General features: G+C 47.1%; 1 protein-coding gene, 1 non-coding gene and 1 pseudogene across 2 annotated transcripts; 1 reads left to right on the top strand and 2 right to left on the bottom strand.

Annotated features, from left to right (window-relative positions):
- Positions 1–15814: 15814 nt before the first annotated feature.
- On the top strand, positions 15815–27509 carry LOC141021944 (uncharacterized; annotated as a pseudogene).
- A 7225-nt stretch (positions 27510–34734) lies between these two features.
- Positions 34735–34815, bottom strand: TRNAL-AAG (transfer RNA leucine (anticodon AAG)). Its single transcript has one exon. It is a non-coding gene; the product is annotated as a tRNA-Leu (tRNA).
- Positions 34816–35358: 543 nt separating this feature from the next.
- LOC109731592 (UPF0496 protein 1) lies at positions 35359–39775 on the bottom strand. The gene is made up of 2 exons (XM_020290765.4): positions 37950–39775; positions 35359–35708 (listed from the first exon to the last, which is right to left on the bottom strand). The coding sequence occupies exon 1, from the start codon at positions 39131–39133 to the stop codon at positions 37979–37981; it is 1155 nt and encodes a 384-aa protein (XP_020146354.1). The 5' UTR covers positions 39134–39775; the 3' UTR covers positions 35359–35708; positions 37950–37978.
- Positions 39776–72089: the final 32314 nt, after the last annotated feature.

The following is a 72089-nucleotide window of genomic DNA, read 5'->3' on the forward strand; positions in this document are numbered from 1 at the left end:
TAGACAATTAAAACAAAATGCTTATACGATTGAACACTTGAGTGATTATATGTCTAGAGTTAAAGGCGAACTTAAACTCATTAGTATACATGCTTCTATGGTTACCACTCAAGTAGAACAAGTACTTAAGGCTCAGAATGATTTGCTCAATGAATTGAATAGTAAGAATAATGATTATGCTGTTAGAGTGGCTACTAGAACTGGTAAGATGACTCAGGAACCTTTGTCTCCTGAAGGCCATCCTAAGAGAATTGAGCAAGATTCTCAGAGAAATAATATAGATGCACCTAGTCCATCTAAAAAGAAGAAAAAGAAAAATGATAGGACTTTGCATGCTTCTAGTGAACCTATTGCTGAAACACCTGAGAATCCAAATGATATTTCTATCTCTGATGCTGAAACACAATCTGGTAATGAACATGAACCTAGTGACAATGTTAATGATGATGTTCATGATGATGCTCAACCTAGCAATGATAATGATATAGAAATTGAACCTGCTGTTGATCTTGATAACCCACAATCAAGGAATCAACGTTATGATAAGACAGACTTTGTTGCTAGGAAACATGGTAAAGAAAGAGAACCATGGGTTCAGAAACCCATGCCTTTTCCTCCCAAACCATCCATGAAAAAGGATGATGAGGATTTTGAGCGCTTTGCTGAAATGATTAGACCTATCTTCTTGCGTATGCGTTTGACTGATATGCTCAAAATGAATCCTTATGCTAAATATATGAAGGATATTGTTACAAATAAAAGAAAGATATCGAAAGCTGAAATTTCCACCATGCTTGCTAATTATACTTTTAAGGGTGGAATACCAAAGAAACTTGGAGATCCAGGAGTACCTACTATACCATGCTCCATTACAAGAAATTATGTTAAAACTGCTTTATGTGATCTTGGAGCCGGTGTTAGTCTTATGCCTCTCTCTTTATATCCTAGACTTGATTTGAATAAGTTGACACCTACTGAAATATCTCTGCAAATTGCTGATAAATCAACTGCCATACCTGTCGGTATTTGTGAGGATGTGCCTGTTGTAGTTGCAAACGTTACTATTTTAACGGACTTTGTTATTCTTGACATTCCCAAGGACGATAGTATGTCTATTATTCTTGGAAGACCTTTTTTGAATACTGCAGGGGCTGTTATTGATTGCAACAAAGGCAATGTCACTTTTCATGTTAATGGTAATGAGCATACGGTACACTTTCCGAGGAAACAACCTCAAGTCCGCAGTGTCAATTCTATTGGAAAAATTCCATCGATTATTTTTGGAGGTTTTGAATTTCCTCTACCTATTGTTAAGAAGAAATATGATATTCTTATTATTGGGGATGTGCATATCCCCGTTGAGGTAACATAGTGTTATTCGAAAATTCTCCGGTTTCATGTGAATCGGAATGAGTTTGTTAACAAGACTTGATCAACCTTGTTAGTGGATTCCTTTTGATGAGCATGAGATGGATGAAATTAGAAAGCACAACCTTCTGTACCCTCCTTTTACTTTCTGTTATTTAGTTGAAATAAAGTAAAAATAGTATTTTTTCGTCTGTTCCCTGAATTATCCATGCAATATAAAAATACCCCGAAAATAAAAGTTCTCCAAATGCCCCGAAATTGAAATATGATTTTTTTCTGGAATATTTGAGAATATCTGGCACTGAGAACACAACAGGGGGAGCAAGCACCTGGCCACGAGGGTCCAGGGCCCGCCCCCTGCCTCGTGGGCCCATGGTGGCTCCCCTCCACTTATTCCTGCACCCACACACTTCTTCTTCCTCCCAAAAAAATCACCATCCAGCTCAAGCACGAGTACTAGCTCATTTTGCTGCGATTTTCGATCTCCTTCCTCAAAGCACCTCTCACAAAACTGCTTTGGGGGATTGTTCCTTGGTATGTGACTCCTGCATTGGTCCAATTAGTTTTTGTTCTAGTGCTTTATTCATTGCAAATTTGTGCTGCCTAGGTGACCATGTTCCTGAGCTTGCATGTCAAATTTATATGGTTCCAAGTAGTTCTAATGCATGATATAGGCTCTGGGCATTTGTAGGAGTAGTTGCTATCAATTTTGTTGAGCTTGGTTCACTTTTATTTGAAGTTACTAAAAATTTCAGAAATTTTCAGAAAATAATGAAGAGATTTTTGAGGGGCTCATCAAGCCGAAGCTCGAAGGAAAAACAAAGTGAAGAAGCAGAGAGGCCCAAATATAATCTGCCTCGCACCACGGAGGTTCGGCCATGTGAATGGCCTTGTGATGATTTCTTGAGAACAGCCGGGATTTATGAAGATTTCTATGAGTTGGCTGGGAATGCAGGCCTCACCGACTTCCTCCGCGACCAACGCGAACAGTATCTCTTACTCACCAATACTTTTGTGCAAAACTTCTACTATTATCCTAAGGAATCACCTCCTTCAGTAGAGTTTCATTTATATGATGTGGTTAAGAAGATGTCACTATATGAATTTTGCAGGGTCTGTAAAATACCTTTCGAGGGTAGCTTAGAGGAACCACATCGTAAAGATGTGGACGGGTTTATTGATACTATCACTGTAGGGGAAACTAGGAAGGTTTCCGATGCAAGAATCACTAGCATACATTTTCCTGTTTTACGCTACTTTGCAATATTTGCTAGTCGTTGCTTAATTGGTCGCGGAAACTATGGAAACCTTAGTGTTCCTGATATTATTATTTTGTTCCATGGTTTATTCCGCGATGACTCTGTTAGTATGGGCAGTATTATTGCCAAACGGTTAAGTCTGAACCGTACAAAGGGCCCCATCTTTGGAGGTGTCTATGCTTCACGCCTTGCTGCATATTATAACATACCTATTAGGCACTATGAAAAAGAAGAAAAATTGCTGCCCACTGTTTATTTAGATTATAAGAGTATGGTAGCGCATGATTTTATTGTTAAACAGGGAAAGGGCGCTTAAATACAAATTGTTCTTTGATAAACATCACCCTGAGACTATTACCTTGCCTGCTCCTTCCTTGTTTGATTTATCTGCAGGCCAATATCTCGTTCCGCTGGCGGCCATTCACGCCTACCGGAACCCTACGTAAGCCACAGAGCCAGAGCCGGAACCACAATTTGATCCTCCACAACAGTCTAATTACCAGTGGGATCCGGAGATGATTGCCAACCAGTGGCAATCAGGGGCTTCCTCTTCGCAGTACAACCCCAACTACAACTATGGATATCTGCCAGGCCATCCGTGGCAATAGACCAACTTAGGCCAAAATCCTAAGCTTGGGGGAGTACGTATCTCTCACCGACACTACATTTATGTTCACACACACTCATTGCTAGATGTCGGTGCTCATACTTTTTCATTGTAATATCCATGCTAGTTTATTTTCTTTTTTACGCTTTCTTCTTGTGGTATTAATAAACCTTAAGAAAAACCAAAAAAATTAGTAGTAACTTTTAGTTAGTTTACTTTTCTTGCTGTAGTAATAATTAAAAGAAAACCCAAAAAGATTTCTTGGTCTTCTTTTGCTTGTTGGGAGCTTTCCCATGTAAATAGTTTTATTTCTTTTCTTTTCTTTGGGGGTCGATAGGAGAAGACCATGATTAAATTATTGAAGTGGCTCTTATATGCATTATTGTTGATTTAACCAAGAGCCCATATTGCCTTGTCTTCTCCTGTTTATTGAATGCTCGCAGATTCCAGCTTAGTCCAATGCACGTGCACTATTATTATTCACATCGTTCGGTCGTGCAAGCGAAAGGTAATAATGACGATATATGATGAATTGATTGAGATGAGAGAAGCTGGTATGAACTCGACCTCTCTTGTTTTTGTAATTATGATTAGTTCATCGTTCCTGATTCAGCCTATTATGAATAAACATGTTTGCAATGACAATTAGAGATTATAGTTACTTATGCCATGCTTAATTAGCTATGAGTTATAATGGATTGCCTTGCGTGCCAACATGCTATTAAAATGGTTGTGATGTGGTATGATGGGGTGGTATCCTCCTTTGAATGATTTAAGTGACTTGACTTGGCACATGTTCACACATGTAGTTGAAACAAAATCAACATAGCATTCACGATATTTATGTTCATGGTGGATTATATCCTACTCATGCTTGCACTCAATGTTTATTAATTTTAATGCATGTTCATGACTGTTGTCGCTCTCTAGCCGGTCGCTTCCCAGTCTTTTGCTAGCCTTCACTCGTACTAAGCAGGAATACTGCTTGTGCATCCAATCCCTTAAACCCCAAAGTTATTCCATTGTAGTCCACCATACCTTCCTATATGCGGTATCTACCTGCCGTTCCAAGTAAATTTGTATGTGCCAAACTCTAAACCTTCAAATGAAATTCTGTTTTGTATGGTCGAATAGCTCATGTATCAACTAGGGCTGTCCTTATCTTCCATGTTAGGCGGGTTATTCTCAAGAGGAGTGGAATCCGCTCCTCACTCATGAGAAAATGGCTGGTCACCGGGATGCCCAGTCCCATGCTTTATGCAAATCAAATCAAAATAATTGCAAACAAAACTCCCCCTGGGACTGTTGTTAGTTGGAGGCACTCGTTGTTTCGAGCAAGCCATGGATTGATGCTTGTTGGTGGAGGGGGAGTATAAAGTTTACCATTCTATTTGGGAACCGCCTATAATGTGTGTAGCATGGAAGATATCGCCATCTCTTGGTTGTTATGTTGACAATGAAAGTATACCGCTCAAAATATTATTTATCTCTGCTTTAAAATCGAGCTCTGGCACCTCTACAAATCCCTGCTTCCCTCTGCGAAGGGCCTATCTATTTACTTTTATGTTGAGTCATCACCCTCTTATTAAAAAGCACCAGCTGGAGAGCACCGCTGTCATTTGCATTCATTACTGTTAGTTTATATTGGGTATGACTGGATCTCTTTTACCATGAATTACAATGTCTAGTCAGTCCTTGATCTTTAAAGGTCCTCTGCATTTATGTTTTGCGGTCTCAGAAAGGGCTAGCGAGATACCATCTTGTTATAGCATAATATGATTGTTTTGAGAAAGTGTTGTCATCCGAGATTTATTATTATTGCTCGCTAGCTGATTAAGCCATTGATATGAGTAAACATGAGACCTAAGTGTTATTGTGAATATGGTTAGTTATAATCTTTGCTGAAAACTTGAATGCTGGCTTTACATATTTACAACAACAAGAGCAAACAGAGTTTGTAAAAGTTTTTCTTTATCACTTTCAGTTTATCAACTGAATTGCTTGAGGACAAGCAAAGGTTTAAGCTTGCGGGAGTTGATACGTCTCCGTCGTATCTACTTTTCCAAACACTTTTGCCCTTGTTTTGGACTCTAACTTACATCATTTGAATGGAACTAACTCGGACTGACGCTGTTTTCAGCAGAATTGCCATGGTGTTATTTATGTGCAGAAACAAAAGTTCTCGGAATGACCTGAAACTCCACGGAACTTATTTTTGGAAAATATTAAAAATACTGGAAGAAGAATCCACGTCAGGGGGGGGCCTCCACCTGTCCACGAGGGTGGGGGCGCACCCCCTGCCTCGTGGGCCCCCTGACGCTCCACCGACCTCAGCTCCAACTCCATATATTCGTGTTCGGGGAGAAAAAAATCAAAGAGAAGGATTCATCGCGTTTTACGATACGGAGCCGCCGCCAAGCCCTAAACTCTCTCGGGAGGGCTGATCTGGAGTCCGTTCGGGGCTCCGAAGAGGGGAATCCATCGCCATCATCATCATCAACCATCCTCCATCACCAATTTCATGATGCTCACCGCCGTGCGTGAGTAATTCCATCGTAGACTTGTTGGACGGTGATGGGTTGGATGAGATTTATCATGTAATCGAGTTAGTTTTGTTAAGGTTTGATCCCTAGTATCCACTATGTTCTGAGATTGATGTTGCTATGACTTTGCTATGCTTAATGCTTGTCACTAGGGCCCGAGTGCCATGATTTCAGATCTGAACCTATTATGTTTTTATGAATATATGTGAGTTCTAGATCCTATCTTGCAAGTCTATAGTCACCTACTATGTGTTATGATCCAGCAAACCCGAAGTGAAAATAATCGGGACCACTCCCGATAATGACCGTAGTTTGAGGAGTTCATGTATTCACTATGTGTTAATGCTTTGGTCCGGTACTCTATTAAAAGGAGGCCTTAATATCCCTTAGTTTCCGCTAGGACCCCGCTGCCACGGGAGGGTAGCACAAAAGATGACATGCAAGTTCTTTTCCATAAGCACGTATGACTATATTCGGAATACATGCCTACATTACATTGATGAATTGGAGCTAGTTCTGTGTCACCCTATGTTATGATTGTTACATGATGAACCGCATCCGGCATAATTGTCCATCACCGATCCAATGCCTACGAGCTTTTGATATATTGTTATCCGCTTATTTACTTTTCCATTGCTACTGTTACAATCACTACAAAACCCAAAAATATTACTTTTGTTACCGTTCCCGTTACTTCCATATTACTTTGCTACTTAATACTTTGCTGCAGATACTAAGTTATCCAGGTGTGGTTGAATTGACAACTCAACTGGTAATACTTGAGAATATTCTTTGGCTCCCCTTGTGTCGAATCAATAAATTTGGGTTGAATACTCTACCCTCGAAAACTATTGCGATCCCCTATACTTGTGGGTTATCAGTGCCCGAGCGCCTCCCTCGTGATGTTGGCTAGGTCTGAGGCCCTCTAGAAGAGAGCCCCCGAGCCCTGCCCGAGGAGGGCGCCGAGCGCGCCTTCCTATACGAGGGAGGGAGGCGCCCCAGGCGCGGGCGCCGATCCTGATGTGGCACCTCTAGAGGCGCCGCTCCCTTGAGGCCCTGTGCGGAGTAGTTGCTTCTTCTTCTTGGGGATGGCCTCAGGAGGGCACTGCGCACCATCGTTGTCGGGGTCTTCGATTGATGTGTCTTGGAAGGCACGCTCGAGGGAGCACACCGCATCTCTTTCTTCGCAGGGGACTGTGATGATCCCGCCGCTTCCAGGCATCTTGAGGACGTTGTAGCCGTGGTGGGTCACTGCCATGAACTTGGCCAGGGCCAGATACCCGAGGATGGCATTGTACGGCAGACGGAGGTGAGCGACGTCGAAGTCGATGAGCTCGGTGCGGTAGTTGTCCGCTGTCCAAAGGTGATAGGGAGGCGGACCTGCCCTATCGGGGTGGTGGAGCCGTCGGTCACTCCTGAGAAGGGCTTGGTGGGCTGAAGCTGATCGTGTGGCACTTGAAGGCTGTCGAATGTCTCAACGGACAGGACATTGAGCCCTGCGCCGCCGTCAATGAGGGTCTTGGTGACTTGTACGTTGCTGATGACGGGTGAGCAGAGCATCGGGAGGGCGCCAGCAGCCTGTCCGGGAGCGATTCGGGAGACGAGGCGAGCGACATGTCTGACTGAGCCCGCGCTCCTTTATTTTGATCATGCATGCAAAAGCTTGGGTACGGCCCCTCACGATGTAAGAGCATTTTGGAAAGGGGGAGCCCCTTATGTAAAATAGACTACCAACTTACTCCTTAGGCCAGGTTAAGAAACATGATTTTGTGTGCTTGCGAGCCCCCTTGCGGGTTTGCCGCCATAACTTACTGTCATGACTTACTTTGGTCCGGTCAGGCTTCGGGCTGATTTGGCGGCTGCGGATGTGCATTCCTTCTGAGGGGAGCCCCTCACGAGCTCGCGAGGTCTTGGTTTCCTGAGAGGTCCACCGGTCCACCTGAGAGGGCCTCGGGAGGAGCGGGCGCCAGCACTGGCGAGGTGTGCGCGTAGTGCGTGTGCGCCGCTACCAGCCGCCGCTCGTGAGGTCTTCGGAGGGGGGTGGAGATAGCGGGCGCAAATCCCAAACGAAACGCGAATCGAGAAACTCACGAAATCAACACCAACGAGAAAGGATCCCCCCACGATTGCAATGGAAAATACAACTTCGAATTCAAGATCAAAGGCTGCAAATCTGAGCCACAGAAAAGAGGTCAAAAGCAAATGGCCACGTCCGGCACCTAGCTAGGCTTCTTGTCTTCGAGTCTTCTCACCAGCGTGGAGCTAAGTGCTTTCATGGTCGTGAGCATAGTCATTGGGGGACAGTGTCGACGGCCAGCGCGGAGCATGGTGCACTAGGACGTGGGCGGGAGCCCCCGAGGCCCGAGGGCGGCACTCCGAAGACTCTGGGGCGTGTACAGCCCCACTCATCATTATGTGAGAGTGTCACGAGCGCAGACCTTCACAGGCGCGAGCCTTGCTTCATATCGCCAGACGAGGGCCCCGCCTTGCGCCACCCTCGACCACCGTTGGGGCGTCCGGAAACCAGGACGATGCCAAGGGGCAAAGGGGACGCTAGCGGCACCCTCGGCGACCACGGGCCCTCTGCCAGGGGGAAGGCTCGCCAGTGCCTCCCCGGCAGACGACCTACCTCCGGGCGACACCTTGCTCCGTGCGACGCGGGGAGGGGCCTTGCTCCTGGCTCCTCCCACACAACCCCCAGTGCGCTTCCCTTGGTGGAAGGGGGGTTGCCGTGCTGGGGCCGTCGTCCACCGTTGTAACCTGATTCACTTGCGACCCATGGTTAGCGTAAGCCTGCTCCTGAGAGATTAGTGGTACCCTGTAGCTGTTGTCGCCGGCATGGTCGGCGAGGTTCCCGGGTGGCTCCTGGAAGGCCTCAACTTCCAGGGTCTCCTCTTCCCAACCCGGCTCGAGAATTGTGTCCGGGTCATCTTCCGGCGTGTACTCCTGGTCCATCATGCGGGGCACATAGGCCTCCGGAGCCGTCGCCCCGGAAACCTCGCTGTAGTGCCCCACGCTCCACGCCGCCCGGCCCGGCGCACCGCTCTGAGGATGGTAGGGTGGCATCCTGCCGGGACTGTGGGTGGCAATGCCCACGCCAGCGCCCATCGGGGAAGGCACAGGTGCAGTTGGGTGGCCAGCGCCGCTGGCTGCGCCGATGCCGACGAAACCTCCTGGTGCGCCCGGGGGCGCGCGGGCGTGTCGAGGCCCACCGTGCGATCCGGTCGCAGCCTAAGGTGTAAGCAAGGAGCAGAAAGGCAGCGTACCCCTGGCTGCGGCGTCCAATAGCTCGGCAACGCGCTCCAGCAACGCATCTCGGCCGCTCTCCATTAGTCGGCATCGCAGCAGCTCCCGAGCCACCGTGAGCGCGGCCCTCATGTTTGCTTGTTCCCGTCGGGTGTGCGGCGCCATGGCCGCGACGTCGCTAGAGGCCCTTGCGGCTGCCGGACCGCGCCGCCCGCGCCCCGCAGTGTTTGGCGGCGCGCGTGCCACCTGAAGTGCGGAGTCGAGGTCTTCTTGGGCGGCCAACGCCGCCCGGGCCGGCCAAGCCGCCCAGTGGTCGGCATCGGCTCTCAGGTCACCAGACATTGGTGATGCAGAGTGCTGGCGGGTCTCCTGGTGGAAGAGAGGTTTCGGCGCACCCCTACCTGGCGCGCCAAATTTCAGATTTCGGGTTCCGGCAAAACCCTTGAGGTTCGAACACTGGGGTGCACACGAAGATCTCTCCCCCTCTAGCTCACGCCCTCACCGCGATCTCAAGTCTATAGCGCCTCGAACTCGCAGAACAAAGGGACACAAGATTTATACTGGTTCGGGCCACCGATGTGGTGTAATACCCTACTCCAGTGTGGTGTGGTGGATTGCCTCTTGGGCTGTGGATGAACAGTTACAAGGGAAGAACAGCCTCCCGAGGAGAGGTGCTCTTGTGCTTGGTGAGTTGTGTGGTTGGGGATGATCTGAATGATCCGTCCTCTCCCTATGGTGGTGTCTAGTCCTATTTATAGAGGCCCTGGTCCTCTTCCCAAATGTTTAGGCGGGAAGGGATCCCACAACGGCCAAATTTGAAGGGAGACAACTAGTACAATTTATCCTGACTAAAGGTGGTCTTCGCCTGCCAAAGGCTCTAGTGGTGACGCTGTCTTGGGCTCCATGGTGACCTCCGTCCTGCCGTCCTGCTGGTCTTGGTCTCGTTGCACTGATATGGAAACCATTGCCTGATGCCTCGGGACTCCTCGTCTGCGCTTGCCTCTTTAGCACCAAAGAGGAAACGAGGACACTGCGCGCGCTGGTGCCCGCCTGGCGCCGGTCGTCATGGCTTACGTCACAGGAACCTCACGAGGTACCCCTTGCCTTGATCTCTCCGCCCCTCGCGAGCCAGCCTGGTGAGGCCGCCCCCGAGGAGGTCTTGTGTCGTCCCCCTCGCGTGGCTTGGCCCCTCGTGAGGGTCTTGAGTGTTTGCTGGTGAAGATGGGCCGTACAGGGCCGCTGGTGGAGCCACGCCATGGGCCGCAGGCAGCCAAGTCTGGGGACCCCCGTTCCCAGGACGCCGACAGGTTAAGAGCATCTCCAGCCGTTGGCCCCCAGGGGGCGTGTAACACCCACGATGCGGCTATATCTCCCACGTGTCGAGGCACGACTTAGAGGCATAACCGCATTGTGGTTTTCTCGCAAGAAGGGTCATCTTCACATGATCCCATGTAATGAACAAGAATGGGATAACGAGAGTTGGTTTACAATCGCCACTTCACACAATACATAAATATAATTCATACATCATCCAAAATCCACACATATAGACCGACTATGGTCAAATCCAAATGAAAATAAGATAACCCCAAATGCTAGATTCCCGATCGTCCCAACTGGGCTCCACTACTGATCATCAGGAAAAGACACATAGTAACGACCACGTTCCTCGTCGAACTCCCACTTGAGCTCGGTTTCGTCATCTGCACTGGCATCGTCGGCACCTGCAACTGTTTTGATAGAATCTGTGAGTCACGAGGACTCAGCAATCTCACACCCGCGAGATCAAGACTATATAAGCTTATAGGAAAGGATGGTGTAATGAGGCGGAGCTGCAGCAGGCACTAAGCATATATGGAGGCTAACATACGCAAATGAGAGCGAGAAGAGAAGCAACACAACGGTCGAGAAGCTAGAAATGAACAAGAAGTGCTCCTGAAACTACTTATGTTCATGCATAACTCAAACCGTGTTCACTTCCCGGACTCCGCCGAGAAGAGACCATCACGGCTACACACACGGTTGATGTATTTTACTTGGGTCAAGTGACAAGTTCTCTACAACCGGACATTAACAAATTCCCATCTGCCTCATAACCGCGGGCACGGCTTTCGAAAGATAATACCCTGCAGGGGTGTCCCAACTTAGCCCATCATAAGCTCTCACGGTCAACGAAGGATAAACCTTCTCCCAGGAAGACCCGATCAGTCTCGGAATCCCGGTTTACAAGACATTTCGACAATGGTAAAACAAGACCAGCAAAGCCACCCGAATGTGCCGACAAATCCCGATAGGAGCTGCACATATCTCGTTCTCAGGGCACACCGGATGGGCAAGACGTCGGGTTGGCATAGACCCTGGTTTCCCAGGGGGCGCCGGACATCGCCCAGTTTGGGCCAGCACTCGAAGGAGCACTGGTCCGGGGGTTTAAATAAAGATGACCCTCGGGCTCGCGAAAACCCGGGGGAAAAAGGCTTAGGTGGAAAATGGTAAAACCAAGGTTGGGCCTTGCTGGAGGAGTTTTATTCAAGGCGAACTGTCAAGGGGGTCCCATAAATCACCCAACCGCCTAAGGAACGCAAACTCAAGGAACATAATACCGGTATGACGGAAACTAGGGCGGCAAGAGTGGAACAAAACACCAGGCATAAGGCCGAGCCTTCCACCCTTTACCATATATATAGATGCATTAATTAAATAAGAGATATTGTGATATACCAAAACATCCATGTTCCAACATGGAACCAACTTCAACTTCACCTGCAACTAGCAACGCTATAAGAAGGGCTGAGCAAAAGCGGTAACTTAGGCAAACAACGGTTTGCTAGGAAAGGATGGTTAGAGGCTGACATGGCAATATGGGAGACATGATATAGCAAGTGGTAGGTAGTGCAGCATGGAAATAGAGCGAACAACTAGCAAAGCAAAGATAGAAGTGATTTCGAGGGTATGGTCATCTTGTCTGCAAGGTTCTCAGAGTTGTCGAAAGCTTGATCCTCGTAAGCGTACTCAACAGGTTCCTCGTTCACGAACTCGTCTCCCGGCTCTACCCAAAGCAAGAACACAAGTAACGGAACCACAATCAATCACGGGAAATGCACAAGCAACATGATGCAAAACATGTATGATATGCGAGATGTGGTATGCGATGCATATGCGTGCTCCGGAAGAAAAATGATGAACAAGGCAGTAACTTGGCAAACCAAGCATGCCACTGGAAAGATGATATAATTTCGGTTGAAATCGATATAAAGATCACCGGAAACGGATGCACGGTTTGCAAATGGCAAGCAAAACAAAAATGACACGAATCTGCGATTAACAGTATGATAGCACTTAGAATACATCAAGAAACTATGCTACAGCACTCCAACGTAGCAACAAAGTATATGACAGTAATCTAAAGGAGATGCTTGACAAAAGATGAACACTGAGCTACGGCAATATCACACCACAACAGGTTCAAACAAGCATGGCAAAAGTGCAAAAGATATCTGGTTCACAGACACAGTGAAATTACTGGACATGGCTGAAACAGCATCAGGTAGCAATGTTCAAAGCACGAAATAAACATGCTACAGGAACTTAACATAGCAAAACAAGGCATGGAATGAATCTACTAAATGCATATGACAAAAGTCCCTTACTGACCATAAGCCAAAAAGGACCAGAAGATATGATGGCAACCATGTAAACATAGCAAGTTTCGTTAACAGGTTTCAGACTTGGCAGAAAACAGAGCATGGCAGAAACAGACATTATGAGGGCACCGTTGAGAGCTTTATGCACTCACCACACAGCAATACATGACAAAACAAGCATACCTACAGCACTATGGCATGTTTGTGAAGCTATCCATGGCAAGATCAAGTTCATAGCATGTATTGATCAACTACAACAAGCTTGGCAAAATTGCATATCATGTTAACAATCTGCCAGAAATATTTTATAGCAAAAGTAGAGCACGATTGAGTCATGCTATGGCACTCCATAATTGCAAACAAGGCCATGAATGGATAGAGCACAACTATATCTACAAAACATCCTTACTGAACATCACCAAAATAAGCATGGATATCTCTGTAGCCACATGGATACATGGCAATAAAAATAACAGCAGTCACAGACTTAGTAAATTTGGTAAGTCCCTGAAATCAGAAACATCACGAAGCCTAGTTTGCATGCTTGTGCTAGTCACCAAAGAGATCACAAAAATACATGGCATACACATCTGTAAAGATGGCATGGCATACATCAAAACACATGTAGAGCTCATGCCCATAAGATGCACACATTAAATGCAACAAAAATAACAAATCCTCAAGTTCTGATAAGTAACAGCAGATAACAGCAACTAGCACCCTTGCACCAGAGATTTGGGCATCAAGATGGACTCAAATGAACATGGTGCAATGGAAAACAATGAAGAGCATCTAGAGAAGAACATTTCGATATATTACACGCATCAAACGGACCTATATGCAGAGAGTTATGATGCGATAAACTTGAGCATGTATTGTAAATATAACAAGACTTGGAATATTTCGGGGAGAGGGGGGAGTCAACCTTCGGCGTTGACTCGATCGGATCTAGCCGAGGTCGAGCTCGAGGCTGCCGGAGTGGAGGACGGGGACGGCGGCTGGCGACGGAGGGGAAGCGGAGGCGGCGAGAAGGAGTCGGAGGCGGGCGCGGTCGGGGAGGCGGCGACGGGCGCGGCGCCGGCGGAGGAGGCGCGGGCGCGGCGGCTGGCGACGACGGCGGCGTAGGGCGGCGAGGTGGCGTGGTGCGGCGGCGCCGGCGGAGGAGGCGGGCGCGCGAGGCGCCGGCGAGGAGGCGGGCGCGCGGGGCGGCTCGGACCGCGGGGGCCGGTCACGGGCCTCGGCGGGCCGCGGGCGTACGGGCGGCGGGGCACTGATGTGGCGGCGTCCGTTGGCTGCGGCGGCGGCGGGGTTTTCGTCCGGCCAGCGGCGTACACGTCCGGCGGCGCGAGGGGAACGGGCTAGGGTTTCGTCTGCGAATATTTCGAAGGGGAAGGTGATTTTATAGGTAGAGGGAGCTAGGAGACTCCAAATGGAGCATGGTTTTCGCCCACACGATCGTGAGCGAACGACCTTGAGCATGGAAGAGACTTAGAGGGGTTTTGGGCTGTTTGGAGGGGGAGTTTTCTGCAACACACAAAAGGACTTTGCGGTTACCCGGTTGACCGTTGGAGTACCAAACGACCTCCAAATGGCACGAAACTTGATAGGTGGTCTACCGGTGGTATACCAAGGCCACTTGGCAAGCCTCGGTCCATTCCGGGAACGTTCAACACCCGCTCACGAAACGAAACAAGTGGGGTGCGCCGGAGGAGGTGGGAGTGCCGGATTGCAAAACGGACAACGGAAAAAATGCTCGGATGCAAGAGACGAACACGTATGCAAATGCAATGCACATGATGACATGATATGAGATGCATGACATGAACAAAATGCAAAACAAAAAACAAAACCCGACCATGAAGGGAATATCATAACACATAGCCGAAAATGGCAAGAGTTGGAGTTACAAATATGGAAAGTTACATCCGGGGTGTTACAGGGCGCCTAAAATCGCCGCCTGGGGGTGAGCCGGCGCAAAAAATGGGCCTGGGGGCGAGTTGGTCCCCATCCGCCGGCCCCAGGGCCGCCCCCAGGCGCGTTTAAAAATTAAAAATGTATAGCAAATTTTGGCACAGTTCGGCGAAGTTCGACTAAACATGACAAATTTCGGCCAACTTGGGCATATATTTCGATAAAGTTCACCGATTTTCATTACATAGCAAATATATAATAAACTAATCTAAAAGAAACTGGCTGAACACCGAGTAGTCGTCGTCGTCGCCACCATCCTCGTCGTCGGCCTTCTCCTCCTTGACGCGGGTGCCCCTGCTGGACCCGGCGTCGCCATGGCGGACTGGTGGCGGCGGCGGCGTGTCGTCGTCGTCGCTGTCGTCGATGACGACGACTCCTCCTTCGTCGCGGCCCCGGCGGCGCTCCGCGAAGCACTGCAGGGCGGCGCACTGGCGCTCCCTCGCCATCTTGAGGGAGTCCTGGCGTGCCCATTCAAGGGCCGCGTCGTCGTCGCGCTCGACCTCGCCGTGCTCCATCTTCACGGCGGCGAGCCCCGGCTCTGCCTTCACCCGCGCGAGCCCCGCCTCCGTCTTTGGCTTGACGAAGCGCAGAGGAGGAGCCGGCGAGGAGGCGCGCCGGCCGCCCTCGTTGATGACGATGCCGGCGCTGCGAGTGCGCCGGCCGAGCGGCGTCTCCGCCGCGGGCTCGGCCTTGACACCGAGCAGCGCCGGAGTGCCGGAGGAGTGCGAGGAAGAGAGCGAGGAGGAGGAAGAAGAGGAGGATCCGAACCTCCTTGGCGCCCATGGCCTGTCGCGTCGGTGGTGCGCCGGGGCGGCAGCCCTCGCCGGGGGGTACGCCAACGGCGGGTCGTTGCCGCCCTCGAGGTGCATCAGCACGCCCTCGAGTGTGCGGCCGGGTACACCCCACCACAGGTGGCGCCCCTCGCTGTTCTTCAGGCCGCCGACCACCAGCGCGCCGTTGGTGGACGCCATTCACTGCCGCTGACGGCGCTCGAAGTACGCCGCCCAAGCCGCGTGGTTGTCGGCGGCGTACTGGGGGAGGGAGAGTTGGGCGTCAGTGAGGGAGGCGCGCACGACGTCGACCTCGTCGGCGAAGTAGGAGGGTTTGGCCACGGCGTCGGGCAACGAGGGAATGGGCACTCCCCAGTTGCTGACCCTCCAGCCCGTCGTCCCGGCGCGCATGTCCGGCGGCACCGGGATGTTCGCCTGGAATAGGAGCCAGGACTCCTGTTCGCGGAGCGTGCGGCGGCCGAAGCCGTTGGCCGCCGCCTCGTCTCCGGGGAAACGCTCGGCCATCGGGGAGGGGAGAGAGAGGGAGGGGCTGGGCGGCGGCGCTCGGGAGAGGTATAGCTCGGCGGCGAGGGCTGGACTGGTGTGGCCACAGACAAGCGAGGCCACCGGCTTATATAGGCGCGCCGCGCCCGTGTGTACGCGTGCGAGGGAGGGAAGGCGTCGGCGCGCCGTCCCGTGACGCACCGCCCGTGAGGAATCAATGGCAAAGCTGACCGGCGGCGGCAGCCTTGCCATTGATTCCCCGCGGGAACCGAGGCGTTGGGGGAAGGCGAGGCACGGTGTCGCTGACGCGGCTGGCCCGCGGCTTTTTCGCACCAAAACCACTCACCCCGGCGCCCCCGGGTGCCCCCCAGCGCGCCGGGTTCGGCCTGGGTCTGCAGGCGCTGATTTCGGCCCAGGCCGGCGAAAATCGGGCTACTGGGGGCGCGACTGGGCCGTTTTTTCAGCGCCGGCGCGAAAAAATCGCCTGGGGAGGCCTTCCTGGGGGCACGGCTGGAGATGCTCTAAGTTTCCTAGCCATAGACATGAGTTGTCATTTGATTAATGGGATCACATCATTAGAGAATGATGTGATTGACTTGACCCATTCCGTTAGCTTAGCACATGATCGTTTAGTATGTTGCTATTGCTTTCTTCATGACTTATACATGTTCCTATGACTATGAGATTATCCAACCCCCAAATACCGGAGGAACACTTTGTGTGCTTCCAAACGTCACAACATAACTGGGTGATTATAAAGGTGCTCTACAGGTGTCTCCGATGGTACTTGTTGAGCAGGCATAGATCGAGATTAGGATTTGTCACTCCGATTGTCGGAGAGGTATCTCTGGGCCCTCTCGGTAATGCACATCACTATAAGCCTTGCAAGCAATGTGACTAATGAGATAGTTGCGGGATGATGCATTACAGACCGAGTAAAGAGACTTGCCGGTAACAAGATTGAACTAGGTATTGAGATACCGATGATCGAATCTCGGGCAAGTAACATACCGATGACAAAGGGAACAACGTATATCGTTATGTGGTTTGACCGATAAAGATCTTCGTAGAATATGTGGGAGCCAATATGAAAATCTAGGTTCCGCTTTTGGTTATTGACCGGAGACATGTCTCGGTCATGTCTACATAGTTCTCGAACCCGTAGGGTCCGCACGCCTAAAGTTCGGCGACGATCGGTATTACGAGTTTATGTGTTTTGATGTACCGAAGGTAGTTCGGAGTCCCGGATGTGATCACGGACATGACGAGGAGTCTCGAAATGGTCGAGACATAAAGATTGATATATTGGACGGCTATATTCGGACACCGGAAGTGTTCCGGGTGGTTTCGGAGAAAACCGGAGTGTCGGAGGGTTACCGGAACCCCCCCCACCCGGGGGGGGGGGAAGTTGGGCCTACATGGGCCATAGGGAAGAGGGGAGGCAGCCCATAAGGGGAAGCCGCGCCCACTCCCTATAGGGAGTCCGAATTGGACTAGGGAGGGGGGCGCCCCCCCCTTTCCTTCTCTTCTTCCTCTTCCTTCCTTTCCCCTTCCTCCTCCTAGTTGGACTAGGAAAGGGGGAGTCCTACTCCTACTAGGAGGAGGAGGACTCCCCTCCTTGGCGCGCCCCAAGGGCCAGCCGGCCTCCCCCCTTGCTCCTTTATATACGGGGGCAGGGGGCACCCTAGAGAACACAAGTTGATCATTGATCTCTTAGCCATGTGCGGTGCCCCCCTCCACCATAATCCACCTCGGTCATATCGTTGCAGTGCTTAAGCCCTGCGCCGGTAGCTTCATCATCACCGTCATAATGCCATCGTGCTGAGGAAGCTCTCCCTCGACAATCTGCTGGATCGTGAGTTCGTGGGACGTCACCGAGCCGAACGTGTGCAGATCGCAGAGGTGCCGTACTTTCGGTACTAGGGTCGGTCGATCGTGAAGACGTACGACTACATCAACTGCGTTGTCATAACGCTTCCACTTACGGTCTACGAGGGTACGTAGACAACACTCTCCCCTCTCGTTGCTATGCATCACCATGATCTCGCGTGTGCGTAGGAATTTTTTTGAAATTACTACGTTCCCCAACAGTGGCATCCGAGCCAGGTTTATGCGTAGATGTTATATGCATGAGTACAACACAAGTGAGTTGTGGGCGATAATAGTCATACTGCTTACCAGCATGTCATACTTTGATTTGGCGGTATTGTTGGATGAAGCGGCCTGGACTGACATTACGCGTACGCTTACGCGAGACTGGTTCTACCGACGTGCTTCGCACACAGGTGGCTGCCGGGTGTTAGTTTCTCCAACTTTAGTTGAATCGAGTGTGGCTACGCTCGGTCCTTGTTGAAGGTTAAAACAGCACATACTTGATGAAAAATCATTGTGGTTTTGATGCGTAGGTAAGAACGGTTCTTGCTCAGCCCGTAGCAGCCACATAAAACTTGCAACAACAAAGTAGAGGACATCTAACTTGTTTTTGCAGGGCATGTTGTGATGTGATATGGTCAAGACATGATGCTCAATTTTATTGTATGAGATGATCATGTTTCGTAACAGAGTTATCGGCAACTGCAGGAGCCATATGGTTGTCGCTTTATTGTATGAAATGCAATCGCCATGTAATTGCTTTACTTTATCACTAAGCGGTAGCGATAGTCGTAGAAGCAATAGTTGGCGAGACGACAACAATGCTACGATGGAGATCAAGGTGTCGCGCCGGTGACGATGGTGATCATGACGGTGCTTTGGAGATGGAGATCAAAGGCACAAGATGATGATGGCCATATCATATCACTTATATTGATTGCATGTGATGTTTATCCTTTATGCATCTTATTTTGCTTAGTTCGACGGTAGCATTATAAGATGATCTCTCACTAAATTTCAAGGTACAAGGTTCTCCCTGAGTACGCACCATTGCGAAAGTTTGTCGTGCTAAGACACCACATGAGGATCGGGTGTGATAAGCTCTACGTTCACATACAACGGGTGCAAGCCAGTTTTAAACACGCAGAATACTCGGGTTAAACTTGACGAGCCTAGCATATACAGATATGGCCTCGGAACACTGAGACCGAAAGGTCGAGCATGAATCATATAGTAGATATGATCAACGTAGTGATGTTCACCATTGAAAACTACTCCATCTCACGTGATGATCGGACATGGTTTAGTTGATATGGATCATGTGATCACTTAGATGATTGGAGGGATATCTATCTAAGTGGGAGTTCTTTAGTAATATGATTAATTGAACTTTAATTTATCATGAACTTAGTACCTGATAGTATTTTGCATGTCTATGTTGTTGTAGATAGATGGCCCGTGTTGTTGTTCCGTTGAATTTTAATGCGTTCCTGGAGAAAGCTAAGTTGCAAGATGATGGTAGCAACTACACGGACTGGGTACGTAACTTGAGGATTATCCACATTGCTGCATAGAAGAATTATGTCCTGGAAGCACCGCTAGGTGCCAAACCCGCTGCAGGAGCAACGCCAGATGTTATGAACGTCTGGCAGAGCAAAGCTGATGACTACTCGATAGTTCAGTGTGCCATGCTTTACGGCTTAGAACCGGGACTTCAACGACGTTTTGAACGTCATGGAGCATATGAGATGTTCCAGGAGTTGAAGTTAATATTTCAAGCAAATGCCCGGATTGAGAGATATGAAGTCTCCAATAAGTTCTACAGCTGCAAGATGGAGGAGAATAGTTCTGTCAGTGAGCATATACTCAAAATGTCTGGGTATAACAATCACTTGATTCAACTGGGAGTTAATCTTCCTGATGATAGTGTCATTGACAGAATTCTTCAATCACTGCCACCAAGCTACAAGAGCTTCGTGATGAACTATAACATGCAAGGGATGGATAAGACAATTCCCGAGCTCTTCGCAATGCTAAAGGCTGCGGAGGTAGAAATCAAGAAGGAGCATCAAGTGTTGATGGTCAACAAACCACCAGTTTCAAGAAAAAGGGTAATGGGAAGAAGGGGAACTTCAAGAAGAACGGCAAGCAAGTTGCTGCTCAAGTGAAGAAGCCCAAGTCTGGACCTAAGCCTGATACTGAGTGCTTCTACTGCAAAGGGACTGGTCACTGGAAGCGGAACTGCCCCAAGTATTTGGCGGATAAGAAGGATGGCAAGTTGAACAAAGGTATATGTGATATACATGTTATTGATGTGTACCTTACTAATGCTCGCAGTAGCACCTGGGTATTTGATACTGGATCTGTTGCTAATATTTGCAACTCGAAACAGGGACTACGGATTAAGCGAAGATTGGCTAAGGACGAGGTGACGATGCGCGTCGAAAATGATTCCAAAGTCGATGTGATCGCGGTTGGCACGCTACCTCTACATCTACCTTCGGGATTAGTTTTAGACCTAAATAATTGTTATTTGGTGCCAGCGTTAAGCATGAACATTATATGTGGATCTTGTTTTATGCGAGACAGTTATTCATTTAAATCAGAGAATAATGGTTGTTCTATTTATGTGAGTAATATCTTTTATGGTCATGCACCCTTGAAGAGTGGTCTATTTTTGTTGAATCTCGATAGTAGTGACACACATATTCATAATATTGAAGCCACAAGATGCAGAGTTGATAATGATAGTGCAACTTATTTGTGGCACTGCCGTTTGGGTCATATTGGTGTAAAGCGCATGAAGATACTCCATTCTGATGGACTTTTGGAATCACTTGATTATGAATCACTTGGTACTTCGGAACCATGCCTCATGGGCAAGATGACTAAAACTCCGTTCTCCGGAACAATGGAGCGAGCAACAGTTTTGTTGGAAATCATACATACTGATGTATGTGGTCCGATGAATGTTGAGGTTCACGGCGGGTATCGTTATTTTCTCACCTTCACATATGATTTGAGCAGATATGGGTATATCTATTTGATGAAACATAAGTCTGAAACATTTGAAAAGTTCAAAGAATTTCAGAGTGAAGTGGAAAATCATCGTAACAAGAAAATAAAGTTTCTACGATCTAATCATGGAGGAGAATATTTGAGTTACAAGTTTGGTCTTCATTTGAAACAATGCGGAATAGTTTCGCAACTCACGCCACCCGGAACACCACAGCGTAATGGTGTGTCCGAACGTCGTAATCGTTCTTTACTACATATGGTGCGATCTATGATGTCTCTTACTGATTTACCGTTATCATTTTGGGGTTATGCTTTAGAGATGGCTGCATTCACGTTAAATATGGCACCATCTAAATCCGTTGAGATGACACCTTATGAACTGTGGTTTGGCAAGAAACCAAAGTTGTCGTTTCTTAAAGTTTGGGGCTGCGATGCTTATGTGAAAAAGCTTCAACCTGATAAGCTCGAACCCAAATTGGAGAAATGTGTCTTCATAGGATACCCAAAGGAGACTGTTGGGTACACCTTCTATCAGAGATCCGAAGGCAAGACATTCGTTGCTAAGAATGGATCCTTTCTAGAGAAGGAGATTCTCTTGAAAGAAGTGAGTGGGAGTGTCGTGGAATTGTCACGGCAGATGTCCTCGTGCAAGGACTTAGTCGTGGAGCCATCGCAGCTAGGAAGCTTAAAGGGGTTAAGCGGGACAAGGAACACGAGGTTTATACTGGTTCGGCCCCTTACGGTGAAGGTAAAAGCCTACGTCCAGTTGAGGTGGTATTACTTAGGGTTTCGATGACCAGGGAGCTTAATCGCTATGCCTGGCTCTCGATCTGTTGTCTCTCATCCTGAACCGCCGCCGGGTCATCCCTTTATATAGAGAGGTTGACGCCCCACGGCTCTCAGAGTCCCGGCCGGCTTATAACAATATCCGGCTCGGACTCTTAACTAATCTTGCCTTACACTACAAGTCATTGCCACAACGGTGGTTTATCACTACGGGCCTTAAGCCGCCTCCAGGTCTTAAGCCCATTATTGATGCGCCATCCTCAAGCTTGGTACTGGGCTTCACGTGATGATCATTATGACGTAACCCGGCCCCTCCTGGGCGGGTGACTCTAATGGTTATATCCTCAACATTAGGCCCCAGATTGATTTGAACCGGTTCATGTCAATCTTCAAAATCTTCCGGCTTCTTCCTGTGCAAAGGTTATAACCCGTCGTGACGTCATCTTCTGGATTCATGGTAACCCGCCATGACGTCATCTTCCATTAAATTCATGTTTTATTCTGTCATATCTCAACGGATCTTATCTTTAAAGACCATCCCGAAAATCGAGGCGTTTCTGCGGCAATATAATCATGTCTTCCGCCTCCTCTTTTCCCGCGCCCATTTACCAGCCGGCCCTTATAAATAGGCCCGGCCCATAGGTCTTCGTCACTCTTCCCCTCCATCGTCTTCCTCCTCTGACGCTCCAGAGCCCGAGCTCCGCCGCCGCCGCCGTGCACCTCGTCCTCACCGACCAAGGCCGCTGCATCAACCTGTCTTGACCAGAATCCTGCGGCGCGCCTCCGCTGCTCATCAGCACCAGTAAGTCCTCGCTGTCCCGTACCTTAGATCCGCATTAGAGCCCGCAAGTTCTCTGTGTTCTTCGTAGTTCATCGCGATTTCTTCACAGTTCCGCCACCGAGGTTCCCTTTGATCCAAAAACGGTATAAACTCCCTGCGGTAGTAGTTTCTCACTCATTTTTATGCTAGTAAATCCCCTTTGTCCGCAACAAGACCTCATTTAGAGCTTACGAACTTCTCTGTATCAGTTTTTAGGTCTAGAAATTTTTCCTTTCTAAACGACCATTTGATCCAAAATAATCCATGCAGTCTGTGAAACTTGTTTGTGCAACACTTAGACAAAAAACTGCATCTGTTAACCATGGCGGCCCATATCGCCGGCTTAAAAGAGGCCATGCTCTGTGAAATTTCCGGCTCATTCATAATAGAGGTTTAAACAACTTGAATTACTTATGATATCCACAGCGGCTTAGATAACCCGACACAATTAGCCATATATCATTAGGCCCCTTCATAAGCCGCCGTCTGAATACTGAACTGAAATCTTCCTCCGGCTTAAATTTGAACCAGAAATTTTCTTTTGTCATAGGCTTCCGTCTTTCACAATGCCGCCCAAGGCTCCCAAGGCACCCATTACATGCAACTGGGTGAGATCCAACGTTACTGATAATACCTTAGATGACTTCGTGAAGACGGGTTACCTGCCTAAGAAGGAGGTCATGTCCTATCGTGCCCCTGACCCGTCCGAAGAAAGACCTCAACCAAGAGACGGAGAGGTTGTTATATTTGCTGATCACATGAGCCGGGGTTTTGCACCTCCCAGCTCAAAATTCTTCAGAGATGTTCTGCACTTTTTCGATCTGCGACCTCAAGACATTGGACCCAATTCCGTGTCGAACATTTGTAACTTCCAAGTGTTCTGTGAGGTGTACCTTGGAGAAGAGTCCAGCCTACTACTCTTTAGGGAGCTGTTTTATCTGAACCGCCAGAACGAGTGTGCCAACGGGCCTAGCCTGGAACTTGGCGGGATTTCAATCCAACGACGGAGAGATTGCCTCTTTCCTTATGCTGAGCCGCCAAGCCACCCAAAGGACTGGAACCAGACATGGTTCTACTGCCAGGATACTTCTCCGGCTGATGAGAACCCTCTGCCCGGCTTTCGCGCCCTGCGTCTGGAGTCAAATCACCCCCTGCCAGACAAATTATCTCAAGCTGAGCGTCAACCACTTATCCCCACCATCAACAAGATTAAAGCTCTTCTGGGAAACGGCCTTAACGGCGTTGATCTGGTTCGGGTCTGGATTGCTTGGCGGGTACACCTTCTATCAGAGATCCGAAGGCAAGACATTCGTTGCTAAGAATGGATCCTTTCTAGAGAAGGAGTTTCTCTCGGAAGAAGTGAGTGGGAGTGTCGTGGAATTGTCACGGCAGATGTCCTCGTGCAAGGACTTAGTCGTGGAGCCATCGCAGCTAGGAAGCTTAAAGGGGTTAAGCGGGACAAGGAACACGAGGTTTATACTGGTTCGGCCCCTTACGGTGAAGGTAAAAGCCTACGTCCAGTTGAGGTGGTATTACTTAGGGTTTCGATGACCAGGGAGCTTAATCGCTATGCCTGGCTCTTGATCTGTTGTCTCTCATCCTGAACCGCCGCCGGGTCATCCCTTTATATAGAGAGGTTGACGCCCCGCGGCTCTCAGAGTCCCGGCCGGCTTATAACAATATCCGGCTCGGACTCTTAACTAATCTTGCCTTACACTACAAGTCATTGCCACAACGGCGGTTTATCACTACGGTCCTTAAGCCGCCTCCGGGTCTTAAGCCCATTATTGATGCGCCATCCTCAAGCTTGGTACTGGGCTTCACGTGATGGTCATTATGACGTAACCCGGCCCCTCCTGGGCAGGTGACTCTAATGGTTATATCCTCAACAGGGAGGAAAGTAGAACTTGATGAGGTAACTGTACCTACTCCCTTATTGGAAAGTAGTTCATCATAGAAATCTATTCCTGTGACTCCTACACCAATTAGTGAGGAAGCTAATGATGATGATCATGCAACTTCAGATCAAGTTACTACCAAACATCGTAGGTCAACCAGAGTCAGATCCACACCAGAGTGGTACGGTAATCCTGTTCTGTAGGTCATGTTACTTGACCATGACGAACCTATGAACTATGAGGAAGCGATGATGAGCCCAGATTCCGCGAAATGGCTTGAGGCCATGAAATCTGAGATGGGATCCATGTATGAGAACAAAGTATGGACTTTGATTGACTTACCCGATGATCGGCAAGCCATCGAAAATAAATGGATCTTCAAGAAGAAGACTGATGTTGATGGTAATGTTACTGTCTACAAAGCTCAACTTGTTGCGAAAGGTTTTTGACAAGTTCAAGGAGTTGACTACGATGAGACATTCTCACCCGTAGCGATGCTTAAGTCCGTCTGAATCATGTTAGCAATTGTTGCATTCTATGATTATGAAATTTGGCAAATGGATGTAAAGACTGCATTCCTGAATGGATTTCTGGAAGAAGAGTTGTATATGATGCAACCTGAAGGTTTTATCGATCCAAAGGATGATAACAAAGTGTGCAAGCTCCAGCGATCCATTTATGGACTGGTGCAAGCATCTCAGAGTTGGAATAAACGTTTTGATAGTGTGATCAAAGCATATGGTTTTATACAGACTTTTGGAGAAGCCTGTATTTACAAGAAAGTGAGTGGGAGCTCTGTAGCATTTCTAATATTATATGTGGATGACATATTGTTGATTGGAAATGATATAGAATTTCTGGATAACATAAAAGGATACTTGAACAAGAGTTTCTCAATGAAAGACCTCGGTGAAGCTGTTTATATATTGGGCATCAAGATCTATAGAGATAGATCAAGACGCTTAATTGGACTTTCACAAAGCACATACCTTGATAAAGTATTGAAAAATTTCAAAATGGATCAAGCAAAGAAAGGGTTCTTGCCTATGTTACAAGGTGTGAAGTTGAGTCAGACCCAATGCCCGACCACTGCAGAAGATAGAGAGAAAATGAAAGGTGTTCCCTATGCTTCAGCCATACGCTCTATCATGTATGCAATGATGTGTACCAGACCTGATGTGTGCCTTGCTATCAGTTTAGCAGGGAGGTACCAAAGTAATCCAGGAGTGGATCACTGGACAGTGGTCAAGAATATCCTGAAATACCTGAAAAGGACTAAGGATATGTTTCTTGTTTATGGAGGTGACAAAGAGCTTGTCGTAAATGGTTACGTCGATGCAAGCTTTGACACTGATCCGGATGACTCTAAGTCACAAACCGGATACGTGTTTATATTGAACGGTGGAGCTCTCAGTTGGTGCAGTTCTAAGCAAAGCGTCGTGACGGGATCTACGTGTGAAGCGGAGTACATAGCTGCTTCGGAAGCAGCAAATGAAGGAGTCTGGATGAAGGAGTTCATATCCGATCTAGGTGTCATACCTAGTGCATCGGGTCCAATGAAAATCTTTTGTGACAATACTGGTGCAATTGCCTTGGCAAAGGAATCCAGATTTCACAAGAGAACCAAGCACGTCAAGAGATGCTTCAATTCCATCCGCGATCAAGTCAAGGAGGGAGACATAGAGATTTGCAAGATACGTACGGATCTGAATTTTGCAGACCCGTTGACTAAGCCTCTCTCACGAGCAAAACATGATCAGCACAGAGACTCCATGGGTGTTATAATCATTACTGGGTAATCTAGATTATTGACTCTAGTGCAAGTGGGAGACTGAAGGAAATATGCCCTAGAGGCAATAATAAAGTTGTTATTTATATTTCCTTATATCATGATAAATGTTTATTATTCATGCTAGAATTGTATTAACCGGAAACTTAGTACATGTGTGAATACATAGACAAACAGAGTGTCACTAGTATATACGTACGACTACATCAACCGCGTTTTCATAACGCTTCCACTTACGGTCTACGAGGGTACGTAGAGAACACTCTCCCCTCTCGTTGCTATGCATCACCATGATCTTGCGTGTGCGTAGGATTTTTTTGAAATTACTACGTTCCCCAACGCATACCTAGTTCAACCTCGTTACCGGCAAGTCTCTTTACTCGTTCCGTAATGCATAATCCCGTGACTAACTCATTAGTCACATTGTTTGCAAGGCTTATAGTGATGTGCATTACCGAGAGGGCCCAGAGATACCTCTCCGATACTCGGAGTGACAAATCCTAATCTCGATCCATGCCAACCCAACAAACACCTTCGGAGACACCTATAGAGAATCTTTATAACCACCCAGTTACGTTGTGACGTTTGATAGCACACAAGGTATTCCTCCGGTATTCGGGAGTTGCATAATCTCATAGTCAGAGGAACATGTATAAGTCATGAAGAAAGCAATAGCAATAAAACTATACGATCATTATGCCAAGCTAACGGACGGGTCTTGTCCATCACATCATTCTCTAATGATGTGATCCCGTTTATCAAATGACAACACATGTCTATGGTTAGGAAACATAACCACCTTTGATCAATGAGCTAGTCAAGTAGAGGCATACTAGGGACAAAGTATTTTGTCTATGTATCCACACATGTATCAAGTTTCCGGTTAATACAATTCTAGCATGAATAATAAACATTTATCATGATATAAGGAAATAAAATAATAACTTTATTATTGCCTCTAGGGCATATTTCCTTCAAGGGGGCGTCGCCGCGCCGCCCGTGAGGAATCAATGGAAGGCTGACCGGCGACAGCCTTTGATTCCCCGCGAAAAACCGAGGCGTTCTGAGGACGACGAGGCGAGTGTCACTGACTCGGCGGGCCCGCAGTGAGTTCACGCCAAAATCACTTGCCCCGGCGCCCCCGGGCGCCCCCAGCGCGCCGGGTTCTGCCTGGGTCCGCCGGCGCCAGTTTCGGCCAAACCGGCGAAAAACGGGCTCCTAGGGGCGCGACTGGGCCGATTTTTGGGCGCCGGCGTGAAATAATCGCCTTGGGGGCGTGTTGGGGGCGCGGCTAGAGATGCTCTTAGAAGGGATAGAAAGGACTGGTGGAATCGTTGTTGTATTGCTTCAGCCTCGTGGGCATATATATGAGTACATGATCTTCTTGGAATACAAGACAAATCAGAATATTTCCTAGTCTATCCTATGTTTCCAATCTAAACATTATACTCAACACCCCCCGCAGTCACAACGGTAGCGACGCAGACAGTGAGACTGGAGAAGAATCCGAAGGCAAGCCGACGGACACCCCCCCACAGTCGTATCGGTCGATGCATCATGGAAGTCGTGGCTGGAGTGAAAACCAACGAGGTTGCTCAGGCAAGGCGGTAGACCTTTGTGCTGTTTGTCGAGATAGCCGAGAGCATAGGGTGGTGTGGCCGTGGTCGACGTAGCCGTGCGAGGGACGCCGTGGTCGATGTCGAGTCGGGGTGGCCGATGTCGAGGTAGTCGCCGTGGACCGGGAAGAAGAGCAGCGGCGGCGACCTGAGGAGGAGGCGGCAGCGGCCGCTAGGTCAGAAGCGCGGCGATGGTGCTCGAAGTAGGCGAGGAAGAACCCGACAACATGACGAAGACCGACGCGGACGGTGGCGTTCCCGCGCCTAAGGAGGCGGCGCGACGCATACCACATAGAAGTCGATGCGCGGGGACGGCGGAGTAGACCGCGCGCTGCGACGCTACGACCCGAATGAGCGACGCAGCGGCAGCGCGCTGGTCGGGGCGACGGCGGGGAAGACCTCATGGCGGTTGCAGGCCACGCTCGCTACGGCCCGATCGGGCGACGCAGTGGCAGCACGAGGGTCGGTGCAGCCTTGGGGACGGCCCGGAGCGGACGACCTCGGGACGGCGGCGGACCGCGGGCAGCGGCACTACGGCCCGACGGGGCGACGCAGCGACAACGCGCGGGTCGATGCTGTCATGAAAAAAACCACGAGGCAACGGCAAGGACCACGTGCCACGCTTGCTACAGCTAGATGGGGATGCAGCGGCAACGCGAGGGTCACTGCAGCCACAAGGACGCCCTGAAGCGGACGACCTCGAGGCTACAATAGACTATGGGCCGCGGCACTACGGTCCAAAGAGGCGACGCAGCGGCGACACGCGGGTCGGTGCAGTCGCGGAGAAAACCGTGGGACGGTGACGTTGCGGTCCAAAGGACGACAAAACTGCAGTCCGATGCTCGATTCGGTAGAGAGGCGTGTAAACTTGATAACAATCTTCACGAAAACTTTCAGTGACGCGCATATGATTGATCAGACCGAACAGGCGACAAGGACAGAGTAGATCGCGTGCTCGCGACTGATAAAGCCAATTGCTCGCATGGTCAGACCAGCTGCTCTGTCGAGGATGACGTGCCCGCGCCGTGCGTCGCGCGGCCGAACGTGACAAGCGTGTCCAACGGGCACACGTGTAGCCACATCCGTCCAGGTTGCTACATACGTGAGCGCTGATCAGCCATGCAACGCATGAGTGGACCAAGCCATTCGCCCAGGCAGTCCAGCGGTCAACTCTGTCCGGGCATGGCGCGTGAGTGGCCGCGTGCAGCGACGCTGCGAGGAGACGAGTCCAGCGCGGGAGCACCGTAGCGGCCGCCCGTACCAGCGCGCCCGCGAGACATGCGTGAACTGCCCGAGGAACCATCTTGCAAGAGACGACGAAGATGTTGATGAAGCAGACGCGCGTTGCTGACGACGAACGGTGTCGGGCGACGCAAACCGACTTATAGATCGGAGAACAAAAAAGAAGCACCGATCAAGACGACCGACGTAAGAGAGAAAACCCGGACTAAGGATCGGGAAAAAGACTTTCTAGGGCAGCCAATCAACAATGATCGGCGGACAAACCCTAGGTATGGGCGGCGCGGCCCCTGGTGACGATCATGGAGATCGACCGCCCGGGGGCTGCGCGGTGCGGAAGCGGCGATGGCTAGGGTTTGGATCGAGATTAGGTTGATGCCATCTTAGAAGGGATAGAAGGGATTGATGGAATCGTTGTTGTATTGCTTGAGCCTCGTGGGCATGTATATAGGAGTATATGATTTTTTTGAAATACAAGACAATGCGAAATATTTCCTAATCTATCCTATGTTTTCAATCTAAATATTATACTCCCTCCATTCCATAATGTAGTGCCTATAAATTTTTGTGAAAGTCAAACTTTACCAACTTTGATCAAGTGTATAAAGAAAACTGTCTACATCTATAATACCTTTAAAAATATAACTCACGATGTATTCAATGATGTGCATTCGTATTCTAGATGTACCTACTTTTCTCTATAAATATGGTCAAAGTTTGTGATGTTTGACTTTTGTAAAAATGTATAGGCACCATATTATGCAACGGAGGGAGTACTCAACACCGGGAAACCATCCCAACCAAGATTGTAGTATTGATCACAAAGCTCGGGAGATCACCTGCACTGTCCATCCATGCTGCAAAGTGCTCGTGCTCCAGGGACAACATGCATGTCTTCTGTGCTCCATGTTATGTCAAATCCCAAACCCTATCCGGATCGTGGGCAAGGCAGGGGATGCAAGATGCGCGCTCTCTCTCTCATGCGCACTCGAGAGGCCGGCGCACACATGCAATGTGTGGTGGAGCGGTCGAGATGGCCGGCCACCGAACATAGGCAGAGCATGGGAGCCGGGATGCGAAGGATGCCTAACCGCCTGGCTCATCATCAAGCTGTGGCGCCAGCTTTATATCTGATCTGAGGCATGGACGGCACCAAAGCCTCCCCTGCTCCCAATCCCGTTATCCGTTTCCGATACGCACGACATGTGCAGAGCACAAAAAGGGCTTGGTTGCCATGTCCACGGCTTGCAATCACTGTGAGATTCTTCAGTTTGATGCCTGGAAAGACTGGCCGGCTCACAAGGTCGGGATCGCTATATGTAGTTTCTGAAGCTGGTAGCACTAGTTCAAGTCCATCTATCTGTACCACTGTATCGGACGTTGTGCAGATAGAACTGTTCACTCACTGGTCTCGGTCGAGCTGAGGCGGTAATACCTTATCTCTTTTTTTCCTTATAGAATAGACAATACCTTATCTTGGTAGCTTTGGGGCTACCGGAATAAAGGTGCGGCCAGCTGACGTGCCATAATTCCGGTCTCTGATTTCTGGCCACCATCATCATTTCGTACACCTTCCACGGTATACACCGAGTGACGGAAAGGCTTTGGTACATGCAATGCATGTTACCCTGTACGCAGATTTTGGCATCGTACATGCAGCAGGTTCAACGGATCTATCTATCCTCCTCCTGTCCTCCATGGCTGCTGCTGCCCATACCGGTGGGCGCGCACGTGCGAGCCACCGTCGCAGAGCCCCGTGTGCCCACGTCCACATGCGTGCGTGCGTGGCCGCAGGCGCGCGGCTTCGAAAGTCGCGTGTCGCGTGGGCTTGTGTTTGTGCGTGGGGGAGCCTGTTGCCAGAGGCGAGCTGAGGTTTGTCAACGCGCTTGCACGGGGTTCGAGCCGTGTCACGTTGGCCTCGGGTTCAAGCCCGAGAAGCGGAACATGGCTCAGGCCAGGGAAGCGTGCGGCCGGAAACTTTGGGCACGTAGAGGTAGAGCATGTCCGTCCGGCTTCTCGTAAGGAGCGAACGGTTCAAGGACGGGGCGACCGAGCTATGGCATGTCAAGTGCGCATCCGGATGACCGGATTCGGTTTCCGAGTAGCTACGTCGACCAACGACTGCCTTGCGAATGATGCGCACTACTGTCTGCACATGCCTGGGCATTCAAAATCATCTCCATCCTGCGGTCTATTCCCTCCGTCCGTGAATAAGTGTACATCTAGATTTTTTCCTAAGTCGGAGTTTTTAAAATTAGGTGTGGCTAGGTCTCAGTTAAGTGATATACTAGTATATAAGAAAAAAAGAAAAAACTGAAAAGAAATTTTCTGTACGAGTCTCCATGAACTATCAAAGGCATATAGCATCTACTGAGACATAACGAAGTCTTAATCGACTGAGACTTAGCAAAAATGTTTAAAATTTTGACCAACTTTATAGAGAAAAGTAGCAGCATTTATGGCACTATATTAGTATCACTAAATTCGTTTTAAAATATAGTTTCATAATGTACCAATTTGTTATCATATATGGTGCTACTCTTTTCTACAAAGTTGGTCAAAATTTTAAAACTTTGATTTAGGACAAAACCTAAGGCCTCCTTTGCTTTAGAGGAATCTTGTAGGAATTCATAGGATAAGATTTCTATAGGAAAAATTGCTTTAGAGCCCTTTGGTTTGTAGGAATGGAATCCTATTCCTATGGAGGAATTCTTCCTATCCTCCATATTTCATAGGAAAATAAACATTAGCCTAGACTCAATGAAAAAATCCTATGATGTGAATCAAAGGGCATCTCCTTTCCTATTCCTACTCATAGGATTTGAGATACATGTCATCTTATTTCCTATGACTTTCCTATTCCTACGATTTTCCTATCCTATGAACCAAAGAAGGCCTAAATGTACGCTTATTCACAAATGAAGGGAGTACCGTACATTTTATTTTAGGCCAGTGTCGTAGAAGTTGTTTTCTACACTAGTCTGTTTACAGGCAACAGGGAATTGTTTCCCCTAACTTTTTCTGGTGAAATTATTTTCCCTAGTAGACAGAACATAGATTCTCAAAAGTAAACACACACGAAAGCTACTACATAGTTTTTTGAAAATAAAATAAAATCGACGAATCCTAGTTCGCGCGCAAGTCGGGGGTAGCAACCAAATGCATACCCTCCCACCACCCACGCGGCAATGGGCCAATCCACTCGTGATGTTCCAATCCCCCCCCCCCCCCCCCCCAACCGATTTTCAAAGGTTCTAAAATCTTTCCCCGATCATTTATTTTCTATGTTCTCTGTTTTCTACTGTCATTTTTATTCTGGTGTTTACATTTTTGGTTTATGTTATGCCTCTTTCTTTAAAAAAAATATGGATGTTAATGAATATGTGAATATTTTTAAAATTCTTTAAATTTTTTGGAGAATTTACGAATATTTTTTAAAATTTAGAATGTTTTAATAGTAAATATAAACATTTAAAAAAATTATAAATAGTATTTTAATAATACCTTTACAAAATAGCATTGTGAATGTTTTTAATATTTTAGAGCAGTTTTAAAAACTTATGCAGTACCCAATTCTTAGGCAGTTTACAGTAGGTCCGGCTTTGATTTACAATTTTGGACAAAAAAACTAATACATACCCTCTCCGTCCCAAAATTCTTGTCTTAGATTTGTCAAAATACGAATGTATCAAGTCACATTTTAGTATTAGATACATCCGTATCTTGACAAATCTAAGACAAGAATTTTGGGACGGAGGGAGTACTACGTAAGGCAAATCCTTGTCCGCACATAAGTTGGGGTAGCTACCAAACACGCACTCTCCCACCCTCCGCACGGTAATGGGCCGATCCACTCGAGATGTTAAGTGTCTACTCGCCCGGGTTCTGGAATGTTCTAGAACCTAGACTAACCCTTCACCATTTATTTTCTATTTTCCTTTTTTGCCTATTGTTTGTCTTATTCTGGTGTTTACATTTTTGGTTTAATGTTTTATTTCTATTTTTGAAATTCACATAATTTTATTAATTCACGAATGTTCAATAAATCCAGGAATATTTTCAAAATTTGTGGTTTTTGTAAAAAAAATCGGAAACCTTTAAAATTTAGAATATTCTAAAAATCTTGAACCTTTTTAAAATGTCAGAGCATCTTTGAAATTTACCATTTAAAAAAATAATTCCTGAAAATTTAATTTCTAGAATATATTTTTAAAAATAAGGTCATTTTATAAAAATAATTGCAGTAGACGACCCTTTTATGCAGTTTACGAAACAATAAGTATGTCTGGTCTTCTTTTTATTTTCGAAAATTTCTAGAATTCGTGATTTATTTGAAAATTTCAGAAACAATTATTAATGATTTTTGTAAAACTTTAGAATATTCTAAAAATTCATGAACATTTTTACAAGTTCAGAGCATCTTTAAAATTTATCGACATTTTTTAATATAATTATTTTTTTACTTTTATGGATATTTAATGAAAGGACATTTTTTTTAAAAAAATTTGGCAGTACCGGACCCTTTTATGCAGTTTATCAGGGAAAAAATAACTAGGTCCGGTTTCTTTTTACTTTTATGGATATTTAAAAAAAAGACATCTTTTTAAAAAAAATTGTCAGTAGCCGACCCTTTTATGCAGTTTATCAGGGAAAAAATAACTAGGTCCGGTTTCTTTTTGTTTTTGGAGAATGAAAAAAAGTATTTGACCAGAGTGGGATTATTACAAGTTCAGAGCATCTTTAAAATTTATCGACATTTTTAAATATAATTATTATTTTTTTAGTTTTATGGATATTTAAAGAAAGGACATTTTTTAAAAAAAATTGGCAGTACCCGACCCTTTTATGCAGTTTATCAGGGAAAAAATAACTAGGTCCGGTTTCTTTTTACTTTTATGGATATTTAAAAAAAGGACATTTTAAAAAAAAAATGGCAGTAGCCGACCCTTTTATGCAGTTTATCAGGGAAAAAATAACTAGGTCCGGTTTCTTTTTGTTTTTGGAGAATGAAAATTTGGCAGTACCCGACCCTTTTATGCAGTTTATCAGGGAAAAAATAACTAGGTCCGGTTTCTTTTTACTTTTATGGATGTTTTAAAAAAGGACATTTAAAAAAAATGGCAGTAGCCGACCCTTTTATGCAGTTTATCAGGGAAAAAATAACTAGGTCCGGTTTCTTTTTGTTTTTGGAGAATGAAAAAAAATATTTGGCAGTACCCGACCCTTTTATGCAGTTTATCAGGGAAAAAATAACTAGGTCCGGTTTCTTTTTACTTTTATGGATGTTTTAAAAAAGGACATTTAAAAAAAATGGCAGTAGCCGACCCTTTTATGCAGTTTATCAGGGAAAAAATAACTAGGTCCGGTTTCTTTTTGTTTTTGGAGAATGAAAAAAAATATTTGGCAGTACCCGACCCTTTTATGCAGTTTATCAGGGAAAAAATAACTAGGTCCGGTTTCTTTTTACTTTTATGGATGTTTTAAAAAAGGACATTTAAAAAAAATGGCAGTAGCCGACCCTTTTATGCAGTTTATCAGGGAAAAAATAACTAGGTCCGGTTTCTTTTTGTTTTTGGAGAATGAAAAAAAATATTTGGCAGTACCCGACCCTTTTATGCAGTTTATCAGGGAAAAAATAACTAGGTCCGGTTTCTTTTTACTTTTATGGATGTTTTAAAAAAGGACATTTAAAAAAAATGGCAGTAGCCGACCCTTTTATGCAGTTTATCAGGGAAAAAATAACTAGGTCCGGTTTCTTTTTGTTTTTGGAGAATGAAAAAAAATATTTGACCAGAGTGGGATTTGAACCCACGCCCTTTCGGACCAGAGCCTTAATCTGGCGCCTTAGACCAACTCGGCCATCTGATCATATATGTGCAAGTCTCCGCCTTACCTTTAATAGTTCAATAAATTTACTAGCCACAGTTTGCAAAAGAAGCTACTTGTGGTCCTTTCAGATCTTCTGTTATGTCTACTCTTACATAAACCAACTTATAATGGCTTAGCTGATGTACTTGGTCTCCAGTCCTTCCCGGGGCTTACTCTGATTTGGTTATAAGCAATGCCTCAAAACGTTGCTTACATTCTTCCTGGGCGCCTGCTGATGCTTTTGATGAGCTAAAGCCTTGATGGTTATTTAGGTAGTCATAGCAAAGCTAGATATAGTTTAGGCACTTTGGGTCATGTCTGCCTTTTGCTGCTTTCCATTTTATGTTTCAGCAGTTGTAGAAGATGCTGTGGTTTCTGGTAAATGAAATCAGAGGGGAGCTCTCTTTACCATCTCTTTTACTAACCACATTACATATATACTCCCTCCGTTCCTAAATATAAGACGTTTTGGCGGAACTGCCAAAACATCATATATTTGGAAATAGAGGGAGTATATATCAAGCAATCACAAATGTTTCAACCTTTTCTCCGGTTGCAATCATATATTTCAGAGTTGAAACCAACACAGGCCACCCCATTTTTTCTCCTTGAGATTATTAAGGCAAAGGCACAAGCATCTAGTCCAGAGGTGAGCACACCGAATATCTAACCAATAAAATTATTTTTATAGGAGAATAAATAAACTAAAAGCCATCCCGCCACCATCCGAGATTTTCGCCAGGAAATAACCAGGTTAGCAATGGCGATTCGTCACAGAAGTCCGCAACCAGTGCACTATTTATTTGCTTTATGATACTGATCACTTCCTTTGCTTGCTGGTCTACGCTATAGACTATATAGACCTTTTCATGTGCATCACTATCACCAAATTCCTGCAAATAAAAGTGGGAAACATGGTGAGAACTCAGAGCTTTCTTAATCAATCAGCGATAAAAAATTGCTTATCAAAAGAAGTAACATAACACTTAGCAAGCAAACATTAAACTAGGTGCTTGCTAACTAGTTTAGTACTGTAACCATATATTGATAGGCTAAATTGCTTGCTAACATCTAGTTTTGATTTTTTTTTTTGAAAAGGAGGAATACCCCCGGCCTCTGCATCTGGACGATGCATACGGCCAATTTATTAATTATTAACACAAGACCTTATAAAGTCGTACAGCAGTAAGACCAAAGCCACCATCTTCACAACCTCTGTCGCTACTCCTATCTAACTGATGAAGGGGCGCTGATGGTCTGGGCCTAATACCAAACAGACCTCGCAGCCAAACCTAACATCTAAGACCTGAGGTCCCAACCAGGACGCCTGCCGAGTATGGGCACCCACCAGTCCGGCGTGCTCCTCAACCAGGACGCCTGCCGGGTATGAGGCCGCCACAGCCACCCGCCACATATCCATCTTCAGAGCTGTACTGTTGCATCGGCCTTGCCGGGTCTCGCTGCCGCTGACGTCACCACGACGCCAGACAGCGTCGACCTCCTGCGCGTGTCCGTCACCACACATCTAACGCCAAGCCTCCGCTGCTCCATGCCGCCAAGAGCCGCCGCCAAGAATATGTAGAACGAAACACCGCTCCACTGAAAGGGAGGCAACACACCCCCACCCCTCACCTGCAGACCCTTCCATCCGATCCCAATGTCCTTGGCGTCACCTCCAGAAAGGTTACGGTGCACGGGGCGCCGCCGACACCCGATCCGCATCAGATCTTGGGCTTTCACCCGGACATGGGTCGGAGTGGAGAGATGGTGCCCTCAGTAGCGCCCCAAAGGAGGAAAGCGGCGCCAAAAAGCGGCGTCGCCGCTGCCGGCCAGCCAAGGCGGCCAAGGTTTCCCCCGGACACCGATCTGCTCCACCAGAACACACCGCCGAACCGGGGACTGGGAAGGGATGCATGGAAGGGAAGGGGGCAATACCTCCAAATCTGGCACGCCTGCGGCTCGCCGTCCTCACGGCCGAACCCTCAGGCACGCCGCACGCCACGCCAGCAGGAGCCGCCGCTCCTGGATCCGATGGCCTCCGTGAAGAAGAAGCGCCGAAGACCCCGCCGCCACCTTCCCCGGCGCCCGCGCGGGCTTTCCCGGCGGTCGTCTCCGGTGGCGGCGAGGGGGGTGGGGGAGGTGGGGGGAGGCGGCGGGGGAAAACCCTAGACTCCCCCGAGTCGCCCTAGGGGCGACGCGAGGGACCAAAAATATTAAGCGGAAGAAAAAATATCTAGTTTTGATATTTGGAAACAAAGTAGGATACAATGAGAAATACCAGTTCACATGCAAATGCAAGAACATAAAATCCAGATAGTAAAGTCCAGATTCGAGAGGAAATAGCAGATATTCCTTGTGCTAGTTAGTTAGAATTGAACATCACAGAAATTTAACTAAAATTTACTGATCCGATCATTCTGCTAAAGAAACATGATACATATCAAAAGCTAGATATTTGACATACTAGGGAAGGTACAATTGCTCCAAAGTACGTTATATCAGTGCAGAAACTGCATTAGTGTATCAAAAATATCCAAAAAGTACATGTCGCGGTGATCACGCAACAACACCGACAGTTCTGCCGGACACGAGGACACCGCTGAGATATAGATATCTCGTACATTCTGTCTTCCTATTTTAAAATTTCCTTTGCTTAGAAGTATATCAGTATATGTGACTTGGGGAAGCAACAAGAGACAACACCTGCACGTCTAGAAGACTAGCAACCCTGAAAGCTTAGACAATGACCTTTTCCTCTTTTTTTTAGAAAATACTTCAGAAAACTTGGACCTCTGAAATGTGGGCGGTTAAGCTCAATAACAGAGTGGTAATTTATAAATCAGGATCATATAGTCATGGCTCACCCACTGGAATTACTACTTACAAATACAAGAGTTGTGTATTATATCACACATGTAGAATTCACCGCAACTTAACATACGGAGAAATTTCATTCACCGCAATCTTGTACAGTATTGTGACAAAAGGGGTCATGAAACAGCACAAATCAATGAGCCAAACAACAATTTATATCAAACTGACCCGTTCATAGTGTCTACAAGGAGCATCTCTTATGTACATTGCAACCACAACATGATCAAAGAGTACATGGCTATAACTTATCATATCCATACCTTACATTCTTCATCATCATCCTTGCCTCTCAGTTGGGATGCCGGATGATCCTTTGTAGCACGACGGTCCTGGCTCGGCGGATGTCTCGGCTACACCGGTCTGCCTGCTCCCCGAGGTCCTCGACACTCTTCATGAAGGCCTCCAGCTTCTTCTTGATCTCCTCCACCCCGAACTTGACCGCCTCCTCGTCCCGCTCCGCGAAGTCCACGCAGTCGATCATTGAGCTGATCTCCATCTCCACCCGGTTGATGAGCACCCTGATGTTGTCCAGATCCTTGATGGCGATGAACGTGCCGACCTGCATTGCGCTCACCACCTCCTTCTGCCCACGGACGGCGTCCTGGTACCCTTTGAGCAGCGAGTCGATCCACTTCCCCATGGACCCTATCGGAATCGCGGCCGCCGCGGCCAATGCCGCTGCGACGGGCGGCGCGGCGATGGCCGCGGCGACCACCGAGCAGATGAGCACCGCCGCGAAGGTGCTCGCGAAGATGACGCTGGACACCCGGCGCCACGCTTTGATGGTCTTGATCTTCTTGTCCAGCCGGTGCTTGCGCTGCTGCAGCTTCTCCAGCATGGCCAGCTGCTGCCGGTACACGGCCTGGAAGGCCTCGAAGAACTCGTCGGAGAAGGGGTCCCCGGCCGCCTTGAACTGGCGCAGCTCGTGCAGCGTGCGCGCGTACCGGGCGGCGGGCGCGGCGTCGGCGTCGTTGTCGTCCTCATCGTCGAAGCGCTGGAGCGCGACGTGGAGGAGGAGCTGGGAGTCGCGGGCGCGCTTGAGGCACTTGTCGAGCGCGGTGCAGAAGTCGAGGGTGTGGAGGCTGCTCTCGAAGTAGTCCTCCACGAGGTCGAACAGCTCGGGGCTCTTCCAGATGTCCTTCTTGCAGTCGAGGATGACCTTGACCACCTCCTGGTTCATGTCCAGGAGGCAGCCGGTGACCTCGCGGAGGGAGTCGAGCGACATCGAGCGCACCTCGACCCCCACCGCCAGCGTGGAGATGGCGCGGCTGGTCCGGCGCTGCAGCGTGGAGTCGAAGGTGCGCACCTCCGGGTCGTGCCGGCACGCCGCCTCGTACGAGCTCAGCTCCTCCGCCGCGGCGGCGTGCGGCAGCCCCGACTCCGACGAGGTCGTCGGCCGGTGGGGCCTGCTGCCGCCGGCGCTGCTGCTGCTGGTGTTCCCCATTGCGGGAGGCGAAGACGGCCGGTGGCACCCGCAAATCAGACCCAGGATGGACGGACGGACTTTGACCGGATTTCGAGAAATCAGCAGCAGATCAGGTGCACGACGCGTCCTAGGACCAAATCGAGAAGCGCCTCAGCAAGCAGGACGGATCAGACCGGCGAGCATTGGCAGGAGCCCACAGAATCCTCGCAAGAAAATCCGGGAGCCGGGGAAGCGGATTCGAGCAGGGGGCAGAGGGAGAAGCTGCGAGCTTTGCCGGCGGCGCGTTGCGTCGGAGCGAGCGGTCAAGAAAGCGAGGTTCGGGGGAGCAATCTAGCAAGCGAGGAGATCGAAGATGAATGAGAATGAATGCAGGGAGGGGGATTGGGGGTGGTTTTGTGGAGTGTGGTTGTTGTCAGGTGTGGGGATGGCTTGTACGCATGACGAACGGACGGGGGTGGAGGTGGAGGTGGCGGTGGAGATGGATGGGCAGGCAGCAATGGCCGCCGGCGGAAGCAACCTGATGCTTCTCACTCCATCTCTAGGCGCGTGTGCGTGTGCGGCGGATGTGGTCTGAATCTGATCTGATGATGCAATTGCAGCAGTGTGATGATTGCAGTAGTGGAGTAAACACACGAGCAATTGCGCGTGTGCGTGTTGCTGCCCTGATTAGTTTTTGTCTCGGGGAAGCAAGCAATGAAGCAACGCACCACCGCAGCAGCAAAAAGGGAAAAGGCCAAAGTGCCACATCGAGTAATTTGCAAACTGATTTCTTTTCCTTCACAGCATTGCCCGCTTTCTGGCTGCATTATCTGGTGTGATTAATTCCATTTTTTTCGAATACTTTTTTTTACTAATTACGTACATTTTAGTATAGTACTGCTACAATTCTCTTGGAAAATTCGGCTGGCGGATGGGGTTGAAAGCCGTCGTCACTCTCCGTTACCTCAGCTAAACATCTCTGCACATCATCCACTTCTCGACGAAATGCTTGCAGAATCCCATACTCCATGCGTGCATCATCCGAACCGTGGCCGTTTTCGTTTTTCTTTGGTTTTCTTTCTTTGTGTGATCCCCAAGCTTCAGTTGCTTTTCCGTTTCGAAAAGAAACAAAGCTTCAGTTGCTTTTTTTTATCCGTCCATCTATCGGATCCAGAACCCATCCGTGTTTTGCTGTGTGTATAGCTTACACTTGCGCACGTCTTGATCAGAAACTAGTGGTTGGGGCACCATTCTGTGGCGCCGTTTAAGAGAAAGCTATGCGCATGTTTTCATTTTAAAACAATACATAGAGTCCTCGTCTTTGCCTAAAAAAACATCTCAAAAAAATCCTCACCTTCATCTAAAAAAGATGTAAAAAAAATTACCACCACAGCCTACCAACGAGTGCCAATTTGCATAACCCTCCATTTTAAAAAACCAGGTCCTCATCTTCATCTGAAAAGAAAAAAAAACATTTAAAAAATAATCCAAACCTTCATCTTAAAAATCCAAAAGATTTCTCACTGCGGCCAACGAGCTTGCGTCATGTGGCATAACTGGTTGGCCGTCCTTCACGCGTAGCTTAATGGGTTTAATCACAAGGGCAAAAAGGTGTTCTAGTAAATGATTAACCTAGTATTTAATATTTATATGGTAAGAGAACTCCAACACGGAGACCCAAACGGACACGGATTTTGTCCGTTTGGGTCGCTCGTCCGCCTAGCGCACATGTGGCGGACCAGCGAGGATGATGGATACACCCAACACAAAGACATGTGGCGGACCCATTTCCTGCCTCTGCGGCTGGTTCCGCCAGCGAAGCAAGCGCCCGTGTAGCTCGAGCAGGAAGCAGCAAGGCTAGAGTAGCCGGGCGCAGCCCGGAGCGCGCCCAGAAGCTCGAGAGCGGGAACGGCCAGAAGCACCCATTGACCAGTTTGGAAAGAATCTCTCGAAAAAGAGAGCGCAATCTCTCTTTGCTTGTGCCACCCGGGCGGAAGAGCCTTTGCACAATTCGCATCTGCTCTCGATAAAACAAGTCAGAACCAATTGGCAAGGGGTCGACGATTAAGGGAATTGCAACCTCTTTTTGGCTCGGGCCAAACACTTTTTCTCGCTGGTAGAGCTTTCTAAAAAAAAGCGGAGCGCGGCCGGGCGCTCGAGAGCGGACGCGGCCAGGAGCACCCAGGAGCGCGGCTAAGCGCTCGAGAGCAGGCGCGGCCAGGAGCGCGGGGCAGGCCGGGCGCGGCGAGCTTCGATGCGGAGACGCGCTGGCCGAGAGGCAGGCGGGGCGCGCGCACATGGCGGGGACAGCGCAGCGAGCTCCGTGGTTGGACTGCAGGACGCGCTGGCGGGAACGGCAGGCCGGCGCTGCTCCAGCTCTCGAATGAGGTGGGCGAGAGAAGAGAGAGGAAAAGGAGGAGAGATGGGATGGGACTGGTGGGTGAATGGCAAGTGGGTTAAGCGGCACATGCAGCCGAACAGAGGCGGACGAAGAGGACACAAAAAAATGTCCGCTTTGTGTCCGCCTCTGATCTAAATGTGCCTTATATTTGGGCCGGATACGGGTCCGCGCGGACACAACAACATACGAACACCGTGTCTGTTTAGGTCATCCGATTGGGTCAAATTTTATATCCGAACGAGCCAAACGGATAAAATGGGTCACCCGGTTGGAGTTGCTCCAAGTCCACTGAAATTACTGAGATCCAGTGCAAAGATTGAGCAAGAGTGGTTTGGAGTGTGAACAGACAGCAGGGCACGGCGGGAGAAGAAAAGCGGGCACCGCCGGCCACCCGCTTCCGCGCCCGGCCGGACCAAATGGGACCGTCGTGGTCTGGTCTTTGCGGAGAAAATGACCTTTTCTTGGAGAAGGCGCACGACTACATTTTCCAGTGCACAGACGTGTGGTCCCATGCACATGATGGTCACATGATGATAGCTGACTCTGGGTCAGTTTTCAGGCCAGATCTGCTCGGTAAATTCACTAGCTGCGCGTTTTGTCCGTCTCTTTTCCTTCGATCTTTTTCTTTGAACCACGTTTTTCACCCATATTGATTCACCTTGAACCGCATCTGAGCAGTTGAGGCGGCAGTAATTCCACCACGCCAGACCAACAAACGTCACTCTATCCCAGTACACCGGCCGCCCGATCGGAAGTCGCGGCCACCGCCGTAAGTCCGGCCGCTTAACTGTTTGCGTGTCTGTTGACTCCGGCCGAAGACGTACGGCGACGCGCGCCATCTCAAGCCCTCACGTAGCTGCGAAGCAAACCGAATCTATCCGCGCCGCGGCGCGCGGCCAGCCGATCGCAGGAGTACGTACGTGTTGAGTGATGGCATGCCGACCGACCGATCAAGTATCTCTCTGCACGTCTACCCAGCTGGAGCTGGAGGTTGTGTCCGAACTTCCGGTTCCATGGATCAGACACGCTCGCTTAACCGTTTTCCGTTGCTTGCCTTGCTACCGCACCCTTTCCCCGACTCGGATTGGATCACGGGAGATCGCTTCGCCGGCACAGGATCGGTCGCCTTCCTGCGTCGTGCGCGTGCGTGCGTGGCCGCACGTCCTCCGAAGGGGCAACGGAGCAAGCAAAGCATCCTCTTATGAGCATTATTGCCCGGAAAGAATGAACTGATCAGCATGAGCTTGATCGATTAAGCATGCGTGCCGTGTGCCGTTTCGGAAAATAAATTGGTGCTCCAACGTTCGTGTTCGCCGACGACCCAACACATGCTCGTGTGATTGGTCGACGCTGTGGCAGGTGGTGTGCGTGGTGGACGATGGTAACGGCCTGTACCAATCAGGCAATCATGAACACGCGTCTTTTCTAAAGGTCGATATATAATAACAGAGGGAACCTAGCAATCGTGCGTGTGATTATGGACGGATGTTGCCATTGGTGGCCGTGTGATTATATGTCTCAGAAACTGTTCCTTTTTCCTCATCATTTACAACTTTGAGAATGTGAATCCAATTCATGGAGTGGTAGTACAGTACAGTATTAGGTTAGGCTGTTTAGCAGTGATGAAGGAGGCATGTCTCGACGAGATTACGGGAACAAATGCATGCCATCCAAAGAAGCAAAGTACGTACCGAGTCTCTAAGGCACGCGCGTGATTGCAGAGCAGATAGGCTTGGCCTCGATCGACTGGTGACGACCTTGCCGTTCGCCGACAAGCGATTGGATCCAACCAGTCACGCATTGACATGGCTTCCTTCCGTTGAGGGAGGAGTGCGGAGTGCAGAGCGCTATCGTGCGGGAGAGGGACAGCACGTACACAAACTCATCACACATTCTCCTCGTGCCAAAAATCAAATAAGATAAAATAAACAAGCCAGTTCCAGAAAACTGGGAAAGATCGCCACTTCACCACAAGATATATGCTCCGGACCTGGGCCTGCATCAATTAAAGCATCTACCGTCGGACATGGCAAATCCGCCCCCCCCCCCCCCCCTAAATATCCGTGAACACTTCCCGGCACACAACCACGGACAGCGTCCCTATCCGATCCCTCGTTCTCTCCGTTCACCATGTCTAGCTCCGGCAGCGGCGGAGACGACGGATCCAACGACGATTGGGAGGCCTTGGTTAAGTGCCCGCCCGCCTAGATAGATACATAAGTCCTTCGCGATGCGGCAAACAAGGAGGAGCTGACCTTACGAACTACGCTGCAACGCTCGCGGGTGTACACGGGCGACAGCTCCGACTCTACTCCGTCCCATGTCGCCCGCCGCCACATCGCCGATGCCGAAGTGGGCCTGTCCAGCACTGCGCGGTGCACCCGCTCCATGCCGCCGCTCGCTCCGACGGAAAAACGCGATGGTGCTCCAGCTCAATCCACGCGTGAGGTGGCGGAGGTAGCGAAGCTGAAAAGGCAGCAGGACCACACTGTCCGGAGGATGGCGAGCTTCATCGACTCCTCCTCCTCCTTCGACATCACCGACGGCTTCGATGACCCACCTTCTGCCGCCGACGCCTACCCGGAAGCCTACAACAGCGTGGGTGACTGGAAAGGAAAATGGCCGACGAGAAAGTGGTGAAGCTTGGCCCTCTCTGCGTGTTTATTTATGTTATTAGTAATCTTAGTTCAGAACTTGTTCGTTAGCTGAACTATGGTGCTCTTTTGGTGATCGGTTATGTGGATTGTGTGCATTTAAATGTCCGTTTGATGACGATTTCTATGTCCGTTTGATGATCTACGTAGTTTAGTTTCACGTTACATGCTTTAGTATGGATATAGGGTACTGGATATGAGGTACAAGGCTGTAGACACGGTCGTCCGGGCACGCCCGTGGACGTATAGGGTGCCTGACTTGGCAAGTTCGGCTGTAGATTCTCGTAGAGGTTTCTTGCTGTAAAGGCCTCTCCAAGGCTGACCGGCAAATGTCTTTGGTATATGTTCGATTTTATGTCTGGACGTGGTCTGCGGACATCATGCGGGAGGGAGCCATCCAATGGTAATCACAAAGTATCCGGTTGAGAGGAGAAAAAGTAGGTGAAGACCATGCATGTGGTGGGATATTTGTGATTTAGTGTCTGATTGAAAAGAGAGAGAAAAGAGGGACCATGCATGTGCGGTTGGGAGGAGAGAGAGAAGAAAGGGACCATTCATGTGATAGGTCAAGTGCATGTCCGGACTCCGGCAAAGCCCATGTTTATCTTTTGGATACCGGAATCTGTACGTCCGGACCAGGGGCGGTCCTGATATTTCGAGGGCCCGGGGCGAAACTATATTCTAGGGCCCTTAACATAAACGTAAACAAGAAATATGTTGATTATTTCTAATTTCTTGGATCCTAATAATCTATAATAAAAATGGGTACATCGTCAAGACTAGCAAATGGCCGTAGGTTAGCATATCAATTATGCGAAGTTCTCATCTTATGGACTAACATTAGTTTAATCCCGCATAGCAACCATCAGCATGTTGCTAAACTAAAAACAATTATAATCACAATAATATCTATGCATAAACAGTATCTAATAAATTGATTATCAGTGGCTAGTTGCAACAATGAACATGCAATGTTGATGATCATTTATCATTTTGCCTAATCAATCGTCCTGGTAAAATCTCACAGGGCATATAGACTACCTACATAAAGAAAGATCATATGCATACCTTTTCTTCTTTGTAACTTGTAATCGCCTCTCTCGAAAAGTCAACTTGGTCAAATGGGAGGCAACGCCGTGGTTACTTCGGCAGTCCAGTCCTCCTCTGACTCGAGGCAGCGCCATGGACGCACATGAGAAGATGTTGGGGAACGTAGTAATTTCAAAAAAAATCCTACGCACACGCAAGATCATGGTGATGCATAGCAACGAGAGGGGAGAGTGTTGTCCACGTACCCTCGTAGACCGAAAGCGGAAGTGTTAGCACAACACGGTTGATGTAGTCGTACGTCTTCACGATCCGACCGATCAAGTACCGAACGCACGGCACCTCCGAGTTCAGCACACGTTCAGCCCGATGATGTCCCTCGAACTCTGATCCAGCCGAGTGTTGAGGGAGAGTTTCGTCAGCACGACGGTGTGGTGACGATGATGATGTTCTACCGACGCAGGGATTCGCCTAAGCACCGCTACAGTATTATCGAGGTGGACTATGGTGGAGGGGGGCACCGCACACGGCTAAAAAATCAACTGATCAATTGTTGTCTCTATGGGGTGCCCCCTGCCCCCATATATAAAGGAGGGAGGGAGAGGCCGGCCCTAGAGGGGGCGCGCCAAGTGTGGGGAGTCCTACTAGGACTCCCCAGTCCTAGTAGGATTCCCCTTTCCTTTCCGGAGTAGGAGAGAAGGAAAGAGGAGGAGAGGGAGAAGGAAAAGGGGGCTGCACCCCTTGTCCAATTCGGACCAGAGGGGGGGTGCGCGCCTCCTTCCTTTTGGCCTCTCTCCTCTATTCCCGTATGGCCCAATAAGGCCCAATACTTCTCCCAGTGAATTCCTGTAACTCCCCGGTACTCCGGAAATACCCGAATCACTCGGAACCTTTTCGATGTCCGAATATAGTCGTCCAATATATCGATCTTTACGTCTCGACCATTTTGAGACTCCTCGTCATGTCCCCGATCTCATCCGGGACTCTGAACTACCTTCGGTACATCAAATCACATAAACTCATAATACAATCGTCACCGAAACTTCAAACGTGCGGACCCTACGGGTTCGAGAACTATGTAGACATGACCGAGACACGTCTCCGGCCAATAACCAATAGCGGAACCTGGATGCTCATATTGGCTCCCACATAATCTACGAAGATCTTTATCGGTCAAACCACATAACAACATACGTTTGTTCCCTTTGTCATCGGTATGTTACTTGCCCGAGATTCGATCGTCGGTATCTCAATACCTAGTTCAATCTCGTTACTGGCAAGTCTCTTTACCCGTTCCGTAATACATCATCCCGTAACTAACTCATTAGTTACAATGCTTGCAAGGCTTATAGTGATGTGCATTATCGAGTGGGCCCAGAGATACCTCTCCGACAATCGGAGTGACAAATCCTAATCTCGAAATACGCCAACCCAACAAGTACCTTCGGAGACACCTGTAGAGCACCTTTATAATCACCCAGTTATGTTGTGACGTTTGGTAGCACACAAGGTGTTCCTCCGGTAAACGGGAGTTGCATAATCTCATAGTCATAGGAACATGTATAAGTCATGAAGAAAGCAATAGCAACATACTAAACGATCAAGTGCTAAGCTAACGGAATGGGTCAAGTCAATGACATCATTCTCCTAATGATGTGACCCCGTTAATCAAATGACAACTCATGTCTATGGTTAGGAAACTTAACCATCTTTGATTAACGAGCTAGTCAAGTAGACGCATACTAGTGACACTATGGTTGTCTATGTATTCACACATGTATTATGTTTCCAGTTAATACAATTCTAGCATGAATAATAAACATTTATCATGAAATAAGGAAATAAATAATAACTTTATTATTTCCTCTAGGGCACATTTCCTTCAGTCTCCCACTTGCACTAGAGTCCATAATCTAGTTCACATCGCCATGTGATTTAACATCAATAGTTCACATCTTTATGTGGTTAACACTCATAGTTCACATCGATATGTGACCAACACCCAAAGGGTTTACTAGAGTCAGTAATCTAGTTCACATCACTATGTGATTAACACCCAAAGAGTACTAAGGTGTGATCATGTTTTGCTTGTGAGATAATTTTAGTCAATGGGTCTGTCACATTTAGATCCGTAAGTATTTTACAAATTTCTATGTCTACAATGCTCTGCACGAAGCTACTCTAGCTAATTGCTCTCACTTTCAATATGTATCCAGATTAAGACTTAGAGTCATCTGGGTCAGTGCCAAAACTTGTATCGACGTAACCCTTTACGACAAACCTTTTGTCACCTCCATAATCGAGAAACATATCCTTTTTCCACTAAGGATAATTTTGACCGCTGTTCAGTGATCTACTCCTTGATCACTATTGTACTCCCTTGCTAAAATCAGTGTAGGGTATACAATAGATCTGGTACACAGCATGGCATACTTTATAGAACCTATGGCCGAGGCATAGGGAATGACTTTCATTCTCTTTCTATCTTCTGTCGTGGTCGGGCTTTGAGTCTTACTCAATTTCACACCTTGTAACACAGGCAAGAACTCTTTCTTTGACTGTTCTATTTTGAACTACTTCAAAATCTTGTCAAGGTATGTACTCATTAAAAAACTTATCAAGCGTCTTGATCTATCTCTATAGATCTTGATGCTCAATATGTAAGCAGCTTCACCGAGGTCTTTCTTTGAAAAAACTACTTTCAAACACTCCTTTATGCTTTGCAGAATAATTCTACATTATTTCCGATCAACAATATGTCATTCGCATATACTTATCAGAAATGTTGTAGTGCTCCCACTCACTTTCTTGTAAATACAGGCTTCACCTCAAGTCTGTATAAAACTGTATGCTTTGATCAATTTACCAAAGCGTATATTCCAACTCCGAGATGCTTGCCCTAGTCCATAGATGGATCGCTGGAGCTTGCATATTTTGTTAGCACCTTTAGGATTGAAAAACCCTTCTTGTTGCATCATATACAACTCTTCTTTAATAAATCCATTAAGGAATGCAGTTTTGTTTATCCATTTGCCAGATTTCATAAAATGCGGCAATTGCTAACACGATTCCGACAGACTTAAGCATAGATACGAATGAGAAACTCTCATCGTAGTCAACACCTTGAACTTGTCAAAAACCTTTTTGCGACAATTCTAGCTTTGTAGATAGTAACACTACTATCAGCGTCCGTCTTCCTCTTGAGGATCCATTTAATCTCAATGGCTCACCAATCATCGGGCAAGTCAATCAAAGTCCATACTTTGTTCTCATACATGGATCCCATCTCAGATTTCATGGCCTCAAGCCATTTTGTGGAATCTGGGCTCATCATCGCTTCCTCATAGTTCGTAGGTTCGTCATGGTCAAGTAACATGACCTCCAGAACAGGATTACCGTACCACTCTGGCGCGGATCTTACTCTGGTTGACCTACGAGGTTTGGTATTAACTTGATCTGAAGTTTCATGATCATTATCATTAGCTTCCTCACTAATTGGTGTAGTTGTCACAGGAACCGGTTTCTGTGATGAACTACTTTCCAATAAGGGAGCAGGTACAGTTACCTCATCAAGTTCTACTTTCCCCCCACTCACTTCTTTCGAGAGAAACTCCTTCTCTAGAAAGGATCCATTCTTAGCAACGAATTTGCCTTCGGATCTGTGATAGAAGATATACCCAATAGTCTCCTTTGGGTATCCTATGAAGACGCATTTCTCCGATTTGGGTTCAAGCTTATCATGTTGAAACTTTTTCACATAAGCATCGCAACCCCAAACTTTAAGAAACGACAACTTTGGTTTCTTGCCAAACCATAGTTCATAAGGTGTCATCTCAACAGATTTAGATGGTGCCCTTTTTAACGTGAATGCAGCTGTCTCTAATGCATAACCCCCAAACGATAGTGGTAGATTGGTAAGAAACATCATAGATCGCACCATATCTAATAAAGTACGGTTATGACGTCTGGACACACCATTACGCTGTGGTGTTCCAGGTGGCGTGAGTTGCGAAACTATTCCACATTGTTTCAAATGAAGACCAAACTCGTAACTCAAATATTCTCCTCCACGATCAGATCGTAAAAACTTTATTTTCTTGTTACGATGATTTTCCACTTCACTATGAAATTATATGAACTTTTCAAATGTTTCAGACTTTATGTTTCATCAAGTAGATATACCCATATTTGCTCAAATCATCTGTGAAGGTCAGAAAATAACGATACCTGCCGCGAGCCTCAATATTCATCGGACCACATACATCAGTATGTATGATTTCCAACAAATCTGTTGCTCGCTCCGTTGTTCCGGAGAACGGCGTTTTAGTCATCTTGCCCAAGAGGCATGGTTCGCAAGCATCAAGTGATTCGTAATCAAGTGATTCCAAAAGCCCATTAGCATGGAGTTTCTTCATGCGCTTTACACCAATATGACCTAAATGGCAATGCCACAAATAAGTTGCACTATCATTATTAACTTTGCATCTTTTGGCTTCAATATTATGAATATGTGTATCACTACGATCGAGATCCAACGAACCATTTTCATTGGGTGTGTAACCATATAAGGTTTTATTCATGTAAACAGAACAACAATTATTCTCTAACTTAAATGAATAACCGTATTGCAATAAACATGATCAAATCATATTCATGCTCAATGCAAACACCAAATAACACTTATTTAGGTTCAACACTAATCTCGAAAGTATAGGGAGTGTGCGATGATGATCATATCAATCTTGGAACCACTTCCAATACACATCGTCACTTCATCCTTAACTAGTTTCTGTTCATTATGCAACTCCCGTTTCGAGTTACTACTCTTTAGCAACTGAACCAGTATCAAGTACCGAGGGGTTGCTATAAACACTAGTAAAGTACACATCAATAACATATATATCAAATATACTTTTGTTCACTTTGCCATCCTTCTTATCCGCCAATTATTTGGGGTAGTTCCGCTTCCAGTGACCAGTCCTTTTTGCAGTAGAAGCACTCAGTATCAGGCTTAGGTCCAAACTTGGGCTTCTTCACTTGAGCAGCAACTTGCTTGCCGTTCTTCTTGAAGTTCCCCTTCTTTCCCTTTGCCCTTTTCTTGAAACTAGTGATCTTGTTAACCATCAACACTTGATGCTCTTTTCTTGATTTCTACCTTCGCCGATCTCAGCATCGTGAAGAGCTCGGGAATTACTTTCGTCATCCCTTGCATATTATAGTTCATCACGAAGTTCTATTAACTTGGTGATAGTGACTAGAGAACTTTGTCAATTACTATCTTATCTGGAAGATTAACTCCCACTTGATTCAAGTAATTGTAGTACTCAGACAATCTGAGCACATGCTCACTGGTTGAGCTATGCTCCTCCATCTTATTGGCAAAGTACTGTCAGAGGTCTCATACCTCTCGACATGGGCACGAGTATGAAATACCAATTTCAACTCTTGGAACATCTTATATGCTCCGTGGCGTTCAAAACATTTTTGAAGTCCCGGTTCTAAGCCGTAAAGCATGGTGCACTAAACTATCAAGTAGTCATCATACCGATTTTTTGTCAAAATGTTCATAACGTCTGCATCTGCTCCTGCAATAGTTCCGTCACCTAGTGGTGCATCAAGGACATAATACTTCTGTGCAGCAATGAGGTTAATCCTCAGATCACGGACCAAGTCCGCATCATTGCTACTAACATCTTTCAACTTAGTTTTCTCTAGGAACATATCAAAATAAAACAGGGGAGCTAAACGCGAGCTATTGATCTACAACATAGATATGCTAATATTACCAGGACTAAGTTCATGATAAATTTAAGTTCAATTAATCATATTACTTAAGAACTCCCACTTAGATAGACATCTCTCTAATCATCTAAGTGATCATGTGATCCAAATCAACTAAACCATGTCCGATCATCATGTGAGATGGAGTAGTTTCAATGGTGAACATCAGTATGTTGATCATATCTACTATATGATTCACGCTCGACCTTTCGGTCTCAGTGTTCCGAGGCCATATCTGCATATGCTAGGCTCGTCAAGTTTAACCTGAGTATTCCGCGTGTGCAACTGTTTTGCACCCGTTGTATTTGAAAGTAGAGCCTATCACACCCGATCATCACGTGGTGTCTCAGCACAAAGAACTTTCGCAACGGTGCATACTCAGGGAGAACACTTATACCTTGAAATTTAGTGAGAGATCATCTTATAATGCTACCGTCGATCTAAGCAAAATAAGATGCAAAAAGATAAACATCACATGCAATCAATATAAGTGATATGATATGGCCATCATCATCTTGTGCTTGTGATCTCCATCTCCGAAGCACCGTCATGATCACCATCGTCACCGGCGCGACACCTTGATTTCCATCGTAGCATCGTTGTCGTTGTTGGGTAACGTAGTAATTTCAAAAAAAATTCCTACGCACACGCAAGATCATGGTGATGCATAGCAACGAGAGGGGAGAGTGTTGTCCACGTACCCTCGTAGACCGACAGCGGAAGCGTTATCACAACGCGGTTGATGTAGTCGTACGTCTTCACGATCCGACCGATCAAGTACCGAACGCACGTCACCTCCGAGTTCTACACACGTTCAGCTCGATGACGTACCTCGAACTCCGATCCAGCCGAGTGTTGAGGGAGAGTTTTGTCAGCATGACGGCGTGGTGACGATGATGATGTTCCACCGACGCAGGGCTTCGCCTAAGCTCCGCAACGGTATTATCGAGGTGTAATATGGTGGAGGGGGGCACCGCACACGGCTAAAATATCGTATATCAAGTGTGTATAGAGGTGCCCCCCTGCCCCCGTATATAAAGGAGCAAGGGGGAGGCCGGCTGCCCTAGGCGCGCCAAGGAGAGGGGGGGAGTCCTCCTCCTAGTAGGAGTAGGACTCCCCTTTCCTAGTCCAACTAGGAAAAGAAGGGGGGAAGGAAAGAGAGGGAGAGGGAGAGGGAAAGGGGTCTGCGCCCCCCTCTCCTAGTCCAACTAGGATTCCTCCTGGGAGGGGGCGCACCACCTCCTGGCTGCTGCCCTCTCTCTCCCCTCAAGGCCCACTACGGCCCAATACTTCCCCGGGGGGTTCCGGTAACCCTCCGGCACTCCGGTTTAATCCGAAACTTCTCTGGAACACTTCCGGTGTCCGAATATAGTCGTCCAATATATCAATCTTTATGTCTCGCCATTTCGAGACTCCTCGTCATGTCCGTGATCACATCCGGGACTCCGAACAGCCTTCGGTACATCAAAACATATAAACTCATAATATAACTGTCATCGTAACGTTAAGCGTGCGGACCCTACGGGTTCGAGAACTATGTAGACATGACCGAGACACCTCTCCGGTCAATAACCAATAGCGGAACCTGGATGCTCATATTGGTTCCCACATATTCTACGTAGATCTTTATCGGTCAAACCGCATAACAACATACGTTGTTCCCTTTGTCATCGGTATGTTACTTGCCCGAGATTCGATCGTCGGTATCTCGATACCTAGTTCAATCTCGTTACCGGCAAGTCTCTTTACTCGTTCCGTAATACATCATCCCGCAACTAACTCATTAGTCACAATGCTTGCAAGGCTTATAGTGATGTGCATTACCGAGTGGGCCCAGAGATACCTCTCCGACAATCAGAGTGACAAATCCTAATCTCGAAATACGCCAACCCAACAAGTACCTTTGGAGACACCTGTAGAGCACCTTTATAATCACCCATTTACGTTGTGACGTTTGGTAGCACACAAAGTGTTCCTCCGGTAAACGGGAGTTGCATAATCTCATAGTCATAGGAACATGTATAAGTCATGAAGAAAGCAATAGCAACATACTAAACGATCGGGTGCTAAGCTAACGGAATGGGTCATGTCAATCACGTCATTCTCCTAATGAGGTGATCCCATTAATCAAATGACAACTCATGTCTATGGCTAGGAAACATAACCATCTTTGATTAACGAGCTAGTCAAGTAGAGGCATACTAGTGACACTCTGTTTGTCTATGTATTCACACATGTATTATGTTTCCGGTTAATACAATTCTAGCATGAATAATAAACATTTATCATGATATAAGGAAATATATAATACTCTATTATTGCCTTTAGGGCATATTTCCTTCAGTCTCCCACTTGCACTAGAGTCAATAATCTAGATTACATAGTAATGATTCTTACACCCATGGAGTCTTGGTGCTGATCATGTTTTGCTCGTGGAAGAGGCTTAGTCAACGAGCCTGCAACATTCAGATCCGTATGTATCTTGTAAATTTCTATGTCTCCCACCTGGACTAAATCCCGGATGGAATTGAAGCATCTTCTGATGTGCTTGGTTCTCTTGTGAAATCTGGATTCCTTTGCTAAGGCAATTGCACCAGTATTGTCACAAAATATTTTCATTGGTCCCGATGTACTAGGTATGACACCTAGATCGGATATGAACTCCTTCATCCAGACTCCTTCATTTGCTGCTTCCGAAGCAGCTATGTATTCCGCTTCACACGTAGATCCCGCCACGACACTTTGCTTAGAACTGCACCAACTGACAGCTCCACCGTTCAATGTAAATACGTATCCGGTTTGCGATTTCGAATCGTCCGGATTAGTGTCAAAGCTTGCATCAACGTAACCACTTACGATGAGCTCTTTGTCACCTCCATAAACGAGAAACATATCCTTAGTCCTTTTCAGGTATTTCAGGATGTTCTTGACCGCTGTCAAGTGATCCACTCCTGGATTACTTTGGTACCTTCCTGCTAAACTTATAGCAAGGGACACATCAGGTGTAACACCCCGGATGTAACTTGCCATATTTGTAACTCCGACTCTTGCCATTTTCGGCTATGTGTTATGATATTCCCTCCGTGGTCGGGTTTTGTATTTTGTTTTGCATTTTGTCATGTCATGCATTTTCATATCATGTCATCATGTGCATTGCATTTGCATACGTGTTCGTCTCATGCATCCGAGCATTTTTCCCGTTGTCCGTTTTGCAATCCGGCGCTGCTATCTCCTCCGGTGCACCCCTCTTGTTTTCTTTCGTGTGCGGGTGTCAAACTTTCTCGGAATGGACCGAGGCTTGTCAAGTGGCCTTAATATACCACCCGGAGACCACCGGTCAAGTTTCGTTCCATTTGGAGGTCGTTTGGTACTCCAACGGTTAACCGGGCATTCGCAAAGTCCATTTGAGTATCCAGCAAAAACCCACTCAAAAACCAGCCCAAAACCCACCAAACTCTCTTCCATGCTCTAGGTCGTTCGATCACGATCGTGTGGGCGAAAACTGCACCTCATTTGGACTCTCCTAACTCCCTCTACCTATAAATATGTGGGCATCCCGAAATACATTTGCAGTCGAAACCCTAGTTCGTTTTCCCCTCTCGCCACCGGACGTGTCCGCCTCCGGCCGGACGCGTCCACTCCGCCCGCCGCCGCCACGTGTCGCGCTGCCGCCGCCGTCGCCGCCGAGGCCCGCCGGCCCACCCGCGGCCCTCCCGGCCCGCACCGCCGCGCGTCCGCCGGCCGCCGCCGCCCGGCCTGCTGTGCCCCGCCGCCGCGGCCGTGCCGCACCCGTCGCCGGCGACCTCGCCGCCCCCGCCACCGGCGACCTCGCCTCCGGCCTCCTCTCCTCTCCGGTCGCCCGCCTCCTCTTCTCTCCCGCCGGCGACGAGCACGAGCCCGAGCATCGCCAGATCCAATCGGCACAGTACGTTGACTTTCCCGAAAATCCTCCCCCGAAATATTTCGAAGTGTTGGATTTTTCTCAGTAAGTGCCCTGGTTCATAGCTCCATAACTCCTTGCATGTAGCTCCGATTCGCGCGTGTAATATGTCAAATTGTTCGTCTCGTGATGCTCTTCATTTTGTTCAATTGCACCATGTTCATTAGAGGTCATCTTGATGCCCAAATCTCTGTTGGAAGAGGGCTAGTTGCTGTTATTCTCTGGTTCTTGACAGAACTTGGAGATTTGTCATTTTTGTATCATTAAATCTGTGCATCTTATGGGCATGAGCTCTACATGTGTTTTGTAGTATGCCATGCCATCTTTCCAAGGGTGTATGCCATGTATTTTTGTGATCTCTGTGGTGACTAGCACAAGCATGCAAAGTAGGCCCCGTAATGTTTCTGATTTCAGGGACTTGGTGATTTCTCTAAGTCCTCGTCTGCTGTTATTTTGTTGCCTTGTAAACTTGATGCTACAGAGAGATCCATGCATATTTTGGAGATGTTCCATAAGGATGTTTTGTAGCTATAGTTATAATTGATCCATTCCTGCAATTATTTGCAATTATGGAGTGCTATAGCATGACTCAATCTTGCTCTACTTTTGCTATAAAATATTTCTGGCAGATTCTCAACATGATATTCAATTTTGCCAAGCTTGTTGTAGTTGATCCATACATGCTATGCAATTGTTCTTGCCATGGTTAGCTTCATAAACATGCCATCTTGCTGTAGGTGTGCTTGGTTTTTTAGTGCATTGCTCTGTAGTGAGTGCATCAAGCTCACAAAGAGGCCTACATATTATTATTTCTGCCATGCTCTGTTTTCTGCTAAGTCTGAAACCTGATAACGAAACTTGCTATGTTTACAAGCTTTCCATCATATCTTCTGGTCCTTTTTGGCTTATGGTCATTAAGGGACTTTTATCATATGCATTTAGTAGAATACTTCCATGTCAAGTTTTGCTATGTTAAGTTCCTGTAGCCTGTTGATTTCATGCTCTGAACATTGCTACCTGATGCTATTTTCTGCCATGTCCAGTTTTTCACTAAGTCTGTGATCCTGTTATCTTTTGCACTTTTTCCATGCTTGTTTGAGCTTGATATGTTGTGAACTAGATGTAGCTCAGTGTTCATATTTTGTCAAGAATCTCCTGTAGATTATTGCCATGTGCTTTGTTGCTATGTTGGGGTGCTGTAGCATTGTTGCTTGTTGCATTTTAAGTGCTATCATGCTGTTAATCGCAGATTCATGTCATTCTTGTTTTGCTTGCCATTTGCAAACCGTGCATCCGATTCCGGTGATCTTTATATCGATTTCGACCGAAATCATCTCATCTTTCCAGTGGCATGCTTGGTTTGCCAAGTTACTGCCATGTTCATCATTTTCCTTCCGGAGCACGCATATGCACCGCATATCATATCTCGCATATCATACATGTTTTGCATCATGTTGCTTGAGCATTCCTCGTGATTGATTGTGGTTCCGTTGCTTGTGTTCTTGTCTTGGGTAGAGCTGGGAGACGAGTTCGTGAAGGAGGAACCTGTTGAGTACGCTTACGAGGATCAAGCTTTCGACAACTCTGAGAACCTTGCAGGCAAGATGACCACCCCTCGAAATCACCTCTATCTTTGCTTTGCTAGTTGTTCGCTCTATTGCCATGCTCCGCTACCTATCACTTGCTATATCATGTCTCCATTTTGCCATGTCAGCCCCTAACCATCCTTTCCTAGCAAACCGTTGTTTGGCTAAGTTACCGCTTTTGCTCAGCCCCTCTTATAGCGTTGCTAGTTGCAGGTGAAGTTGAAGTTTGTTCCATGTTGGAACATGGATATGTTGGGATATCACAATATCTCTTATTTAATTAATGCATCTATATATTTGGTAAAGGGTGGAAGGCTCGGCCTTATGCCTGGTGTTTTGTTCCACTCTTGCCGCCCTAGTTACTGTTATACCGGGATTATGTTCCTTGAGTTTGCGTTCCTTACACGGTCGGGTGATTTATGGGACCCCCTTGACAGTTCGCCTTGAATAAAACTCCTCCAGCAAGGCCCAACTTTGGTCTTACCATTTGCCGCCTAAGCCTTTTCCCCCGGGTTTTCGCGAGCCCGAGGGTCATCTTTATTTTAAACCCCCGGACTAGTGCTCCTTCGAGTGCTGGCCCAAACCGAGCGATGTCCGGCGCCCCCTGGGCAACCAGGGCCTATGCCAACCCGACGTCTGGCTCATCCGTTGTGCCCTGAGAACGAGATATGTGCAGCTCCTATCGGGATTTGTCGGCACATTCGGGGGCTTTGCTGGTCTTGTTTTACCATTGTCGAGATGTCTTGTAAACCGGGATTCCGAGACTGATCGGGTCTTTCCGGGAGAAGGTTTATCCTTCGTTGACCGTGAGAGCTTATGATGGGCTAATTTGGGACACCCCTGCAGGGTTTTATCTTTCGAAAGCCGTGCCCGCGGTTATGAGGCAGATGGGAATTTGTTAATGTCCGGTTGTAGATAACTTGTCGCTTGACCCAATTAAAATACATCAACTGCGTGTGTAGCCGTGATGGTCTCTTCTCGGTGGAGTCCGGGAAGTGAACACGGTCTGAGTTATGTATGACGTAAGTAGGTGTTCAGGATCACTTCTTGGTCATTGCTAGATGACGTCCGTTCCGTTGCTTCTCTTCTCGCTCTCATTTGCGCAAGTTAGCCACCATATATGCTTTTGCCGCTGCAGCTCCACCTCATTACACCACCCTTTCCTATAAGCTTAAATAGTCTTGATCTCGCGGGTGTGAGATTGCTGAGTCCCCGTGACTCACAGATTCTACCAAAACAGTTGCAGGTGCCGACGATGCCAGTGCAGATGATGGGGTCGATCTCAAGTGGGAGTTCGGCGAGGAACGTGGTCGTTATTATGTGTCTTTTCCTGATGATCAGTAGTGGAGCCCAGTTGGGACGATCGGGGATCTAGCATTTGGGGTTGTCTTATTTTCATCTGGATTTTGGCCGTAGCCGGTCTATATGTTTGTATTCTGGATGATGTATGATATATATATATATTCATGTATTGTGTGAAGTGGCGATTGTAAGCCAACTCTTTATCCCATTCTTGTTCATTACATGGGATTGTGTGAAGATGACCCTTCTTGCGACAAAACCACTATGCGGTTATGCCTCTAAGTCGTGCCTCGACACGTGGGAGATATAGCCGCATCGTGGGCGTTTCATCAGGTCTGGTACACAGCATTGCATACATGATAGAGCCTATGGCTGAAGCATAGGGAACATCTTTCATTTTCTCTCTATCTTCTGCAGTGGTCGGGCATTGAGTCTTACTCAATCTCACACCTTGTAGTACAGGCAAGAACGCTTTCTTTGCTTGATCCATTTTGAACTTCTTCAAAACTTTGTCAAGGTATGTGCTTTGTGAAAGTCCAATTAAGCGTCTTGATCTATCTCTATAGATCTTAATGCCTAATATATATGCAGCTTCACCGAGGTCTTTCATTGAAAAACTCTTATTCAAGCATCCCTTTATGCTATCCAGAAATTCTATATCATTTCCAATCAGTAATATGTCATCCACATATAATATCAGAAATGCTATCGAGCTCCCACTCACTTTCTTGTAAATACAGGCTTCTCCAAAAGTCTGTATAAAACCAAGTGCTTTGATCACACTATCAAAGCGTTTATTCCAACTCCGAGAGGCTTGCACCAGTCCATAAATGGATCGCTGGAGCTTGCACACTTTGTTAGCTCCCTTTGGATCGACAAAACCTTCCGGTTGCATCATATACAACTCTTCTTCCAGAAATCCATTCAGGAATGCAGTTTTGACATCCATTTGCCAAATTTCATAATCATAAAATGCGGCAATTGCTAACATGATTCGGACAGACTTAAGCATCGCTACGGGTGAGAAGGTCTCATCGTAGTAAATCCCTTGAACTTGTCGAAAACCTTTCGCAACAAGTCGAGCTTTATAGACAGTAACATTACCATCAGCGTCAGTCTTCTTCTTGAAGATCCATTTATTTTCAATGGCTTGCCGACCATCGGGCAAGTCAACCAAAGTCCATACTTTGTTCTCATACATGGATCCCATCTCGGATTTCATGGCTTCAAGCCATTTTGCGGAATCTAGGCTCACCATCGCTTCTTCATAGTTCGTAGGTTCGTCATGGTCTAGTAACATGACCTCCAGAACAGGATTGCCGTACCACTCTGGTGCGGATCTTGATCTAGTTGACCTACGAGGTTCAGTAATAACTTGATCTGAAGTTTCATGATCATTATCATTAACTTCCTCACTAATTAGTGTAGGTATCGCAGAAACTGATTTCTGCGATGATCTACTTTCCAATAAGGGAGCAGGTACAGTTACCTCATCAAGTTCTACTTTCCTCCCACTCACATCTTTCGAGAGAAACTCCTTCTCTAGAAAGGATCCATTCTTAGCAACGAATATCTTGCCTTCGGATCTGTGATAGAAGGTGTACCCAACAGTCTCCTTTGGGTATCCTATGAAGACACATTTCTCCGATTTAGGTTCGAGCTTATCAGGTTGCAGTTTCTTCACATAAGCGTCGCAACCCCAAACTTTAAGATACGACAACTTTAGTTTCTTGCCAAACCATAGTTCATAAGGCGTCGTCTCAACGGATTTCGATGGTGTCCTATTTAGAGTGAATGCAGCCGTCTCTAAAGCATAACCCCAAACCGATAGCGGTAAATCAGTAAGAGACATCATAGATCGTACCATATCTAATAAAGTATGATTACGACGTTCGGACACACCATTACGCTGTGGTGTTCCGGGTGGCGTGAGTTGCGAAACTATTCCACATTGTTTCAAATGTAGGCCAAACTCGTAACTCAAATATTCTCCTCCACGATCAGATCTTAGGAATTTTATTTTCTTGTTACGATGATTTTCAACTTCACTCTGAAATTCTTTGAACTTTTCAAATGTTTCAGACTTATGTTTCATTAAGTAGATATACCCATATCTGCTCAAATCATCTGTGAAGGTGAGAAAATAACGATATCCGCCACGAGCCTCATTATTCATCGGACCACATACATCTGTATGTATGATTTCCAACAAATCTGTTGCTCTCTCCATAGTTCCGGAGAACGGTGTTTTGGTCATCTTGCCCATGAGGCACGGTTCGCAAGTACCAAGTGATTCAAAATCAAGTGATTCCAAAATTCCATCAGTATGGAGTTTCTTCATGCGCTTTACACCGATATGACCCAAACGGCAGTGCCACAAATAAGTTGCACTGTCATTATCAACTCTGCATCTTTTGGCTTCGACATTATGAATATGTGTATCACTACTATCGAGATTCATTAAAAATAGACCACTCTTCAAGGGTGCATGACCATAAAAGATATTATTCATATAAATAGAACAACCATTATTCTCTGATTTAAATGAATAACCGTCTCGCATTAAACAAGATCCAGATATAATGTTCATGCTCAACGCTGGCACCAAATAACAATTATTTAGGTGTAAAACTAATCCCGAAGGTAGATGTAGAGGTAGCGTGCCGACGGCGATCACATCGACTTTGGAACCATTTCCCACGCGCATCATCACCTCGTCCTTAGCCAATCTTCGCTTAATCCGTAGCCTCTGTTTCGAGTTGCAAATATTAGCAACAGAACCAGTATCAAATACCTAGGTGCTACTGCGAGTATTAGTAAGGTACATATCAATAACATGTATATCACATATACCTTTGTTAACCTTGCCATCCTTTTTATCCGCCAAATACTTGGGGCAGTTCCGCTTCCAGTGACCAGTCTGCTTACAGTAGAAGCACTCAGTTTCAGGCTTAGGTCCAGACTTGGATTTCTTCACCTGAACAGCAACTTGCTTGCTGTTCTTCTTGAAGTTCCCTTTCTTCTTCCCTTTGCCCTTTTTCTTGAAACTAGTGGTTTTACTGACCATCAACACTTGATGCTCCTTTTTGATTTCTACCTCCGCTGCCTTTAGCATTGCGAAGAGCTCGGGAATTGTCTTATCCATCCCTTGCATGTTATAGTTCATCACGAAGCTCTTGTAGCTTGGTGGCAGTGATTGAAGAATTCTGTCAATGACGCAATCATCCGGAAGTTGAACTCCCAGTTGAATCAAGTGATTATTATACCCAGACATTCTGAGTATATGCTCACTGACAGAACTATTCTCTTCCATCTTGCAGCTATAGAACTTATTGGAGACTTCATATCTCTCAATCCGGGCATTTGCTTGAAATATTAACTTCAACTCCTGGAACATCTCATATGCTCCATGACGTTCAAAACGTCGTTGAAGTCCCGGTTCTAAGCCGTAAAGCATGGCACACTGAACTATTGAGTAGTCATCAGCTTTGCTCTGCCAGACGTTCATAACTTCTGGCGTTGCTCTTGCAGGAGGCCTGGCACCTAGCGGTGCTTCCAGGACGTAATTCTTCTGTGCAGCAATGAGGATAATCCTCAAGTTACGGACCCAGTCCGTGTAATTGCTACCATCATCTTTCAACTTAGCTTTCTCAAGGAACGCATTAAAATTCAACGGAACAACAGCACGGGCCATTTATCTATAATTAACATAGACAAGCAAGATACTATTAGGTACTAAGTTCATGATAAATTTAAGTTCAATTAATCATATTACTTAAGAACTCCCACTTAGATAGACATCTCTCTAATCATCTAAGTGATCATGTGATCCAAATCAACTAAACCATGTCCGATCATCATGTGAGATGGAGTAGTTTCAATGGTGAACATCACTATGTTGATCATATCTACTATATGATTCACGCTCGACCTTTCGGTCTCCGTGTTCCGAGGCCATATCTGCATATGCTAGGCTCGTCAAGTTTAACCTGAGTATTCCGCGTGTGCAACTGTTTTGCACCCTTTGTATTTGAACGTAGAGCCTATCACACCCGATCATCACGTGGTGTCTCAGCACGAAGAACTTTCGCAACGGTGCATACTCAGGGAGAACACTTTTATCTTGAAATTTTAGTGAGAGATCATCTTATAATGCTATCGTCAATCAAAGCTAGATAAGATGCATAAAGGATTAACATCACATGCAATCAATATAAGTGATATGATATGGCCATCATCATCTTGTGCTTGTGATCTCCATCTCCGAAGCACCGTCATGATCACCATCGTCACCGGCTCGACACCTTGATCTCCATCGTAGTATCGTTGTCGTCTCGCCAACTAATTGCTTTTACGACTATCGCTACCGCTTAGTGATAAAGTAAAACTATTACATGGCGATTGCATTTCATACAATAAAGCGACAACCATATGGCTCCTGCCAGTTGCCGATAACTCGGTTACAGAACATGATCATCTCATACAACAAATTATATCACATCATGTCTTGACCATATCACATCACAACATGCCCTGCAAACACAAGTTAGACGTCCTCTACTTTGTTGTTGCATGTTTTACGTGGCTGCTACGGGCTTAGCAAGAACCGTTCTTACCTACGCATCAAAACCACAACGATAGTTTGTCAAGTTGGTGCTGTTTTAACCTTCGCAAGGACAGGGCGTAGCCACACTCGGTTCAACTAAAGTGAGAGAGACAGACACCCGCCAGTCACCTTTAAGCAACGAGTGCTCCGAACGGTGAAACCAGTCGCGCGTAAGCGTACGCGTAATGTCCGTCCGGGCCGCTTCATCTCACAATACCGCTGAACCAAAGTATGACATGCTGGTAAGCAGTATGACTTATATCGCCCACAACTCACTTGTGTTCTACTCGTGCATAGCATCAACGCATAAAACCAGGCTCGGATGCCACTGTTGGGTAACGTAGTAATTTCAAAAAATTTCCTACGCACACGCAAGATCATGGTGATGCATAGCAACGACAGGGGAGAGTGTTGTCCACGTACCCTCGTAGACCGACAGCGGAAGCGTTATCACAACGCGGTTGATGTAGTCGTACGTCTTCACGATCCGACCTATCAAGTACCGAACGCACGGCACCTCCGAGTTCTACACACGTTCAGCTCGATGACGTCCCTCGAACTCCGATCCAGCCGAGTGTTGAGGGAGAGTTTCGTCAGCACGACGGCGTGGTGACGATGATGATGTTCCACCGACGCAGGGCTTCGCCTAAGCTCCGCAACGGTATTATCGAGGTGTAATATGGTGGAGGGGGGCACCGCACACGGCTAAAATATCGTATATCAAGTGTGTATAGAGGTGCCCCCTGCCCCCGTATATAAAGGAGCAAGGGGGAGGCCGGCTGCCCTAGGCGCGCCAAGGAGAGGGGGGGAGTCCTCCTCCTAGTAGGAGTAGGACTCCCCTTTCCTAGTCCACCTAGGAAAAGAAGGGGGGAAGGAAAGAGAGGGAGAGGGAGAGGGAAAGGGAAAGGGGGCTGCGCCCCCCTCTCCTAGTCCAACTAGGATTCCTCCTAGGAGGGGGCGCACCACCTCCTGGCTGCTGCCCTCTCTCTCCCCTCAAGGCCCACTAAGGCCCAATACTTCCCCGGGGGGTTCCGGTAACCCTCCGGCACTCCGGTTTAATCCGAAACTTCTCTGGAACACTTCGGGTGTCCGAATATAGTCGTCCAATATATCAATCTTTATGTCTTGACCATTTAGAGACTCCTCGTCATGTCCGTCATCACATCCGGGACTCCGAACAACCTTCGGTACATCAAAACATATAAACTCATAATATAACTGTCATCGTAACGTTAAGCGTGTGGACCCTACGGGTTCGAGAACTATGTAGACATGACCGAGACACCTCTCCGGTCAATAACCAATAGTGGAACCTGGATGCTCATATTGGTTCCCACATATTCTACGAAGATCTTTATCGGTCAAACCGCATAACAACATACGTTGTTCCCTTTGTCATCGGTATGTTACTTGCCCGAGATTCGATCGTCGGTATCTCGATACCTAGTTCAATCTCGTTACCGGCAAGTCTCTTTACTTGTTCCGTAATACATCATCCCGCAACTAACTCATTAGTCACAATGCTTGCAAGGCTTATAGTGATGTGCATTACCGAGTGGGCCCAGAGATACCTCTCCGACAATCGGAGTGACAAATCCTAATCTCGAAATACGCCAACCCAACAAGTACCTTTGGAGACACCTGTAGAGCACCTTTATAATCACCCATTTACGTTGTGACGTTTGGTAGCACACAAAGTGTTCCTCCGGTAAACGGGAGTTGCATAATCTCATAGTCATAGGAACATGTATAAGTCATGAAGAAAGCAATAGCAACATACTAAACGATCGGGTGCTAAGCTAACGGAATGGGTCATGTCAATCACGTCATTCTCGTAATGAGGTGATCCCATTAATCAAATGACAACTCATGTCTATGGCTAGGAAACATAACCATCTTTGATTAACGAGCTAGTCAAGTAGAGGCATACTAGTGACACTCTGTTTGTCTATGTATTCACACATGTATTATATTTCCGGTTAATACAATTCTAGCATGAATAATAAACATTTATCATGATATAAGGAAATATATAATACTCTATTATTGCCTCTAGGGCATATTTCCTTCAGTCGTCTCGCCAACTATTGCTTCTACGACTATCGCTACCGCTTAGTGATAAAAGTAAAGCAATTACAGGGCGATTGCATTGCATACAATAAAGCGACAACCATATGGCTCCTGCCAGTTGCCGATAACTCGGTTACAAAACATGATCATCTCATACAATAAATATAGCATCATGCCTTGACCATATCACATCACAACATGCCCTACAAAAACATGTTAGACGTCCTCTACTTTGTTGTTGCAAGTTTTACGTGGCTGCTACGGGCTGAGCAAGAACCGTTCTAACCTACGCATCAAAACCACAACGATAGTTTGTCAAGTTAGTGTTGTTTTAACCTTCTCAAGGACCGGGCGTAGCCACACTCGGTTCAACTAAAATTGGAGAAACTGACACCCGCCAGCCACCTGTGTGCAAAGCACGTCGGTAGAACCAGTCTCGCGTAAGCGTACGCGTAATGTCGGTCCAGGCCGCTTCATCCAACAATACCGCCGAACCAAAGTATTACATGCTGGTAAGCAGTATTACTTGTATCGCCCACAACTCACTTGTGTTCTACTCGTGCATATAACATCTACGCATAAAACCTGGCTCGGATGCCACTGTTGGGGAACGTAGTAATTTCAAAAAAATTCCTACGCACACGCAAGATCATGATGATGCATAGCAACGAGAGGGGAGACTGTTGTCCACGTACCCTCGTAGACCGAAAGCGGAAGCGTTAGCACAACGCGGTTGATGTAGTCGTACGTCTTCACAATCCGACCGATCAAGTACCGAACGCACGACACCTCCGAGTTCAGCACACGTTCAGCCCGATGACGTCCCTTGAACTCTGATCCAGCCGAGTGTTGAGGGAGAGTTTCGTCAGCACGACGGCGTGGTGACGATGATGATGTTCTACCGACGCAGGGCTTCGCCTAAGCACCACTACAGTATTATCGAGGTGGACTATGGTGGAGGGGGGCACCGCACACGGCTAAAAGATCAACTGATCAATTGTTGTCTCTATGGGGTGCCCCCTGCCCCCATATATAAAGGAGGGAGGGAGAGGTCGGCCCAAGAGGGGGCGCGCCAAGTGTGGGGAGTCCTACTAGGACTCCCAAGTCCTAGTAGGATTCCCCTTTCCTTTCCGGAGTAGGAGAGAAGGAAAGAGGAGGAGAGGGAGAAGGAAAAGGGGGATGCACCCCTTGTCCAATTCGGACCAGAGGGGGGGGGGTGCGCGCCTCCTTCCTTTTGGCCTCTCTCCTCTATTCCCGTATGGCCCAATAAGGCCCAATACTTCTCCCGGTGAATTCCCGTAACTCCCCAGTACTCCGAAAATACCCGAATCACTCGGAACCTTTCCGATGTCCGAATATAGTCGTCCAATATATCGATCTTTACGTCTCGACCATTTCAAGACTCCTCGTCATGTCCCCGATCTCATCCGGGAGTCCAAACTACTTTCGGTACATCAAATCACATAAACTCATAATACAATCGTCACCGAAACTTTAAGCGTGCGGACCCTACGGGTTCGAGAACTATGTAGACATGACCGAGACACGTCTCCGGCCAATAACCAATAGCGGAACCTGGATGCTCATATTGGCTCCCACATAATCTACGAAGATCTTTATCGGTCAAACCACATAACAAGATACGTTTGTTCCCTTTGTCATCGGTATGTTACTTGCCCGAGATTCGATCGTCGGTATCTCAATACCTAGTTCAATCTCGTTACTGGCAAGTCTCTTTACTTGTTCCGGAATACATCATCCTGTAACTAACTCATTAGTTACAATGCTTGCAAGGCTTATAGTGATGTGCATTATCGAGTGGGCCCAGAGATACCTCTCCGACAAACGGAGTGACAAATCCTAATCTCGAAATACGCCAACCCAACAAATACCTTCGGAGACACCTGTAGAGCACCTTTATAATCACCCAGTTACGTTGTGACGTTTGGTAGCACACAAGGTGTTCCTCCGGTAAACGGGAGTTGCATAATCTCATAGTCATAGGAACATGTATAAGTCATGAAGAAAGCAATAGCAACATACTAAACGATCAAGTGCTAAGCTAACGGAATGGGTCAAGTCAATCACATCATTCTCCTAATGATGTGATCCCGTTAATCAAATGACAACTCATGTCTATGGTTAGGAAACTTAACCATCTTTGATTAACGAGCTAGTCAAGTAGAGGCATACTAGTGACACTATGGTTGTCTATGTATTCACACATGTATTATATTTCCGGTTAATACAATTCTAGCATGAATAATAAACATTTATCATGAAATAAGGAAATAAACAATAACTTTATTATTGCCTCTAGGGCACATTTCCTTCAGAAGAAGCGTAGGGGGGGGTCCATTCTCTCTCTTTCAGCCCCGCGTGTGCTCTGGTTGTTAGTACTCTCGTGGATTAAGGAAGAAAATTATGTCGGAAGGAAATCAGGGAAAATGAGGACGCCTATTTTGGGGATAGTAGACTAAAAAAGGAAATATTTGATTAAGGAAGAAAATAACATGGGATATTACGTGATACTTTGGCATTTGGGGGGCCTCCTTGGCGTCGGGGGCCCAGGGTGGCCGCTCCTCTCCCCCTCCCTCCTCAGGGCCGGGCCTGGTCCGGACTACTAAGTGGACATATACAGGTCCCCGTTAGATGGCAAAAGTGGTTCAGACACTGCGATCCAGACATATAATGAAGGTTTGAGGGTCTGCCTTGGAGATGCCCTAAGTTCTAGGTTTTGCTGGCAAGGAAAATGATAGTAATGCTTTGTGCAAGTGTGATGTTTTTCTTTTTGAGATAGCGACAAAAACACTGTCTATTCATTAAGAAAAGAGAGAATTTGAAACATATGTTCTATTGCATCTGGAACGGTTTACCTGCTCTGTCCCAACAGGAGTAATAATTCTACACTGGCATTCTTTAACAATGGGATACCTCTCTACCCCGTAACAATCTCGTAACCTACCCGTAGGTCTAGGATTATTGGCCCCTACGGTGTCTATGTGTATAGATGTGTGACTAAACACATGAACCATATATTTCCTTCAGATGATTGCGAACGGACAGATTTTTCTAATGTTATAGAAAATGGAACAAACCCAACATATATGATCTGATGAACCAACAAAAAAGAAGGCCAAAACCTCCTAACCTCGGCATCCGCTTGAGCTGGAGTCAGTTGCTTCAGATGCAAATTTGTTAGACTTATGAACATTTCTTATGTAACCTATGGACCTTCCTCCTTCCGATCAAAAGAACCCCCCCCCCCCCCCCCCCGCGTGAATTTTAAGGTGGGCTCTCCTCCCGCATAATGTCCAATTAAGAATAGAGATCTCACCTTCTAAGCCCCTTCACTCGGTAATGACCTGTAGATCTAGCAAAGCTCATTAAAGGGTTAACGGCGACGACTGTGGCTTCAGGGCGCTGGTCCTTGGGGGCACGTACACGAAGACTTCCTGAACTTTCATCGACAATGTCAAGCCGGCTTCAGTAGGGAGCGGCGACAAAGACACGTCGACGACTCGTTTTGACGGCGATAGTTGTCGTTCGGTGGTATGGAGGCATGGGTGTAATTCTATTACAATTGAGATGTTTTGTATTTCTGATGAACTTTTATGATAGATACTATCTCCCATCGAAATTAATTGATGCAAGCTCTATACAATGAATTTTTCTTGTAAAAATAAATAAATAAAGTCGGAGCAAATAGCATAAAACTATCACTCAAATGCATGCCATCCAAAGCAAGTTTATAACTACCGATTATCTTAGCACGCGCGTGATCGCATACCAGATAGGCTTGGACTCCATTAGTGACCAGCCTGCCGTCCGCTGACAAGCAACTGGATCCGAATCAGCCACGCATTGACATTTCTTGCGTTGAGGGAGGAGTGCAGGCTACAGAGTGCTATCGTGCGGGAGAGGGACAGCACGTACGCAAACTGATGACACATTCTCCCTCCTCGTGCCAAAATAAAATAAAATAATAGTACCATAAAATAACAAGCCAGTTCTTATGTACTGGAAAAGATTAATTAGCACTTGTTGGACAAAAGGATCTTAGAGATTTGTCGCTGTAAACTCTTTGGTTTTGCTGGCTAGGAAAATGACAGTGATCACGCTTTTTTTGCTTACACGTGCTTTATTAACTTGGTTTTACTCTGTTTTCCTGCTCGGTATCTGCACGCATGTCAGCATATACTACGTAGCACAGGTCACAAAAACCGAGTAAAATCGAGCAGAATGATATCTGCTCCCTCCGTTCCTAAGTACTGTATAAGTCATTCTAGAGATTTTAATATAGACTACATTAGGAACGGAGAGAATACTAATGTATATGCACGCATGTGAGCATGTGTGTAGCACAGGCCACGAAATGATTATCAGCTAGCTAGACATCGATCCATGTTTTGCTCTCACGATGGCGTCTTCAGAAACCACAAGGACCAAAAGGCGCGCTAGTAATCCATAGCCTACCGTACATTTCCTTTTTACCCGAGACCAAGTGTCAAGCTTAAACAAGAGTGGTTTGGCAAGTGGGAACAGTACCGAGGGCGGTGACAACTGACAACACGGCGCGGCTCAAGTAGGAAAGCGTGCACAGACGGACACCCGGGCGGAACAAACGGGTGGTCTGGTCTTTGCAGAGAAACGGACGTTTTCTTGGAGAAGGCAGGACGTGTGGCCCCGTCCCATGCACATGACGGTCACGCGATAGTTGATTTTTAGGGGTTTCGTTGACCGCCTAGTTGACTTGGGTTCAGTGCAGGCCAGATCAGGCCATAGAAAGCACATTTACCATTTTCTCTCCGTTACGAGCATGAATTCCATGAGACCATTTAGATTTCTTGTGGTGGAACCAACCTACCAGGATTCAAGTATTAGATTTAACATTGGCGGTTGTATTTTTCTGGACTTATTTCAGGCCTTTCGCCATGTTTGTTCAGTGGGACGAGACGTTCCCATCGACTATGAAAGCATCTAGGTCGACTTCGTTAATATTAAAATGATATGCCGGCTCAGTCTCTTGAAGATGCTTATAAGGGTAGGATGAGTGTGTGTGTGTTTATAGGAGTGAGTGTATATGCATATGTAAGAGCAAGTACATAGCAGGCTTATAACCGGCCTAGATGACAATTTTGCCTATGTGAAGGAGAGAGACATAAAAAAAAGTGGACTCTAATGCAAAAGCCTAGCTATATGCGTGCTTCAAGGCAGATGCAATAAATGTGAAGAACAAGATAGAGAAAAAAATAGAAAAAGTAGTAATTTTATAATCTATACTTTATAGCTAACCTTATTGTATGCGTGACTATATTTGTTGGTTATCGATGATACAGTAACATCTTATAGCGAGCAGTTGGTTATATTATTAATCATGCTCTAAAGCGTATGCTTGTCTTTTAAAAAAAGGGTTCAACATACGAGACCGGCCTATGCAGGCTTTTCTTTTGACGGGCCGGCCTACTACATGCTAGCTAAATCGACACTCGTCGCCTGCCCGAACGAGCGAGGCCCACCGGATTCTGCGTGCTAGCGTGTGGACCCCGGCATAAGACCTACAACGACGCGCGATCTCACGTCGCCACGCCCGCTAACAAAACCCAATCAATCCGTGCTAGCCAAACACGTAGTACGTTCGTGTTGAGTGATGGCGCGGCGACCCTGGACCCATCTCTAGATCTCCTTCATTCATGTCCAGGCAGCTCGAGGAGGCTCCTTTCCATGGGTGCGCTCGTTTCGGCAAACACGCTCGCTTAACGGTTTTCCTTGCTTGCCTTGCCACCCTTTTCCCCTCGAAATCATGGGGGCCACGGAGCAGCTAGCTAGCCAGGTTGCTTCGTATCGCTTCCATCTCGCATCGCGTCCCCGACCACCGTCGCCACACCACCGCCTCTACCCCCGCTCCGTATTTTCAGTTCTTCCACGGAAGGGTTTAGCATGAGAAATTAACCACGTCGCGTTTTGATTTTGCTCGCCGACGTGCGTGCGTGCATGCTCCTGTCTTGTGCCGGGCTGGTCGCTGGACGCACCGATCGTGCATAAACAAGCGATATCTTCAGACAAGGGATGGTGTCGTTGAATGCTGATTTCATCTGGTACACATGTCTGTATCTGTATGTATGGTATTGTTTCAACGCCAGGTTGCGATGGGTTTTGCCTCATCTATACGCCGTGTATGGTATAGAGTCAACAAGCGTTTCCTTCTCTCGTGTCCGCGCGGGCACGGAGCCCACTCATGTTGACGAGAGACATTTTTTTAGAGGAACGAGAGACATTTGAAAGCAGGCCGATAGTAGTAGTATTATACCAGTATAGAGTATATTGATAACTAAACCGTGTGGTTGCGTTCATAACAGAGCAGATTAGACTTGGGGATTACTGACGAGCTTGCCTGCCGTTGGCTGACAAGCAACTGCATCCAAAGTAATCACGCATTGACATGCATGGTGCCCCCATCGACATATGCTGCGTTGCATTGCATACCGCCCCTCTTATCTCTATCTCTGACGGGGTCTGGCCTGGAAGGAACGGGACACGCAGCGCAGGTGATTCATTTCCCTCGTGCCAAAAACTCGAATGGATCAGCACAATCCGAATAGATAGATATTTATGCTATCGTATATGGCGAGAGGTTTCTTGCTGGAACTCCTGGGGTTTCCTGACATGGACAAAATATCCATTTCCTTTTCCCTCAAAAAGCGCATCATGCGTTGTGTGTGCGTGCTTTCTTAACTTGGTCTTTTTCGTCTGGAAGGGTGCAGTATTCTGTAGGTACAGTTGCTTTCACAAGAGAAAAAGGAAAGATGTGTATAAGAACTACACACACAAGCAAAAATTCTAGTGGTATTGGATAGTGGACGAAGCAACTAATTCCGTCTTGTCAGCACTTTCGCTTTCATCTAATTTTTAACTGAAGATTTTTTCTCTTTACTTGTCAATACTTGAGCTGTGAGGTAAATGGACAAGACAAACCCTTGCAAAGCATTCTCGTTTGGCAATATATGTTGACACACAAGTACTAGAAACGATCCTTATATGTGGAAATATGGCTTATGAATCACTAGAAGAAACAGATGATTTGCAACCGCACGAACACTGAGCTTTTGAACCATTTCTGTTTCCAAGCGCTCTCATGTCATGTCAGGAAGAACGCAGCTGGTTGCTGGATTCGCTCAAGAGGAGTTGGTGGCATTGGAAATTCGTCTTAAGTTGGAACTAGGCCCTGCCTGCCCGAAAAGATTTCTCTCTGGTTGGAGAGGGTCGCATTCTTCAGAAGTTCTGTACAAACATGTGTTGCTGACCGCCATTGAAAATGCACGGTCTTGTATTGTATCAAGGCGCATCAAAAACTTGCTGCCATCCTTGTGAGTGATTTTGGTTCAGATCACTCTGTCTTCACTTGATCAGATGAATTCTGAGGAATGTCGTGTAGGAGCAACCCAAGCACCAAAAATGATGTGCTTCAACTTGTTCGTCCAGGCATGTGTGGCAGAAGAAGCGGCGAGACGTATATCAGAGAACCAAATCCAGGTTGGTAAAGATCATGATTGAAAGGGGTACTGTGGTGTTCTACGGTTGGTGCCTAAAAAAAGGGGGTACTGCGGC

Source organism: Aegilops tauschii, chromosome 4 (assembly GCF_002575655.3).
Source record: "Aegilops tauschii subsp. strangulata cultivar AL8/78 chromosome 4, Aet v6.0, whole genome shotgun sequence".
NCBI lineage: Eukaryota > Viridiplantae > Streptophyta > Magnoliopsida > Poales > Poaceae > Aegilops > Aegilops tauschii.

Bases quoted from the DNA above. Each gene is read 5' to 3' on its own strand.
- LOC109731592 (XM_020290765.4), bottom strand. From the start codon at position 39,133: ATGGGGAACACCAGCAGCAGCAGCGCCGGCGGCAGCAGGCCCCACCGG.